Raw genomic sequence first — 72,089 nt, 5'->3', positions numbered from 1 at the left:
CTCGGCGGTTGTCTGCATTTTTTCAAATGCAATGAAATCAGTTAAAAAAAAAAAAAACGTAAAAAAAACCATTCTTCCAAATTGTTCAAAAAAATGTTCGCAATAAATACGGATAATATCAAACAGGTTTTGACGTTTTGTTGAAATAATACCACATCAAAAGATAAGTACGTCTCGTATACAGTTTAATGTTAGTTCGTGTAAAATAATTGAATCGATTCCACTAGGGACTTTTCTCGCTGCCGGGTAGTCAATTATTCGGTCTGCATACATAACATAAACTATAATATTGATGTGCACACAAAATGAACATGTTAGTAAACACTGTTCTAAAGTTTTCTAGCTTGACGTTTAGCTCGACTTCGAATACGTGGGACGCGGACGTATGAAGTGTACGCGCGAACACTGAAGCACGTATTAAGTAAGATGATTTTATCTATTTAGGCTACATCGTATGGACACTCGAGAGCTCACAATTGATACTTGTATACATTAGCTGGCACGAGCATTATAATAATGTCGCAGTGCGCATTGTTAACAATAATAATAATAATAATAAATAAAAACCACGCGACCATGGTATCGAACCTTTTAATGTAAACCCGAATGATGCCTGCGAGCAAGGGATTCGATGAGAACATAACGTTGTACCGTAAAACGTATGTACAGTTATGTATGCGTACGAATAGGGGAAGCTAAAAAAACTGTACGCAATGCGTGCACGTGTATTTATAATCATCTATAATAGGTGCGCGACGATCACGCGCGATTTATCCGATTAACGGCACCCATCGGAAAGTATAATGCGAACACGGATGTTTGTACATAATATTTTATAGACTAGGTACTAAAACATTTTTTTTTTTTTTTTGTAATCCAAAACTTTTTTTACCGTCCGTACGTAACGGTATAATTTTTAAACACGCTCTACATGTCGTATAATAATTATAATTACGTTTTTCGTTATTACAATATGTGTATTCTGAGACCGTTGTGTAGATTATACATGTACTGTATACACTCATGCGCGCACACACGGTACACACTCAATTGAACAATTTTTAAAATGCTAAAATAAACTTTTTGGCGCTCACTCACGCGTTTTATGTAAATTAAAAAATAACTGTATTATTTATTATTATTATTATTTTTTTTTTTTTTTTGTTATTACGATGAACACAATCGATTAATTATAATAATTTCGAAATGCAAATCTAAAACTGTCGAAAGAAACATGATCAAACTTTACGGGTATTACGACCGATTCAGTGGGTTCGTCGACGATTATGTAAAAAAGTTTTTTAAAAATGTATACTCGAATAATACAGTACGGGACTATACACCTGTGAACTGTTAAAAAAAATGTAACGAATTTTATTTCTTCACATTAACACCAATTCAACGGGTTTTACAATCGTTTTCGCATTAGATCGCATCGGTTATGCTTAACCGCAATTATTATTATTAACATAAACATTTGTTATTCATATAGGTTATAAATATACATTACCATCATCGGCTAAGTTTAGTATAGCTAATAAATGTTTTTAAGAGTTCGCCTTAGTAAAAAATTATAATAATAATAATATTCATCCTTTATTTTTCAACTGTGGATATATGTATATCTACAATACATTTATAGCATATATTCTCGTAATATTAATGTCAAACAGTGTAAAATTAAATATGTAGTCAAATATATAATATAATAATTGCGATTAATGATATCAAAAATTAGTGGATATATGAATAGAAAATTATTCTGATATGTACCTACCTTATAATTTAATAAGAGAAGCAAAAACACGGTACTATCCTCCTAAAGAAGCAATTCTTAAATCTATGTCATCTGGTTATGAAATAAATGAAAAAATACTCAGTGAATACGCAATTGAAACTGTTAAATTGTCAGTAAAATAATATCCTTGCTACTATATACCAGCTTCTGTACATAAGATATTATTACATGGATCATCTGTCATTTCTGCTGCTTTATTTCGGGTGAATACTCCACCAGAATATCAGTTAAGATAAAAAGGTAATAAAAGGTCTAATGGTAAATGGGCGTATATCATCGACTCCACCAGCTATTGATAGCGCCGAATATTTTTATATACCGAAAACATATGTACGTGTAACATCACTATATACACATTAAATTATATATATTATATATAATATATATATATATATATATATACCATATCTAGCACGACGGTATAACGGCACGAAGTCAAGTAAGAAAAAAAGCATACATTTTATAGAATAAATAATAATAACATATATAATAATCACTGATTGTTAATCAGCAATAATTGTAGTTAGATTGAAGTATAAATTTTGAGCTGAGCATGTTTTAATAATACATCTAAATGCGGTAGCATATGTATTTGTGGTTTTATCTGGCAATCAGAAATACGATAATGGAATATAATGACCATTTTTAAAAATATGAACCGTTGATAAAAATATTTTGGGCAACTATAAAATATACCACCTACAAATATTTTGTCACTAAAGCATAGCAATTTTAAATTAGAATTTGTAGAATAGAATAAAATATTGTTTACTGTGTCAGTATTTAATAGAAAAGCTGCTGGAAACAATATTATGTATTTACAAAATTCGAAAATGTTTTAATATTATAATATATATATATACATCTTCGGCGGAATCAATAAACTCCCATGTAAACTCCGCCAGTTTTGTTTTGTGTTTTGCCTGTGAATTCTTTCAGTCATCCAAGAAATTAATTTTATAAAAGTCAATCGAATGTTCATATTTTTAGTAAAATTCTTACCGAATTTCAAACCCATACTTATAAATACTTAATGGCATATCTCAAGTAAATAAGCTAAAAAATTCAAAATAAAAAAAAAAATGACAGTGTTACAAGATTCTATAAATAGGTACACTACGTACAGAGTAATACAAGACTTACAAGTATTATAAGAATATTTACAAATTTTATCACATAATTTTAGTTTAAATAAATGACATAACTATATATTTTTAGATTATTAGGTATAACGATTATTTATTGTGAATTTTTACTATGATTTAAATATTTAATGTGAACGATATGATATGATATTATATTATATCGTATTAATTTTATACTACTACTTGATTTTCTTCACTAGCGGAGTTTACGTGAATTCAATTTTACTTGTTTTTTTTCAGTGGTGGAGTTTACATCTATCTTATTTTACCTGTTTTTTCCTGACGGAGTTTACAAAAAAAAAAAAAGGTACTTATGGCGGAGTTTACATGCGCCCTTTACTTTCTATTGGCCAAATGTCCGAAGAAGCATAAAAGGGTCGCAATTAAGATCTTAAAAATATTGGAGAAAATTATATGAAAAAATGTTCTAGGATTAAAACAAATGAGAACCTCTTACATGGACTATTAGTGTCATCTGATCTGCTCATTTCTACGGCATTTACTAGTTGGATCCCGAAAACCCTTATTTAGTCTAGTTAGGTCTCAGTATTTTTCAGATAGTACACTAGTTGGGTCCCACGATTTTACAATTACTACTCTAATTGGGTCCAAACAAAAAAAAAATGTTGCTCCTCATTTAAACAGATTTAAGACTGTTATAAATAAATAAACCTATAAATTAGAACACAGGTATGAATTTTTTTTTTAAGTTTATAATTTATTGTACATGTATAATTATTAATTGAAACTTAGAATACTGGTATATGGTAAATAAATAAATTAAATGATTAAAAAATTAAAAAATTTACACAATTGGTAAACATTTAAATGATAAAGTTTTTACAAACTAAAATCTATTATATTTTTAACATGATCAAGTGTACCAATACTTGTAAGTTACAGGTTTTATTGTCGTAGTAGTCGGACCGAACTAGTATGTTATGGTTTTTATAATCGGACCGAACTCGTATGTTATTGTTTTTATAATCGGTCCCAGTAGTTGGTTATCTTTATCATAAATATTATCCGACACCCAACTCAGATACGCCCCATTTCTGGTCTTAGAACATTTCATCATTTTCAACAGAAGTATTACAACTATTAATTGCAGTTTAATTAACAATACAAGATTCGGTAAAAACTATGGTTATTGTTATATTTTGTATGTTTTGATATTAATTATTAATACTCGTAATTTAGTGTTGTCACGTCATATTGTAATTTTTAATTTAATAAAAAAATTAATCAGTATTCAATAAGCTCCACTCTTCAATAAATAATACATTTTCAAAAATCTGATTCATTTCAAAATTATCCAATACAGGACCAAACACTGTATAGTAAAATATATCATTGAAATTAATAATATGTACATAAAATATAATATTTATACAAAAAAAAAAATTAAAATTAAATTGTTTTATTGAGTATGTGGTTTTATCCAACTATTTTAACATTCTGGCCCACTATGGATTGATAGGAAACTATTCAGATCTCACTCGTCGTCGTCGCGGCAGTTTAGACGATCGCGAAGACGATCTTCGCGTGTCGGTTTATTACGGTATGACCATCAATGATCGTATGGATTTAAAAGCCAATCATCATGTACCGGCCGTCAAAACCGATCGAATAAACGATTCGGTATGTAATAATTTTTAGCGACGCGCAGACCGCCGTTATAACATTACGGTGGGTGCGGGACCGAAGCACCGCGCGCGCACAGGAATCCGTTATGTTGGCCTACGGACGCACAAGTCGGCGGCGTGTTGTCGTCCGTGAAATATGTTGTTAGTTTCATTTTAATTTTCAGTTTTATTTGTTTTTTTTTTTATATACAATCCCACGTTGATTGATCGATTCGATAGCCCGTCTCACGGCTACCGAAACGGTTAGGTTAATCTCGCGCGCGTGAAAGGGCGAATCCAAGCAGTGACGAACAAAAAAGAGAGACCTTTGTACCTCCAGCCACGGACAACGTAGGTTTGCAAACCTATTCGTATGAAATCGACGATGAATTCGTCACCATTGCCTTGTGCCACAGCGGTGAGCGGTACGCAAACACGCGTCGAATACGTATTACATAATAAAAATAGGTGCTAACGATGTAACTTCATACACGAGTGTTTTTCGTTATGTTATTAATTGTTAGAGTGATTAAAATGTACGAGTTTCAAATAATTGTACGTTGAACGTAACCAACAGTAATTTAAATCATAACTACGATAAATTAGATTCACTTTACTGTTCGCTACGCACTGCTTAATTATAGTTATACATACTAAGACTACTAAATGTTAAATACTACTCAAAGACAGGTCGAATACCCCAATGTGTAACTATATAACTATTGATTTAAAAATACTTAGTAATTTGTAATCGATGCTATTGGGCAGAATATTTTTACACTTCTCCCGTCATGAATTTATGTAATACGTTAATCGTCGACATTGGGTCGAATATTGTTTTTACAAAAACAAAATATATATAAAAATGTCGAACGATTTGAAAGCCCATAAAGAAGTCAATATTGTACCGTTTTCGATAGAATAGTATTGGTATAAGTTATGAAATGTGTCCCTTTTAAATGTATATTATTCAAGAGCTAATCGCGAAGTATATCGTACAGTATAATATTTTTCGGTCAAACCGTAAGAGGAAAAAAGTTAATTTTCATTTTCCAAATATTTGTGGTTGTTATTTTCATTCAACCTCGTTTGTTGTACGATAAACGATTGAATATACAATCCAATAAATTAAGTTACGTATTAGGCCATGTTGGTATTGTCAAGGGTGCCCATATGGGGGGCAAAGGAGGAACATGTCCCCCCCCTGGAAAATTTCAAAAATCTTGAAAAATTGTTTACCATGATAAGAATATATTTATTTAAATATAATTAAAAAATTTAATTTAATATATGAAAATCTATAATTTGTCTATGAAAAATCTAGTTTGGAAAATCAGGTTATCAGATAAAAATAACAATACGTTTTTTCGTTTCTATTCTATGGATAATTGTCAATTCTTAAAATATTGTGTATTTCCCGAAATACAGTATGTATATAAGAGTGTGTACATTACCATAATATTTATATAATATTTGTAAATTAATATTTTAATAAATATAACTAATGTTTTAAGTGTCCAATTTATATTATTAATTAAATAAAATGTTCAATAAATTACTTTTAAAGTAAATTGGTTAAATAATTATTATTTTATAGTCGTTCAGTTTGATATATATAATGTAATAATATAATGTAAAATTGTAAGCCCCTTCCTATACCGTGGGTCATTACTATTTATGAATAGATTGATAAATTAAAATGTTGTCCCCCCCCCCTTGAGAATTTTCCTATGGGCGCCCTTGAGTATTATTACATGTGTACAGTGTGTGCAATGCACATATATATACAATAGGGTGCACTTATATATATACTACATGGGATTCGATCGGTTTATTAACCCTAAATGGTAAACATTACATTTTCGTGATCGAATGTGTTCGTAATATGTATTTTCATGCGCCACCACTTGATTATGTATACATAAATATTAATTTTTTTTAAAATTCTTTTTTTCCAGAACGCTTTCAAATCTTCGCCGACGACAAATTTTAATTAATCCTATACAAACGTATCATAAACATACGCAAGCTGACGGTTTTAATTTTTTTCGTTGTCAAATGTTTAATAGAATATTATCATGTTCGTTTGAAATAAAACCCCAACAGCCGGCATTCGTTAGAAAATCAAATGTATATAGCCGTCTATTACCACACAACGCCGTGTCTATGCGTACATATATTATACGCGTATATTTGTGTGTGTGTGTGTGTGTAAAATATGTGTGACGATCGTTTTATACGTGAGCTGTGTATAATAAGTAAAATTCGTTTAGCGAATGAAAAAAAAAATGTTCAAATTTAAAATATAGAAACAATCATAAACGCGTGTATAATAGGTACGTAGGTATATTATAATATATGCACATAATGTAATACACACGGTGCAGCACACGACGCGCGGTCGATTCGACGGAAGACGTTGTAACAAAGTTTAAAGGACAAATCCAAAAACTGGTTTTCGAATTGAAACCCAGCCAAATCTGCGTGTATGCAACTATAACCATCGCACACACACAGCACGTTTAAATATTATTATATAGTACACACACACACACACACATTTAATCGGTTAAGTAATTTGGTAAGTACGTTATATTATTTCCAGCTGTGTATATGTATGTGTGTAACAGAACGGGCGATGCCCGTTTCCGCCAAAAGTAGACCTTTCCCTTTTCCACCAAAAGTGTATCATTCCCTTTTCCACCAATATCCGTTTCCACCAAATGAGATATTGACCACGTTTTTACCAAAACAATTGTATACTACGCTTAAATTAAAAGCTATAGCACAGAAATAACTTTATTTAATATATACTATTAATTCAATAAATGTAAAGGCATTATATAATATATACAATATAGGTTATAAAATGTTAAATTTTATTTAAAAAAATGGTCAGATATAAAAATATGAAAAAATAATATATTATGATATACGATACCTTTGTTATGTAAATTGTAACTATATATATATAAAGTTTATATTTGTTAACTGATCCAATAAAAAATTTAAAGTTGTTTAGTATTAGTGTTTTATTTCCACGTTTACTTTCGATAACTTTAGCTATCATAGAATTACAAATTTTAAAATTTACATTTTATTTTAACACACACGCAATTGTAATGCACTATTTAAACTGTGCCATATTTTCACTTATTCAAAAAGTATTTGATTATTTAGATATTATAATGGTTAATGGACATAAAAGTACTTGCGTATGTACGATAACGGTTTAACATACAATTAAATACAATAAATGTACAATATACATTGATTATGTTGTGTGTATATTTATATATATTTTACATCAATCCGGAAAACTCATGAAAAATATAGGTATTTTATCTTATTTGGTGGAAACGGATATTGGTGGAAACGGGTATTGGTGGAAAAAGGAAAGGTCTACTTTTGGTGGAAACGTGTTACGCCCAACAGAACAAGTCGACGGGCAGACGGATACGCGGATGGATGATGAGTGCGTGTAGACAGTGGCGTTTTCAGAAAATTTCAATGGAAGAGGAGGAATTAATAAAAAAATTGATGAGTTATCACTATCACTTATCGGTAAATTACCAATCATTTTTTTCTGGTGCAACAAATATATTTATATAGTAATTTTAAATACAAATCATACGGTGAGATGATGAACATACCTTACAAATGTAATACGGATTGATCGCGGAAACGAAAAAAAAAAAAAAACAGGTTAATGGTGTGAGGAGGTTAAGACCCACAACACTTCCCCTCATCCAAAAGTACGCCCGTGCGTATATACAAGCAACATACGTAAACGAGTAGAACACAACACGCGCATGTGCAAAACGTTCGACTTCGACTCGGTGGAGACGTCGTCATAAGTTTGCGTGATCCGCGCAAACGTCGAACGGTCAACAAATGCCCATTTTTGCCGTACTTACGTGCGCATTTGAAGCACACGTCCGCTAGTTTCTGGTGCGGTTTTCGTTGCACGAGGGTTTTTTTTTCATCCCCCCCCCCCTAGTCGTCTCTTCGCCCAATCGTAGGGGCTTCGAACGATCTGTGAAAATGACCATGTCACCCCACTCGTCACTCTGCGACGGAAAAGATCTCGAACCGCAAAACGAACGTAATCGTTGTTGGATCTCATTCCGTTGCACACGCAGGTACGATGGTATTAACTTTATCAAGTGTTCGTTGGAGATAAACGAACGTTATTACATTAAAAACGTAACGAAAAGTTCTAAACAGATGCGTGTACGAAACGTGCAACACTATTATTGTACATTGTGTAGCCGCGTACGAATATAAAAACAATACTGAAATCACGCTAGTCCGAAAGTAAAATTAGGATAAATACGAGTAAAAATATGTTTAAGGACATGTCGTTTTTTTTTTTTCAAACTCTTTTACAATGTTCATACGGTTTTGCTGTGACTTGTATTAGAAACAAAAAACTAAATTAGACTATAGGTACACTCATTATCCAAACAATGAGAATTCCCCATTGTAACAGCGGAACACTTTTCCTTTATTTTTTTTTCTGTTCGATGTGCAAACTATGTGTAAAACATAAAACGTACTAGACTGGATGTAAAAGAAATCGAATTAAATAGCTGTACTCTGAGGTCCAGTATTATTAACCGTTTTCCAAAATTAAGTGCTTTTAGTTTATATGTGCGTACACCATGTTTCTGTCGAATTAAAATTAAATATAAATAAAATATGTATAATAATAGTCGTTCAAATTTGAAATGCTCTTTAAAATAAATTATAAATTTTTTGTATAAAATATGTATATTTACACACATCTATATATGAATAACACATCTACACGAAAGATGTCCATCGAATTGCAAATGCTGTCTCAGAAAATGTACACCAATAATAGATCAATTGTATTGACCTATTCTCAAATAGCGACTCCACTTGAACGATTCAGTCCCTTAAATATCACCTAGACAAAAAATACTCTCGGACTTTCAACAATTTTCGAATTTTCTCCCTCCATAGGATGTAAATCGAAATCTATTGGCATGGTTTTAGAGTAAAAATTGACTTACGGTGTCCATGTTAAAAATCAAAAAGAAAGTTACTCAAAACCAATAATTGCGATTGTTAAAACATATTTTAAAATCCAAACTTCCACTTTAAAATGTACATCTTATTCACATATAAGTCAATGTTAAGACTTCTGTTCTAATTGGATTCGTTTCTAAATAGGTTATACATAAGGACCTTAATATTTGATTATTTGGCTATTTATTAAAAAGCCAATATAGATGATTACTCTATTTTCTGAAAACCCCCTTTCCACGTATAATTCGGTGATGGCGAAATCTCCTTGATCCTGTTCAATGAACCGTAGAAATGCACTTAAATAATAATCTTTTTATTGGTATAGTTTCATCCCTTGATTCCGTTATAGCAGTTTTATATTTACCAACAAGAAAAAAACCCCATGACCGAAATAAAACAATCGTAAACACAGCTTAGACTCAGAATTGGTTGCTAAATTATGAGTGTATTATATTTTAGTATACATTTTACACGAGAACGCGTATCTATTTTTTACAAATTATCATAAACGTACATTTTACTTGTAATTTACATTTTCGGCGTGAAAAGGTGTTTACGTAAATTCAGAAATACGACAACAAAATAACGTTACACTAAAATAAATCTTGGGGGTGTAAATGAATAACCGTGCGTAAATTAATATCCCAAGTTTTTTTACAAGTACCGTCTACGACAACATTTACTTCGGAAGTTATTTTATAAATTTCTCTGACATGTGACTTCCAAACGAAACCTAATGAAATGTAAAGTTTAATCGACCGAGATGAAATATTATAACAATTTTAAAATATTATCTTATTTATGGAAAAAAAAATTTGATATCAAAGTATGTATTGAATTCCGTAGATTTAACGGTGAGCCCGTCAGAACCAATATCGTACCTATCTCGTATACGAGTATTGTTTTCGCAAAATAATGTGTATCACATCTTCGATACCAATTTTAAACACGGCAAATGTGTGTAGGCAATACAAGCGACACACGAGTATACTGTACGAAAATTCGGTGTTTTTGAGACGTTCAGATTCACATTAAAAGAGTGTACAACGTTTTGACATGATGTTTTTTTAATATTTACTATCAATTTTTATATTTTTTATAGTTAATAGTTCAAAAAAATATATACATTTATTGATAAAATAATTCTTAGGAATCTAAAATGCTTTTTCTACAAATTTTTCTATTTAATTTACAAAATATCAAGAGGGCATTGCCCCGTTACATTTTTAAAGAGGGGCAATTTCCTCCTCTTCTAACCCCAGTTTACACATATGGAGAGGTGCCTACGCCTCGAACAAAATTATGAAAAATTTGCGTTTTATGTTAAAAATTGCAACAGTTAATGTTGTATATTTTGTTTACAAACATTTCAACATTCTGTATATTAATTGAAGCGATTACTGAAAATTATATCTAATAATTATAATATTTTGAAACTAAAAATACGGTGCATTTAGAAGTTACGCCTCTTGCGCAATATTTGATTGTTACAGCACTGAAAATAGTTTTCATGTCGTTATATTTAACTAACACGTTCAAACGGTAAATTAGAGTAATTCATTTTTTCTACCCAAGAAATGCAAACACAAACGAGATTTAATTTAGAGTTATTATTTATCAGTTATTCATTAAATATAAGGAACGTACTCTCGCATATTGAGCACCATCTGTGTATGGACTTGTGGTTTCTGATCAGCGAAACGTGAGACTTTTCATGCGAATCGGCTACCCCATAAATGGAAACAGAAAAAAAGGAAAACGATAAGCACCATTATAACCTCGTTTTGTTCAGAATCAAAAATAACTATACCTATTTTATATATAATATACATATATATATATATATATATATGTGCGTGTGTGTGTGTATCAATTATCTTACGATTGTATGCCGTTTCAAACGCTCAAATCGTGTCTACTGTTACTGCACAATACGGTAACAATCGACGGAATAACTATTAAAGACTGTATACTACTGCGTTGTAGATAAAAAAGGTGATCACATCAGTCCGGTCAATGCACTTTAATCGGACATTTTTCTAGTCTTACAATCTTTATCGAAATTGAAGTGATTAAACAGCATAATAATTTATCTCTCATACGTGCAACGGAGTAAATTCACGTTCCGCGTATCTATAAACAACAACGTACCGGTGTCAATAACTATATTATATATATACGAGGCCAGCAAGGTTTCGGATTTGCGGTGGAGTGATTGGCCGGTTATCGAATTGGATAAAATAATAGGTAACCCGTTTTAGATTTTACTTTTGTCTTATTCATAAAACTTATCTTGCGAGACTTGGTGCAACATGGGAGTATTGCTGTACCCGACTAGCCAAACATGTTCGTTTTTATTGATACGTACATGCAAAACACGTGTTGCGAGCATCCGATACCCGCCTCTGAAGATCATGCACATCCCCATTAGTATTATTGCATCTCGTTATGATATCAATAGGAATATTGAAATATTTATTTCATAAAAAAACAAAAAAAATGTGTATAACACCCTACGATAACGAACGACTGCGAAACCACAGGGTTGAATAGAAGAAGATAAAACGAACGGCGATTGTTGAGACGAACCCGAGTGCACTATTAGGGACGGTGATCGGAGTTCGGAATTCGTAAGGTGGTGAATTTTTCGAGTCAAGAGCAAGTGGAGCAACGGTGAACGGAAGGTCAATCGTCACCGGCACAACGTGCACGCTACTGAAAACCGTATTCAAGAAGTTGCAACCGATTGATTTTCCAGGAGCGATAGCTTACCCTGTAAGCATATGCACGTAGATGAGGTGAGGTGGGTTCAATGATATTCTACACGATGAAAAAGAAAATTTCAAGTCATGGATGAAAATATCATTAAAACTATTGTAACATGGATCTACAGTCCCGTTACAGCAAGTGGTCTTATTGCCGAGTATGAACTGTAATTTTTTCGAAATACAAACTTACCTTCTCGGCGTCCTTAGGTACGCTCAGAGATTACCGTCCCCTTTTTTAAATACTGTAACAACCAGTAGCGTAAATTAAATCCAATTTCTGGTGGTGCAGGGATATATTCTCAACTTATAATTTCCAACACACCAATTTTCCAATTTCCTAAGTAAAATCCTTTCCAAGAAACTAAATATTTTCCCATACATTTCTTTAAATAACAAATAAATTTTAAATTATTTTAGCAGTAAAACCTTTATTAATATAATATCAATAAAAAAAACAATAACATTTTTTTTTTTAGTATGCTGATTTCCTTGGCTCTTGAAAATAATATTATAGGTACACAAATTTCAATAAATTTCTGATAGTGCAAAAACATATCTTTGCACCACCACATTTTAGATGTGGTGTTGCAATTGCCACATTTGCAACGCCCAGTTTACGCCACTGGTAACAGCTCAAAAATCGGTAATCGGGTATAGCTGTCCCGGGAGTGAGAAATGGTTCAAAGGTATTATGGTTGAATTATTACTCTACACTTTAATTCAAATATTGTATACATATAATTAACCAAAGTTAGATTTTTAAGAATCTACGAATTCGTAGGTATCTATCTAATACCTATAAATTGAGCATAAAAACGATACTTTTACTTCCCTTATATATTTACTTCTAAGGCATACCTCCTTGATACGATACCCCCTCCCCCCTAGGATAGTTCTGAAATAAACACTGGATGTAGAGGCGTATATAGACTTACTTCTGGGGGGCGGATCAAATTTTTTCATTATCTCAGGCTCAAAATTTACAAGTAAAATTGTTGATAATATTTAAATCAGTTTAATCCTTAATGTTTGTGGTTTTTTTTTTTTTTTTTAATCTAATGCCGGATCTACTTAGAATTGACTTTGAGTAGTTATTTTTTAACACCTGTCTATGTTTTGAAAGTTACGCTTGTAATTTATTTGATTTTCACTAAGTACGGACCAGACAAAAAACCTAATTTAGTATTCACAGTCACGCGTAATTTGATTTCGTTATAAATTGATCCATATTACAAAAAATTGAAATGTGTATTTCACGTATAATAAATTTCTTAACTACGGATTCAGGGGGGGGGGGCGATTGCCCCTTCGCTAAAATATGTCCCTGCATACACGTCCTTAAAGCATTTAATTATTTCACTTATTTTCATAATTAATTTGTACGAAGAAAAAACGAAAAAATAATCGAATCTAATCAGTGGCGTAGCCAAGGGGGGGGCTAAGGGGACTATAGCCTCCCCATGGGCCGTGTTTATATGTAGAGTGTATCTATACACTATAATAATGACTATTATGACTAATAGAATCAATGGATGCTCGTTTTAATTAAAGGCTTATTGATGTTATGCCACTTATTCCAGTCAATTTAAATATGTATGACGATAAAAATATTATAAAAGCTGCTAAAATATATGTCCAAGATCTCCATGATGACACCTTATCTACAATCAGAACTGACCTGTTCATATGGAGGCAACAATGGAGTCAAAATACTATTCCAAAACCGAATTCTGTTCTTGATTCACTCTCTCATCGCACCAATCTTCGACCTAACATTAAAATACTTTTACAATTATTCGCCACGTTACCAGTTACCTCTTTCACTCCGGAAAGAACGTTTTCAGCACTTAATCGCTTAAAATTTTTTTTAAGAAACACCATGTCGGAAAACAGACTGAATGGGTTAGCTATGGCTAATATAAATAAAAAAGAGCAATTCGATGAAAGTGAAATAATAACTGAATTTGCCAGAAATTCGCCTAAGAGGATGCAGCTGTCAGAGTGGAGCAAGTGACTGAACACTGAAACCAAAATTATTACTATTATTACAAATTATATATTAATAAATATTTTTAAAACTATACTAAAATGCTTGAATTACGTTTAGAAACTTGTTGGTAGATGGTGGGGGGGGGGGTCAAGGGTGAATTCTCATATTCTCTCATACCTTACTTATCCGAAAAAAGTGGTTAGCCCCCCCTCCTTTAAAAATCCTGGCTACGCCACTGAATCTAATCATGATTAGAAGCATCTAATCGAAAACGAAGAATGCATAAATGTTACGAACGATTGCAGTACCTACATAATATCATCAAATGTCCGGGGAATATTAAACGATTTGAAATAAATATAAAAAAAAGCGTCGGACAACATCGTTCACGTCGGCTTATTGGACATTTGCTCGCGTCGTTTACAACGCGGTCACAGTCGGCGGATGACGGGGTACTGATAGTTCTGCACGCATGTGATCTAGTGTCCGTAAAACGGAGTCATCTTCGTTTGAAACACGTAGACTAAAATTTACATTCGGCACGTATAAAAACACCGTACAATGATGTGTGCTCTCGACAATAGTTCGCGTTAATGCTGGTTTTATAATATGGAACACGAGAATCCCCGTCGCCGCGAACACTTGCCCTTGCGTAAGATATTATATATTTTATTGATTCAATCCGCCGTAAGATTGCGAAACAAAAATACTATATCATATACATATATATATAAAATATATACGCTGTCTCTGTGCCTTTGCAATACGAAAAATTACGATTGCTATAGGATGCATTAAATTAGACTACACTCGCGACTTGTCGAACGTAACGTTTCGTTCGAGTTTTTTACATAACGTGAAAAAATTAAATCCCTTTTCGTATTCATCGTTCCATCCACGGTCCACACGGATTTACGGTACTACAACGATTACTACCTACTATGCATCAAGGCAGAGTGATTGAATGCCACCACGATGATAGTGGCTGTACGTGTAATTCTGTAGAATTAGAACCGTTCCAAAACATTTGCGCGCATATCTTACGACATACGAGTAGACATTTATTTTTTCCATGCAGTACGAATAAGATGTACACATGATTTTCTGAGCGATGTGATGAATTATTTCGAAAATTAATTGTATTTCGCTGAACGCCATCAAATTTCCAATGTTTATGCACCCTGCGATGTATAATAATCGTATTTAATTGCAGAACGCGCGTCGCAGTTTTTCACCGAACTTTTACGTTAAAAAAAAACCATATCAATCGAGCGACCGGATATTAGCATGTAGTGTAGGCTTTATTCGAGCGTAATCGATTAATAATTTTAGCGTAAAATATTTAACGGACCTGATGAAAAATTTTTAATCCAGAACACGAATTGTAAAAAACATTTGTCAGAGATTACTAGTAAATCGTAAATTTATTACATGCATCTGTACGTTGTACGTACAGGGAGTTTCTGAAATGGTTAGTGACAATATTAACTTACCTACTCTAGTCTCGTTAGGTGACCCAGTGAAGTTTTTTTTCGATTTTTAAAAGTTGATTTCAGTTTAATTATCTTGGATGTAAAGTTGATTGTCCGTATGGTACCTCTTATAAATTTCATAAATGATCAATTTTGAACTTGTGTACTAATTATTACGCCGTCATTTAATCATACACACTCAAGTGTAGTAGGGGCATAGCGACAGCTTTAATAAAATACCACTGTAACCACTAATCAATACCGAAAAATGATACCTACCCAAAATCGAATAAAAGTGATCCATCCATATACTCGTACATTTAACCAAGTCAGAGAATTTCATAATACCTAGTAACGAGGTAAGATAATGGCACTTCAAAAAAAAAAAAATAAAAATAACATGTTCAATGCTGATGTCGTATGTCATCGTATTTGTGTTCTAAAACACTCGGCTGAGTGCAAGGCCATATTTGTGTTGGCCATTCATCACATGCACCGACGTCCACACCAAAAATAATGTTAGCATTGAACGTGTCAAATATCAGAGTATAAGATATCCTCGGAGCGTTAATGTATGTCTAAAAAAACACTTCAATGTAGGGAATAATTAAAACTTGTCATTATTTATTATCATGTAATATTTTTTTTCATACTTCTAATATACTTTTAAGATAACAGAAACATTCATATTTACCATGTGCAAGAGATATTTTTAACAAACAATTGTCTAAATTTATGTAAAATAAGTTATGAACAACAGTTCTGTTACCATTAACAATATACTCATAAAGTAAAAATTTAGCACATGAAAAATACACATTACCATTAGAAGGCAATTTTGTTTCTTTCAATAGATTCTTATGATGCAACTAACTTTAAAACTATTCTACAGTAAAATGATAAAAACCACTTTTATAAAATATATCCACTTATTATTATAGTAAGATACATTATTGATTTGTATAGTTGCACAATTGCAATAGATTTGTACAACAGAAATTAATTACTAAAAAGGATGAGAAATACAACTAGGGAAAAAATTATAACACAAAATTAAAATAATTGTTTTATTGAACCATCAGTTTGAAGTACAAAATAGTCAGGCGCATCAATGAAGAGGAGGAAAAATCTGAAATTTTTTTTTTTAATTTTCATTAGTCACTGAATGTAAAAAGATATATTTTGATTTATCATATTTACTCATATTTAACCCCTAACAAAAAAAATGTTTTGCATTCAAAAATAAATTGTTGATTATTACAATTATAGTACAAAATGACAACTGGGATTTAAACAGATTGTCATAAAAACAAAAAAACTAAATATATAAAAACTTGTTTGCAGTGACGTACATTCAATCTTGCTCTAGAGGGGGGGGAGGGGTTAACAAAAATAATCGTTATCTTTTTTTTCGTTGCACAGATAAATAAGATAAATAACTGCTATAAATAGACATTATTTATACAACTTTTTTACCAATTTACAGTTTACTTTTACATTATAGTAAATTAATAGCTATTGGAATATAAAAACAGCATAATTAACATAACTTTTCAAACACCTATCAATTTAATTATTTAATTATCTTAATATTTGTTTAGTTGTATATTTTAAGTTCAAAGCGTAATAATGAAACTACGAATATATTATACGTCATCAATAATAAAACAATTTTTTTTTTTTTTGGCACTGGGGGGTTTGAACCCCGGATCCCCTGTATGTACGTCACTGCTTGTTTGTAATTTTTAATTTAAGCCAATACATATTTGATATAGGTCACCTCTAAACAAATATTTTATATAGAAAAGCAGCCGAAGGTTAATATTCTAAATTAAACAATAACCACCTGGGAGCATGCATTATTAGTTGTACAAGCTACTAGTGATCTCACAACTATACTTGAAAATAATTTTAGTCTATACATATTCAATAGATTACCTTAAAACAAATATATTTTCTATAGCATACCCTTAGGAAGGTTAATGTTCTTAATTTAACATAAACCTGCTGGAGCCTGCATAATTAGTTATAGAATCTACTAGAACTTATTTCCCAACAATACTATAAACCAATTCACTAATTACATTTCAACTAATTTTTACAACTTTATTATTAAACGTTTTAAGGTTAAATTAATTAAAATATATTTATATCATTGTTTTTATTTGCCTAATATAAACTATATATAACTATATAGTTAATCTCAAATCAAATATATATTTTATTTAGCATACCCTTAGGAAGGTCAAATGTTCAAATTCAACAATAACCCGCTGGAGCCTGCATAATTTAATCTAGCAACTACAAACAATGAGCCTAACACACTTACATCTTAATCTTAGTTGAACAATCCAAAACCCATATCATCATCAGATTCATTATCGGATTCTTCTTTCTTTTCCTCTTTCTTGGCAGCTATAAAATTAAAAATGGTTTAATATATACCAGAAAAAAGAAATTAAAATGACAAGTTTTTAAATACCTTTTTCTTCAGTAGCTGCAGGTGCTGCTGCTGCTCCAGCAGGTGCTGCTACAGCAGCACCAGATGGTACACTAGCTAACTTAGCCTTACCTAAACAATTAAAAAAATATATATAAAAAATGTATATATAAATAGAATATTTAGTGTCAATACTTTAAAAATACATCTTTATTAACAATATAGTTAAATACAAAAATGCCAATAATTATAAATATCAACTTAATATTGTTATTGTAAGTATATTATACACCAATGGTGCATATATTTTCTAAAATATAAAATCAAGTAAACTTACCACTCTCAATAAGTTCATCAACATTCTTTCCTTTAAGTTCTTTAAGAACAATACCAAGCTTTTGGGAATCAGATTCGATACCAACTGAGCTTAAGATTTTTTCAACATCTTCACTGGATGGTTCTTTTCCACTGAGGGAAGCTAACAGGTATGCGGCCACGTAACGCATTCTATAACACAAAATAAATATATTGAAATAAAGTTTAAAACAATACTTAAATTAATTAAACCAAAATATTAACATTAATAATAATATGATTCACCATTTTATTTTTTCATATTCAGTGCCAATTTTATTTTTTTTTGTATATACCCGACAATGAATTTTTAATTTGAAACCTGTCAAAAACCTTTACAAAAATAATACTACTCCAGGCTAAGATTTTATTAATTTATATATTAAATAATATTTATCATAAAATAACTTGAAAACTTGTTGGTAGGTATAAATCAACGTCCCCAGGCATTCATTAATACTGTTGCAGTAAGTTACCTATTTAGATTTAATATACTTATGAAATACCCAATAACCATATAAATCTGTAAAACAATTATTTAAGGTTATTCATTTAAATGGAATAATTTATGTAATTAAATTTTTCTTGTTGTTGTATTGCAATCAGATAATGTTATTCATCAACTACATCAGCCGAAAGATGGTATGAAAATTATTCATCATTAACACAACAACTTAATAATACATATAAACCAGCTGTTATATGTATACATATATGAACACCAGTGCTTCCCAAACTTTTTCAACCCACTGCACCCTTTTTGATCTAGTTTTTTCAGGGCGCCCTTCTCTAAGTCATAGTATGACTAATCATAAGGAAAATGTTAGACCCGATAGTATTTCATGACAGCGCGGTGCACCAGGGCGCCGTGGCGTACACTTTGGAAACCTATGATATAAACAGTATAATAATGAAATATAGATTATTAATGTACAAATGAGCTTGAAGGCTTGTTTGCTACAAAGCAATGTCCCCGGACATTTGTTAATAATATTACAGTTAGTTACCAATATCTGATCAATGTATTTATTCAGAAATATCTAATCATTTAAATCTGCCAAATATTAATTAGATTATAAATTACATTTTCTGTGTTAAGTCCCAATTAATTTATCAGATGTATATTTTATCTTTGGGTTATATTGCTATCAGTCAATGTTTATCATCAATTATAATCAGCCGAAAGATGGTATGAAAATAATTCATCATAAGCAATAAATTAATGAATATAAATTTAAATCAAACAATAATAAAAATAAATATTGTCCATGTACAAATGGGCTTATTGCTAATTCATGAATGTTAGGACACTAAATTATTAATAGGGCTAGGATTTTAATGACCCAAAAAACCTAAAAAAATGACCTTAAAAAATGCCCAAAAGATAAAAAATGATTTTAAAATATTATAAAAATGCATTATAAATTATAAATTATAGTTTATAATTATTAATTAATATTTCGGTAAAAAATATATTTTTTATCTGCTGCAACTTTAACTTCACAGACTTTACAATATAACACCAATCCATCGGTAGAAAAGACGTCGGCGCCAAATTCCGAAACATAAAGCCGCATACGACTTGATTGCGATGATTTTTGTTTCAGCATATTTCGGTATAAGCACGATACGCAATCCCGAAAGTAAAGACTAACTAAATAGATATTTAACAAAACCAAACGTAGATACACTCCACATCACTGTCATCTAATTTTACGATTAAGATAACTCGTGGTATCAAAGTTTGTTGTTGTAATATATAAGTGGTTTTATTATCGATAATGAGTACTAACACACTATCTCTATAATTGAAATATTTATATAATTATTTCTGTTACAAATTCAAAACTTTTATCGAGAACATCTAGTGTAAATGAAAATGAATAAAAATATTACCAAGATTTCAAAAAAGTATAAAAATGCCGATAAAATTGAAAAAATGACCTAAAAATGCTACAAAATGACCCTAAATCCAAAGTGCGAAAAATGCAAAAAAAAGCAAAATAAAAACTATATATTTGGACTCGTATATGACCAAATCACATTTTGTGCTTGAAAAGCTATGTCCTGTAAATCCTAAAAAAAAAAAATGCAAAATCCTATACTATCCTAGCCCTAATTATTAACTTTTAATCGGTGTATTTATATTGAAATATAAATATCAAATAAATCTCTCTTGTATCTTAAAAATACAATTTATTATATTTTATAGAATATAACCCATACATATATTATGTAGTTTAATATGCTAGAAAAATGAATATAATTTATATATATATATACATTTATGCTCTCAGATAATATTAATCATCAAAAAACATCAGCCGAAAGATGGTATGAAATGTATTCATCATTAGCACAAACAACTTAATATCAACAGATTTAAATAGTACAATAATGAAATAAAGATTATCAATGTACAAATGGGCTTGAAGGCTTGTTGCTACAAAGCAATGTCCCCGGACATTCATTAATAATATCGCAGTTAGTTACCAATATCTGATCAGTATATTTATTCAGAAATATCCAATCATATAAATCTGCCCAATATTTATTTGATGATAAATTTCATTTTCTGTCCCAATTTATTTATAAGGCATATATTTTCATCTTTAGGTTATATTGCTATCAGTTAATGTTAATCATCAATGATTATCAGCCGAAAGATGGTATTAAAATTATTCATCACTAGCAATAACAATATAAATAAATAAATTTGAAGTTCTTATTATATATTATGTACAGATGGGCTTGAAGGCTTGTTGCTACAAAGCAATGTCCCCGGACATCCGTTTGTACTATTGCAGTAAGTTACCAATTTCTGATTGTAGATATTTATATTGAAATATTCAATCAGATAAGTCTGCTAATAAAAATAAATATTTTTTGTAAAATGTTTAAACATTTTAATATTACGCTGTTTATACATCCGACCTTTATACAAAATATTCAGTTAACACAATAGCATCAGGTTTCAGACCCGAAAGATGGTTTATAAAATAGTGTGAATCATCATTGATTTTATAAATTTTTAACATATATTATTAGGCATATCATTTGCAACTAAATAACTGTAGGTAACAAAAATAATAAGGTACTAAAAATGAACTCATTTGCTTGGAAATATATATAATAAGTACCTTAGTAAATAAGTATTTCAATCAGTAACACATTAGCATCAGGTTTCAGACCCGAAAGATGGTTTGTAAAATAGTGTGAATCATCATTGATTTTATACCTTTTTAATATAAAATATTAGGCATATAATTTTGCAACTAAATACCAAATTATAATTACCAAAAATAATAAGTAACTAAAAATGAGCCCATTTGCTTGGAAATATATAACTACCTAAGTAAATAAGTATTTAAATCAGTAACACATTAGCATCAGGTTTCAGACCCGAAAGATGGTTTGTATAAAAGTGTAAATCATCATTCATAGGTTTTAAAGAAACGTTAATAAAATTATTAGTTTTATAAATACAGCTACCTTGTATACTAGTTAATAAATATTTACAAATTAATATAGGTACATGCAATTTGTTTTAAAATATATAAGGAGATCTAACTTAAAATTTAATTCAATCAGTTAACAGAATAGCATCAGGTATCAGACACGAAAGATGATATAAAATATGAACCATCATTAAAAATAAATACCCAAGTAGAGGCATAAAGAAAAACCTTGCATATTTTTTCACTTAAAAATAAACGGTTATCAGGAAAATACATAAGGTTTCAAACCCTACAAAATGACAAATAAAAATATTTTTATCACCATCAGCTTTTAAAATAAAAATCTGCAGAGTATTAACTTTAAAAAGTATTTAAATTACAAGCAAAAAATTAATTAATTTTGATGTAGATTTAAAATAAAAAAAGATATAATAGATATATAGTAAATATCGGTGGTAAAATTTTAAAACTGACATTTGAATTTGTTATGTATTATATTACATTAATCATTTTAATTTTTAACATGAAAATTTAAAATAGAATAGTTTAATAATGATTTAATATTTAACATAAACATAAACTATATAAAATATATTAACAAATTTAGCAATACCATAATATAGTTAGCAGTATTTCATATGAGACTTAATAGAAAGTAATACATTTAATCATAATATATACAAAATTATACATGTATTCCTAATTCCAAAGATAATTATATAGAAACAATTACTTACAGTAAAACAACTAAGAACTAAAGCAGTTCGAAAACTAATAGAATATAGGTAATGAAAACAAGACATTCTTCTTTGTATTCAATAACATTTATGGCACTAAGTTGAAAGGCAATCTCAAATTTTAACAAATATGAGATATAATAGCAGGATACGTTTTAAGGTGTACTGCCGAAAATGGTTCAGACATTAACACTATCGACAATAGGGTGGTCCTTAAATTGGAAGTTCAAAAATATATTTATCTCATCTCCTTAAATAGTGTATATACATACAAAAATTAACCATTTTTTCAAAATGTTATCCCTATGTATAATGAAGAACCAAATATTGTAGCCCATAATAATGTTGTTAATGATAGGCAGAAAGAGTAAATGAAGAGTATAACAGAATTTTGAGCAAAAATCAATTTAATCAATTCTACATTTTCTCTAAACCGGGACATATAGACGAAAGACATAAACACAAAGTTTAAAACTAGTGACAATCCCGGTTTTCAGGGACGTATGGCAACCCTAATTAAAGACCGACACCGTAAACACAGTGCACGCACACGTGGTATTCGTGCTTGTCGGACATTATCGTCCTGCGGTGAAAGTAACGGATATAATTCGTAATACTAAAGGATGGCAGAAAGACAAAAACGCGACAATAATGGCAATAATTTTAAAAAGTTAACATAAATAATATTATACTTACTTAAGTCTTATGACACGAAACGGGTGCTCGCAAAAAGTGCAAATAGAAGGTCAACAAAATGTGTTGTGCTGGCGCTCGTCTACGAACGATGTTGAGTGTTGGCGATGGCGATCAGTTGCGATCGCAGCGGCAGTAACGTAAGAAATGAGGTTAGAAACGGCGCGACATCTACCGGGGGTTTCCGGGCCAGAGCAAGTATCATGGAAAACAACGTGCATGGCTGGGAACACAAAGCGTCATTGGTCGCAATTCCTCCACGCCATTTGAGGTTATCAACATACTCGTTCTTTCACTTGCGAACGAGTCTTCACTTACTCGCGTTATTTTCAGATATTTATCCTGTGTGGCGTTTTTTACATCGTTTTCGCGTCGCGCTAGGGTAAACCACGAAAAATGAGGTGAGTCGATTACATTATTTCTGTCCATCGTTCTGCGGTCGTTCGTGCTGTTCGACATTGTTTCGTCGTCCTTCACTGCCGTGATTTTCTAACGTGCCACACGTGAACGTCCAAAATGACTCAGAAATCCGTAGCCCTTTAGCGCTCCTATAACTGCATCAGCTCTTTGACCCATAATTATAAAATGTTCCCATGCCGCCCCATTGCACATCATTCAAAACGATGTGTGTCAACATGGGTACGACCTCTTTGATGACATCTCATCATTCATCAAAAATTGGACCATTATCTCTACCTATTGTGACTATGCCTTAGTTTGTTTTGAATGGCTAATCACTTAATTAGCATTATGGTTTTGTATCCATTTTGATTCAAACTAAAAGCTCTTTAATCTGTAAAACACCACTATGTTACTCAATATTACTTGTATTGCTAAGTCAGGGTTCTTAATATTTTTGTATCCCAAAACCACACATTATTAATCTTATATATATTTTATAACTTTTGAAAAATAAAATAGTTATGTATGGGTTTTTATTAGGAATTAACGCATTATGATTTTTTGACCAACAAATATAATTATTTTTTGGTAAGAAAAAAATTTGCTAATTCTGTGTACTGATCATGTTATCATTATTTGAGTTCATTGAAGCTTCAAAAAAGGCTTGCTGCTTCGGTAATGCGATGCGGCAAAAAGAAGGTCTGGTTAGATCCTAATGAAATTAATGAAATCGCCAATACCAATTCCAGTAAGTATATTAGATAAAATCATTGTGGATACTAGAGTCCTGTACGGGCTGTGCCTGGCCATTTTTGTTTAAATGGGCAAAGCCGGGCTTAATTTATGATATTAATTGATAAATGATTTACTTTAAATTAAGTAGTACTTGGTAATAGTGTACACTGTACAGCAGTAGTCAGTGAATATGGCCAAAACCTTATATTTCAGTAAAAATTTGGACAGGGTCTGGCTATATAGTATATATTTAAGTTAAACATATTGGACTAGCCTGTATGGTAAATCAAGTTGAGCTTGGCATCATTAGTAAAATTGTATTTTGAACGAGTTTTAACTTAAAAAGTTCGACTCCCGGAGGGCTCTAATGGATACCAAAGTTTCATAGTGCATTACAAATTTCAGGACAAAATATCCGTAAGTTGATTAAAGATGGTTTGATCATCAAAAAGCCAGTAGCTGTCCACTCCAGAGCTCGTGCACGTAAAAATGCTGAAGCTAGAAGAAAAGGCCGTCATTGTGGTTTTGGTAAAAGGAAGGGTACTGCAAATGCTCGAACACCTCAAAAAGTACAAATTTAATTGGTTCTATTAATTTCAAATAACTATTACTAATCTTGTTTTCTTAGGAACTTTGGGTCAAAAGAATGCGTGTACTAAGGCGATTGTTAAAAAAATACCGTGAGGCAAAAAAAATTGACAACCATCTTTATCATCAATTGTACATGAAAGCTAAGGGTAATGTCTTCAAGAATAAGCGTGTATTAATGGAATTCATTCACAAGAAGAAGGCAGAGAAGGCCCGTGCTAAGATGTTGAGGTATTGTTTTAGTCGTTTAAGAAAAAACTATGTATCATCATTATTTTTAAAATGATTAAAATAATAATTATTAGTTTTTTTATTGGTAATTGGATATTTGTATTAATTACAAAAACTCAATTCTGACATGATTAAAGAAATACTCAATTGAAATGTTGACTATGTCATTTAATACTTAATATAATCATAAACAATTTTTTGGTATATTTTAAACTTATTTTATTTCTTGAATTGTCATAATATTAAATAAAACAGATTCAGTCATACTGGCAACTTAATGAGAATGTAGAGGAACTGTTCTTCATAACTTTCAAATGTCAAATGCGTTAATTATTGTTTAATTAACTGTTATTAAATGTTTTAGTGATCAAGCTGAAGCTAGACGTCAAAAGGTTAAGGAGGCTAGAAAACGTAAGGAAGCAAGATTTTTACAAAATAGGAAAGATCTTTTAGCTGCATATGCACGTGAAGATGAAAAGGCTGCTGCTGCTGCAGGCAAGAAGTAACCTGTTTTGTAAATGTTTTTATTTTCTAATATAATTTTGACCTATTGGATAATGTATTAAATTTTTATTTCTTATACCTTACTCCTTCACAATATTTCACTATAATTATATAATAAAATGAATGTATCTTCAAGATGTAGATAGTATTTAAAATATTTATTTTATCCATTAAACAATATTTAATAATTTTTTCCATTGTTAATTTCAACATCTGGAAGTTGTTCAATTTTAAATAATATACTACCTAGTCACCTTATATAAAAAAAAAAAATCAGTGATCGAGTAAAACAAAAATACCAGTTTTCATTTTGTAGTTAAATATTTTTTGAAGTTGTGATAAACAAGCAAAGGAACCTGATATCTAGTGTTTGAAGTATGAAATATTTCACAAAAACGTGAAACATTAAAAAAAAAATTCTAATACAAATATTAATTATGGTTATTAATCAATCATCAATTATATTATCTATTAGTTCTAATTTTAAGTCTTATCATTGGTATTAATGGAATGAGTACCATGGTTGATATATTATTATATTGGGCCTTGTTTTTGACTAGCATTATAGCGAAAGGTTTTCCTACTCAGGAAATGGCTTTTTGTCAATGACAGACAAACAATGTATCATATATGATGGTACTATTATTTTGACTATAGCTCGGATTTTTATGACGACATTTTTTTCGCGCTACCAGAATTATAACCCAATATGATATAAATTAGATTCTTGAAATCTTGATTGCAAATATGCAAACTTATTTTGCACGTTTGACATTTTTGAACATATAATTGCATATATCGATTGTTTCTAGATTAAGTAGCCTATATTTTATAAATTATAAGTATAACATTAAAAATTGTTCATATTATTATAAATTATCAATCATTACTGTTAATTGTGTTATTTTCAGTTGATAAAAACTTTTTATCGGATCGTCAAAGGTCCTTCGAGTTTGAAAATATCAGCAAAATTATTGTTCTACAGTGTAATCCTGATACATAAAGTGCTTAACCTATGTAAAATTTAACTTTTATAGATTGAAAACTAATTAATACTTTTTTTCATATTTATTAGCTGTATTTTTTGTAATAAAGTAATTTTAAATACACATTCAAAAGAGTATATACATTTTTGAATTAATATTAACTATTTTTTTGTATATATTTGTTGAAAATATAGGTATATTTAATACATTTTATGACATAATTGCATATTTTGACATTTTTATGAAATTTCGGTCATTAACATCTATGGAAGCGTTGAAAAATCAACTGTATGTTTTTTTTTATCTCAATATTATTGATTATCACAACTTATTATCATTTAGAATTTATATATTAGAAAATGTGGAAAAAGTGTTTTGTGAGTGCTTTTAAACTATTAAAATGGATTCAAATTGTTGCCAACTATACGATATAGTACTTACTACTTACTTTAGTAACAGATTAAAGAGTAATTTAGTTAATGATTATAAGTTAGTGATCATACAGCATAAATTTGTAATTATTTATTATCAAAAATATGTTAATAGTAATTATTTACAGTGGCAGTTCTAGTGTAAGGGCAGGGTAGGCTGCAGCTCGTACAAAAATTTTGCCCTAGAACTGTAACAGATTATTTGCTTTTTAATACTACAAATCACATATCTTAATTAATGATGTTAACATACTACAGTTTATGTACTTATTACCATATTCAATTATTTTATTATAAATATTTCAATATTAAGGTCATTACAAGTTGGTGCCACTTCAAGCCATATAATATAACGAGTAAAACCATCAATACATCCACTAATAAGTATAACATAGACATGTGATTTATATGAATGTCAAAGAAAACCAAAACTAATAATAAGTTAGTTCAGTTGTTCAGTTCAATAGAATCAATTTTTTATTGTTAGTCTAAACGTTAGTGTTAACTGACCTGTTATTAAAAATAAATAGAAGAAAATTAACTATACAATGACAATTTTTTAATGATACATTAATTTTTAAGTCTCATGATAATGAAAAATATTACAATTTAAAAAAAGCTCATAGTTCGCTTAAAATGAAGACATGTAAAAATGTGTTATAGCACAGTTTATGTCTAATACACATTGTCTATCACTTTAGGTTTGATAATGGGTCAATTTACTCAAATATTAAAGCTAATAACATAAAATTGGTTTAACCAAACACTGATTTACTATGTTGTTAATTTGTAAAATGGAGATAATGCAAGTGGCAAGCACTGTGGCGTCCTCTTAAGTTTAACAAATGTTAAAGGTAAAGAACAAATATTTGTATTGAATTACTTAATTTCACAAGGTAATTTAAATAATAATAATAATTATGCGATTATTTTTATTTTTTTTTTTTTTTAGTTCAATATTAAAATACAATTTTCAAGCCAAGTTCAAAATAATATTGAATTAAAATGCAATAATTTAACAATAATGAAAAAATAATTCAAATATCATGTAAAAAACTTAAATATTTGGATATAAAATTTATTTAAATCTGTTTATTATATTCCTATTTTATATATCAAACCATCATTTTGAAATATTTGTATAATATATTACCAGCAATTTAAAATGTAATCTTTTTTTTTAAAAATTGGTTGATAATTGAAGGAAAACTTAGCTTTAATTGTAGATTCAATTATTTCATTTCTTTTCTGTTTTTAGTTTGAAATAGTGATTTTTAATATAATTTTATAAGCTTTAAGATCTTTGGTACAACCTTGATTTTTGTCGATAATAACAATATATAACCCTTTTCTGGTGATAATATAATTATGTGATTATATATTTAGATAAAGTAATATAAATGATTCATAGTATGCAGGGTCCTATACAACCGAACTGCTTGCTTCCCCATACCAGCATTGGTGGTAATCAATAAACTTTATTACATCATAAATCACAAGTTTTTTTTCTATGATCATCAGTTATTTCTAGACAAATCTACATTATTTATCCATGTCACCAGGATAGTAGCACAAATAAGTTGGTTTATATATTTAATACATTAATTTTTTTTATAGAATTTTGTTAATTCAACATCAAAATTTTGGGGTAAAACCAAACAATAAATGATTAAATTAAAACATTTTTTCTCTATCTCAATAATAAGAACATTAAATAAAGTCTATAATTTCCCTGTTGAAAAGAAATTTATTAAAATAATTTTCTTAACAAACTGTATATTTCAATACAAAAATTAATATCTATATGATACAACACAGTTCTGATACAAGTTATAGTATCAACAAGAATAACAACAATACAATTTAATGTTTTTGTTTGCATTACAAATATTATACAAATAATAGTTTTTACTGTCTATTTATATAGTATTATTCATAGCAACATCAGTAGACAGCAGAGAACAATGGTCTTTTTTATATAAGTGACTTTCTAAATATCTAAAAAAAAAAAATTCATTTAACATGTTTATTTTAATTTACAATATTTAACAATAAAATATAAACTACTAAATAGATTAAGTCAATTATAAGAAAAATTTAATATGTTCAGTGGAATATTTTTATAAACATATAAAATGAACATACCAACTACCATTCATTATCTAAGCTTTTTCACTTTTATTAGTAATTTCTTTGTCAAGTCGTTCTTTAGCCCTGTATATTTTTGATTGCAAATAAAATGAACCTCCTTTGGATTTATCATTTATGCTAAATAAATATTCATATCTCTTTTGGATTTCTTCTTGGGTCATGTCTGAAAAAGTTTCAAATGTATAATAAATAATTTATAAATATTTTCCAGAAGATTTGTTTCAATCTTTATTAGTAATAGACTATGCAAAAAAACTTAATGAAATATAACATTTTTTTATTAGCATGGTTATACAATTGTTGGCTAAATAAATAAATATATTAATAATGATAATACATAAATAAATAAAATATATAAACTTTAAAGAAAAAGTTATATTTTAACTAAAAATGTTTTAAACGCATATGTACCAACATAAACAAGTTACACAATATGTGTTATGATCTAATTATAGATGGTTAATACATGAACTATCATTTAAAATATTACTTCAAAAATAATAGATACTTTTTTGGAGATTTAATATATATTTTAATAAACAGAAAATTTAGATTTTATTATTTTATAAATAAACACAAACATAATAAAATTAATTTTAATACATAAAATTATCAAATATTAAAATGAGCAAAATAATCATGGAATAATTGTTTACTTTTTTAATACCTTAATGCTGGTGTTTTTAGGTTTATTTAACATATATTTAAGTACAATAATTTAATTAGTAAACAAATATCACGATAACAAAAAAAATATTGTATACAATTTCATGAAAATATAATTTGTTTCTAGTTACCTGATTATGAGTTAACTTATATCTTATATTTACTAATTTCTACTACAATTTTTAAGTTCAATATTTCTCAGTTTACATAAATCCTGTATATTGTTACGTGTTTCTAAAATAAAAGCATAATAAGCAAACAACTAACAATAACAATTTATATTAGCTTGGACAAATTAATGGTTAACTACTTCTGTTTAATTATTTTTACTATTATTTAATCTTTAATAGGTTCTAGGTTAGATTAATGCATTGGATTTATATTGAGACACATTTACACTAGGCAGCAGTAGATGAATTCGGTTAGTCAGTTGCCGTTTACAGATCGAACTCGAAACATTATCAACAAAATGTGTCGCCTAGACTGCAGAGAGATGCAAAGATGATCGGCAAAGAAATTTTAGACCAGTACGAGACCGCAATCTACCTACTCGTATCTTCTACATGAGACAAAAAATGTTAAGGGCAAACTAGTCACTTACCTTTGACATTCAAAATTTGTTTGGCCTCTTCCAACGTTATGCCGGCCTTGGCATTAGCCGCAGCTTGAGCCGCACCGGCACGTCCCCCACCGGCCCTTCTGGAGGCCTCTTGGCTGGCAGCATATTCCTGCTTCAATGCTTTGGTCAACGCCTTGCCGACAATCTGGGACCCGATGATTATTATTTGTACGATATATTTGGCCATGATTGTCCAGCGGACCGCTGCGGAAGTGCGGGATCGTTATCAACGAACGGGTGGTATCATTTAGAATTTTGAAACCACGAATTAAGATAATATTATCGCGTGTGAAACGGAACGGGGCCGCGAAATGACAACCGTACGGTCGAGTTCTCTGTACAGAAAACGTGCACCGTTCTGTGCATCGAGCAGCTGCTGCTGATACCACGAATGAGATAATATAACGTATAACAGTCATCTGGTATAAGGTCTATGATAACAGTAAAGCTGATGTAGCGACAGTGCGATCGGTTTAGTCTAAACCACGATTAAAGATAATTAAGATCTTATCTTTAATCGTGTTCTAAACTTAGTTTATATGGTCGAAGAGTTTAGTTATACTATGTAGGTATATGTTTTATTATTTACTTACTTTTAAAGTAATCACTCTATAGATCAAATTCCTGGATTCAGTTATTGCGCCTTAATTCACGTGTATTTTAACGTACGGCCGTCTTGTTCTATGGCCCGGCTACCAAAACAGAACCATCCCTTATGCTCTGATTTGATCGTTGAACAACGGTGCCGTGTCCATTACGTCCGTTACCGGCTGCTGGCAACGTTTGAACGCGCGCAAGACACATCGGTTCTGTGGTAACATCCATCGCAACGTTCGCCCGGCCGTATAAAATAATGTTGGCTCGGCAGCCGACTGTTGAAACGTTTGGACGTATAGAAACCCGTAAGGCCTCTTGTGTCGCCGTCCAGGCTTTGCTTACATAGGTATATAGTATTCGTTGTGCCCCCGAGCGTTTTCCCAACTTTTCCCTGTAAGCTGAGTTAACCCTACAAATGAAAAAGTTGAATGCATTCCTACGAGGAAGTACTTATTACTCGCGACCTCTTGCATCGGACGAATAATTATTCAATTCGGTCCGGATATCGTTGTTTCTATCTAGCGCCACAACATTATACAAGTTAATATTTTCATGACTGTACAACAATTGGGTCGTCTTCCATCGGTTTCAAATTTTTAACTACACATTGTACCCAATAAATATTGCTACATTGTTTACTTGCAGAATATTTCCATTGAAGTTAATTTCTAAAATTGACTGATCCCACTGATAATTCTTCGTTGTGCATGGACTTCAGAAAGCCCGAGGTAAATATCAAATTAAATATATCTGCTGTTTATATGGTTAACTAACATTATTTTTTTTTCAGGACTTTTTAATTTATTCAGATGGCTCTGATCCTCGTACTATGTTCTCATTGCAGAAACTAGCATATATAGCTTGTCCTGATTATCATTAAAATTCATGTAATGACACCAAAAATTGACGTACAAGAATGTTGTCTTGGTTTATTAGAAATCATTAAAAGAAACACTAATATGACAGATCATCCATATTCTAAAACGTGTTTCAGTAGATATCATGAGAAATATCAACTCCTGTGTAGGGATGTTGCCAAGTATGAGTATCTATATTGTCTGACGTTTGTCCATGAAAATGGATATTTTAGAAGCAAGGACACAAGTAACAATGCAGCATTAGGTGGGCATTCAGAATGTTTGCAATATGCTCACAAATGTATGTCCCATGAGCAAACACATATTTAAAAATTTTGCACCCCCGGGCATATAATTTATGCCCCCGCCCAAAAATAAATAATAATAATATAAGACTTATTATTTTGTCCATAAACAAGATTCTTTAATATTTAAATATTAAATATTATACTTATAAATGAAAATCATTTAATACTTTTTTTAATTAACAAATTATAATATAATTAATATAATAAAAATACAATTTTTTTTCATTTACAAATTATAACATAATAAAACATACTATTTTTTTTTATTGTTTTATTTTTTTTTTCATTTGGTACATAATTTTTAAAATTAATTTTGTTAAAATATTTTGCCGCCCTTGAGACTTGACGCCTCCGGGTATGTACCTACCCATGTCCCCCCTAAATACAGGCCTGCCCATGAGCCAAGTTTTTATGTTCACGTCTACATATAGTGATTACTTGGATTGTATAAAATATATAATACAAATCCGGGTTCAGGTTTTATGTGTACTGATGCTATAATAGGAGCCCATCACGAATGTTTAAAATATGCTCATCAAATTGGATGTCAGATATGGATAAAGACGATATTTATCTTTTATAAAGAGTATATTTATCATTATGGGGATTGGTGAAACAAAAATGTGTTTGACGAATAATGTGAATTATTTTAATAGCTTGGAATGTGATTCTGTGTGAATGTATAAATGGCTAATTTTAAATATGTATTATAAGGTCAACACATTTTGATAAAGACTGTATTAATATATGCTTATTAAAAATGTAGATTTATACAAATCGGAGAATGTATTTGTCTTATATAATTCAAGGATCTATATCATTGGGGGCCAAAGCATGCCCCGATGGGCTGCTGTAATTTTAGTTAAATAAAATTACTTAGAATTTTTTGTTTTTAATTTAATGCGTTTATCTTCTATCCTTAAAATAAAGAATATCGCCTTGTAATATGACATTACTAATAGATGTGGTGACACAGAATTAGATAACTCGGAGTTTGAAAATTGAACATATTTAATGTCACGATAGGCCGATTGATAACAATGATTTCATCACAATATTTATAAATAGAAAAATTGTATGAAATTTGAATACTAAAGATGTGTACAATATGTTAATCATACGACGTACCGTTCGCGTTTGTTCAAACAACATTTAACCAAAAGAAAATGGTATGGGTAGACACGGTCATGGAAGATATGCAATAACAAAATTGTTTTTCGATAATAATAATTTTTATTAGATTTATTAGACTTTTATTTAAAAAAATTTTAATAGTTTTGACGTTCAGTCAATAACAAGTCTGTTACTAGTTTCCAACTTTTCTGTTGACTTATAGTAAGTAAATTATTACCGGTAAACAATTATTTTATTAAAAACAATATGTTCTAACTCAGTAATCGGCAACCTTTATGGACCTTTGGGCCACATTCACAAATTAAAAATGGTTCTAGGGTCAAATAATATAAAAAATTTATATGATATTTAATGGCATTTGCTAGTTATGAAATTTACTGCAGGCCGCATAAAAGAGATATTAGTTGCCTACCCCACTGTTCTAACACAATTAAAATTAAATGTATAAACATATTTAAATCAAATCAGTTTTTATGATATAAAATTTATCTTAGTAGATGGGTCATTATATCAATATTATTGATAAGATATATTATGCGTAAACTAGATTTATTTAAGGTATAACATTAAATCTAAAAATATTCAAATGTACTTGTGTGTATATTGTTTTTTGAGTTACGAAGATACATTTTCGGTTAAACAATAATTTGATTAGGTACCTAGTTATTCCATTTATTATTGTACTAATTGTTCCATTAAGGCCGTTTGAAATTATTTTGCCCGGGCCGAGCTATAGAGCTGGCCGCGGAAACCTTTTTCGTTGGATATGTAATTATATATTTGCCCCCCTAATAAATTTCTAAGTTACATCCATGATGAGAATTATATGTATAGTATTTTTTTTTTTTTATAATAACATGCCAAATTTTTATGTAAAACAGGATTAAAAATTATTTTGAAGATTTTATATAAGAATTACTCAAAGACATCAATATAAATGTCGATGTTGTATTAAATGTTGTTAAATATGTATATGAAAGATATTTTAGGACTTCAATATAGTGTTTATATAATTGTATAAATACAAAGTATTTAAATTAAACATAATCGAGATTGTCTCAACATTTGTATCATGTTCAATATGCATTTATTGTTTTAAAAAAATATTTTGCATTGAAAATTGAAATAAAAATGATTAAATTATCATTTAAAAAACCAGGGGAGAATTAGAGTTTTACATTATAAATTGATCATAAACATAAATTAGACAATACATTTTCAATTAACTTAAAAAAGTACAAAATAAAATAATAAAGTATTATATATAAGTATAATGGACAATTTGAACAACTAATTTAAGTTTAATAAATATATATATCAAAAAAATTTATATATTTAGAATTTAATAGTACTGTTAGAAAATCAATATTATGATGTTAATTTGTTCTATAAATAATTCTTGGAAAATTTCCAATTTATGTAGTTATATATATTATCATTACAAATGGGTCTAACATTTTTTTTTAGAAGTATTTAGGAAGTTTGCTTTTGACATCGTTGATTTTATAAGTAATATTATTCTTAATTTTCATATAAACTATTATTGGTTATTGGTAAATGTAGTTCAACAAACTACAATATGGACGTATTTAAATTATTAGTCAAACAATTTGAGTACAATGCATCAAATGTATATTGCAAATACCTAATAAAGCCAATTCACATTAAAAATACATAAAAAATAGCTTTTTTTATCATTTGCTAAAATGTGTTTAATATATAAAACTTTTTACTTTTAGTTCTTAATACAAAAGTAGGTGCCATCAAATAAAGTGCTATTGTATTTCATAATTATGTATAATGTATTATAATTGATTTTGAAAATCTGCTATACATTTAACTTTTTATTATTGCAGTAATATATATCAGTGTTTATATTATTACTTAGATCAGTAATCAATTAATATTTAACAAGTTATTAAAATATTTATAATTTACTATTGATCAGATAAATATCTCAATGTGAGGTAAGCTTTTGTTAAAATATTGAATGTAACAATAATTTAAATATAAAGTTTAATTGGTAAATATAACTAATTATATTGTTCATGAAACTAAATAAAATTATTCAATACAATATTATTATTATTATTTATTAGTAGTTGAGTTGATATAATGACACCAAGAAATTGAGGGTATGGGAGACCAATAACAATAAGCAATGATGTGATAGGTGAAGTCGAAAACTTAAAATATTTAAGATAATTTGTACAAAAGAAAGGACGGGGGCTTTGGCATGAATGTAAAACATAGAATTAAGCGCGATTGGATAAAATGGAGATAATTGTCGGTCGTTTTATATAAAGAAAATTCCATTGAGGCTGTAAGGTAGATTTTACAGGAGTGTAGTGAGACTAAATATGCTACTAATTCAGAGTGTTGGACGGTTGACAGGAGAATATAACAAAGTATGAGTGTTGCGGAAATGAGAATGCTTAGATGGATGAAAGAAAAGAAGTGACAAGAGAAGATAGAATAAGGAAAGAATATGTGTTCAGTAGTATTGGTGTAACTTCGATAGTGGACTAGATGAGAGAAAATAGACTTAGATGGTTTAGGCATGTTATTAAAATAAACGTTGAAGGGCAAAGGGAAAAAATAACGCTAAAAAAGAAATTATTGGATAAGATTGAGAATGATATGAGGGCTATTAGTGTATCTATATCAATTGTATGGAGATATAGAAAATCGAGACGAGTGGAGATTTAGATACAAGGGTGGCCGACTCCAAATAGTAGAAGAAGTTGAGTTGATATAATGTTATACAAAATTAAAATAATATTTAAAAATATTAATTATAGATACAAGCAGTTGTATTTGGTGAACTGTCAATATGTCCTAAAATTTAGATAAGCATTTTATAGTAAATTTATATTTTCTTTAATAATATGGTAATTTTTATGAATTTATTATTTTAGTTACCTATCTTTAATTTTTGATTACTTTATGAAAATAATGGTGCATTTTTAAAAAGCATCCTTCATCAATTTTTTCTTACTAAATTTTCCTTTTTTAGTATAGCTTAGTATTATTTTATAATATATTTTTAGTTTAAGGCAATGCACTCGTATTAATGATACTATTTATTTTGTAATAATATTTTAATAATTATTTTGTAATAATTTTGTTATAATAATTATATCTAATTACTTATAGAAAATTCTTTTGAACTTTTTAAAGTATAAACATAATGAAAATACAATTATATTATTTTTATAATATTATATCTAAAATTATAATAGTGCTTTTATTATTTATTTATTTCAATATTTGGTTATTTACTAAGTATACCTATATCATATAAATGATAAATAATATCATATCGAAAATACAAATAAAACAAAACGTATTTTTAAATTATTTCAGTAGCAAATAAGTTTTTGGCAATTGTATATTATTTAGTTATTTTAAAAATACTAATTTTTAAGATTAAAAATGAACACTTTATACTACTGCTACGTAATGACCCTGTGAACACAAACCATTCTGCAAAATTTCTTAAAAGCTTTACAATTACACAAACCCTGGAGTTTTATTTATCCAATATGTAATTTTAATTTTATCAATTATAAAAAATGTGAAAATAATAAATCAAATAATACTAATAGTTCAAAAGCATATTTTTTTTTTTTTTGTATAAAGAATGGCATAAATTAGAAAGGTAGGAAAAATCAGTTTTTCCATTGATTTTATAATATAAAATTAACGGTTTTGCCAATATTTCTTTGAAGAGCAAATTTAAATAAGTTTTTTTAGCAATTTCGACTATTTTATTCTCATAGTCAAAATATTATTCTATTCCTTCAAATTTAATCTCCTAATTCTCATTTTCTTCTTATCAGTCTTACACATTTTCTTGGTTCAATACTTCAAAAATATATGCTATTTTAGTTACATCGTTATTCATTTTCAGTTCAATTAATGCTTAGATTTTTCGTTTTTCGTCAACCAATCATATATTTGAGCTTCATTATTGTTAACCCAATGTACATTGAGTTGTATCATTTCCATACTTTGTTCTAAAGCTCTGGTTCCTGAACCAACGTCTATGTTACGAAAGAAGTCGGATACTTCTTTAAAGTCATACTCGGTTGCAAAATGAGACGTTACAGCTGTAATTAGACCTCCCATTGTAAACGTTCCGTTCCCAAAAAGTGTTTGTAGATGATTCCAGTTGGCTTTAAGATGACGCCATGCTAACAACTGGCCTTGTGATCCTTGTGAAGCTACTACTCCTAAGACCATTTTTACATCTTGTGCTTTAATTTTTGAGCTATCCAGTGTAGTTGATAAGTATCTAATAAATAAAAAAAAGTACCTTTGAAACTCTAAACTTAATATGCGCAATAGACAAATTAATATTTTACCTTTGAAGTAACCAAGGGTCATTAGATGTGCCTAGTACTTTAAGTAGAAGTTTACGTTCACTCGGTACATGACTTTGATTATATTTGTCCCAGCAAAAATTCCATTCCTTGACGTCTCCGTGTCTAACTCCTATGCATAAATATTTTTTTAATGTTAAATAATTAAAATAATTGTTAAGTAATATTCTCACCTGCTAAATAAATTACTTCTCTCATATTTGGTGGTATACGTTTGTTTTCGTACATCCATTCGTCAAATTTATTTTTCGCCTCTTTTACAACGTCTTCAATCCCACACAATATAGCTGAAGCCAGAATATCTGATCGCATTAATCTAAAACCACACAATAATATCAAAATCAGTGTATTAATTAATTTTCTAACTAATTTATTACATAGATGTAATAGTATTAACAATTTTTTTAAAAAAATAACCAATTGTTGCATCCTACAGTTTGTCCCTTTAAATATTCAAGTATAAAAAATGAGACCACGTACTTATATAATATCGATGGTCAAAAGGCCAAGTGTCGTAATTCACAAAAACATGATTTTACAAGAGATAGTTTAAACGTTTTATTTACCTGCATAATAATTTTTGATCGTACTAGATAATTATTTATTTTTTCTGTGATACCTGAGAATCAGTTTTCTTAAGAATTGAAAGTTTATAATAGTTATTTGTGTAGTTAATTTAGTTTTATTTATGACCTAGTCAAGGGTTACAGCGTTTAACCACATAATACTTATAATTGCATTATTAATAGTATTACTTTGTATTAGGGTTACTGTATTTGACATTGGTACATTTTGGTTACAGTACGTAATAGTTATTCAAATTTAGATCAAACATTATTGTTTCGTAAAAATGTTTGCGATATCTATTTTTAAAATAATAAGCTAGTGGATAAAGTAAATTGAAACTCAATAATAATATTATTTTGATACGGCTATTCAATAGGCGAAATCATCAACCAAAGAATAAAACTACTCCCGAAAAGCTTGCAAACATTCATAACTTCACTAAAAATTTGCCACTACTTTTTTAATTGTCACACTACTGCAGAGCCAGTAAAACTGTCCGTAAATATTTGTTACCGTTTAATTTATTTGTTACACTAGTTTAAGTGAAACCAAAAAAAAAAAAAATTCCTGATTTCTATGTATAAATTAAAAAATTAAAATACTATTATAAAATATAGGTACCTAATATAATAATTAATCTACTTAAACTAAAAAGTATAAATAGTTATATATGTTAAATATATAATATATTATATATGTTTAATATCACAGAATAGTTTTGCAAAGAATTTTTTTAAACTAATGGAAAATACTGACAAAATACAATTATAATATTAATAAATTGTTTCAAAATCTTCAGATAATAATTAAAGAAATAATTACTTTAATATTAAAAAAATAATTTTTCAAAATTTTTTTTATTATTAACGCCAATTAAAAAAAAAAAAAAAAAACTTTAACCATTTAACTATGTATATATTTATATTATTATATTTTTTTATATTATTTATTTTTCTTTAATTATATTTTTTTATGGATTTAATAGTTACACGTTTTTAAGTTCGTTCTTCTCACTTCATTTCCTCAACCAAATCAGATTCTATGCATAAAATTGATAAATTGGATAGTTCTTCTTGTATTAATGACAATCTTAAATAATTTTTTTGAGGCTATTTTATTTATGCCACCCCACTAAATTTGCTGCCTTGGAGCAAATGCTCCTTTTACACCTAAGTTAATCCAGCCCTGCATATTTGTGTTATTTGTGTATTCAATAGTTTCATATTAACAATATGTCATTGGTGTACCTATTTCATATAGGAACAAATTTTGAATATTAATTGATTAAAATTTTAGGTTTCAGCATGTGGGTAACAACAATGTGGCATAATGAAGAAAAAAGTTTCGAGGCTTACGTTTTCTTATTATATTTTTATGTGGCTTACAGCATTTGTCACTATTTGTCATTATGGGTTACGACGTTAAAATAAATGTTAAATTTTAAATTATAGTAGTTAAATAATATTGGTGGGTTACGACAATTGGTTAATCACAAGAAAATTATATGAAATTTAATATTTCATGGTAATCCTATTTTCGACCAAAGTGAGGGTTACGACAATTGGACTTTTGATCATCGATATATAAATAATTAACTAATTTTTTTAAAAACTGTATTTTAAATTAGTTATAAATTGTCAACACATATATTTTACCAATATACCTGTAATGATAAAATAAATTAGAATGCTTACTTTTGTAAATGAGTTCCTTTGTCTTCCCATCCAACTGATCTTGCAACCGGAGCTAGAAGATTCTTCATATAATCCAAAAACATTCTGTATGGTGATGATTCTGATAAAAATTTGCTCCAGTTTTGAAAATGGTCGAGTGCTGTTGCCCATGGTACAAAATCTCTTTCTTTGTATAAATATTTAGATAGTTCCAAAGGGACAGTCACGTTAAGCACCCCTGCTCTGCATAAAGTGAATACATCATCGATCAATGAAGCTCTGTCTGCAGCACTGAACACTTCATGATTAAGTTTAAGTTGTCCAATTAATTCATTCCATAATCCATCATCATAGTTTACACGGTAAAAACCAGATTGATTAACATTAGCTTTCAACCACCGCACTTTAGGATCCACCTCGAACCTTACTGTAATTAATAATTTCATATTTTTATTAAATATTTAATAGATAACTGTGAAAATATGTTTCTATAATCTAACCATCAGTCATATTCATCCAGACTACCTCTTGTTCGCGATAACTGGTAATGTCTGTATAAAAGCTTAATGGAACAAACCACTTATAACCATATGGAGACGGTTCCGCTCTATTTTTTACCATATTAGCAATTTCTGATGTCAAAAGAAATCTACTTTGCATTGCAGTGAATGAAACCGCGTTGTTTGAGGATGAACTATTTTCTCTGCTTATCTTGATCATTGGGAAGCCCATTTGATGTGTCCACGTATCCATTATAAGCTAAATATATTTAATATAAATACATGTATTTTACAAAGTTAAATAAATATTAATAAAACATAAAATTTGATGTTTGTGACTTTTACCTTGACTTGTACTGTTTCATTAGCATGTTTGCTTAACACAGTCCATAAATCTTCAGTTTCTGCGTTGCTATACTTATGTGTATTCAAGTAATCGTTCAATCCGCTCCTCAGAGTCTTCAGCCCGAGGAATTTTTCCAACATGTATAAAAGAGCAGCTCCCTATGTACGATAATTTTTAGTTTTAATCATTTTAGCGACAAAATAAATGTTAAATACATTACTTTGCTATAAGATATAGAGTCAAATATGGCCTCGATTTCTACTGGATCATGAACACTAACACTGATTGGATGCGAAGTAGACAATGCATCGAGCTTCAATCCTTGTTGGGTCTTATCTAACACAAATTGAGCCATCATTGACCACCCAGGCATCACGTGCTCTACTCCGCGGTATTCCAAGAAACTGGCAAATCCTTCGTTTAACCATAAGTCATTCCACCAACGCATTGTCACTAAATTTCCAAACCATTGATGGGCTAATTCATGGGCAACCACCACAGCTACCCACTGGTGTGCAGCAGCTGATGTTTCATTTTCATCATAAAGTATTGAAGTCTCTCTATACGTGATAAGGCCCCAGTTTTCCATTGCTCCAGCACCAAAATCCGGTATAGCGATTAAGTCTACGCATTATCATTCAATTAATATTGTTTAATTTAAACAAATTAAATTTTTTAATAGGTATTAAAGAATCAGTACCTTGTTTTGGTAACGGATATGGTACACCGAAGAATTCTGTGTAATGATCCATAACTTTGGTGGCAGTGTTTAAAGCAAACGAAGTTTGGGACAGTAATTCGGGTGGAGCATATACTCGTACAGCAACTCCTTGCGAAGTCTGCGCATGTACATATTGATAATCGCAGACAACAAAAGCTACGAGGTAAGTACTCATTTCTACGGATTCTTCAAAATCGTCTCGCATCTAAAATATTATGATACGTGATAGTTTTTATTTTGTCGGTATTAATATATTAAAAAAAATTTCTTACTAGCCCAACTCCCATATACAATCCATCGTCCACGGATTCCTTGATCGGCATATTAAACAGTGCTATGTGAAACCTATTCCTTAAAATCGACATACGAAACCTAGCTTTGAATTGAGGTTCGTCAAAGCATGGAAACGCTGAACGGGCGTATGTTGGTTCGAAATGAGTCGTGGCCAAGTATCTAAAATTATTTTAGTTGTAGATCGCTTGTTACCTATTAAATTTGCATTTTGCTTACCTTCTTTCGCCATTACTCGTTGTATAACTGCTCAGATAAAAACCTTCCAACTCTCTACTCAACCGGGTTGTGTATTTTATAATTAACGTGTAATTGTGTTCTGCGGATAAAGATTCTTCAAATTCCAATAACATTTGCTGACCAGCAGAATATTCCAGCATTCTGGATACTTCGTAAATTATTTCATGATTATTTGCATTTACTACACGCTGTTGAATACAAATTATTCAATTACGCATTTTCAATCAAACTATTTTCACTTAAAACTCACTTTTTCAACTATAGTAAGATTTTTACTGTGGAAGACTATATAATCTGTATCTCGAGTAAGCCTAAAATTTATTAATACTTGCCCTGAAATTTAAATTTCCGTTTTACTATTGAAACTATTAACTTAATTAAAACTATGCATGTACCTTTTACGTCTAAATTGGTTAAATTTGGATGAATTCTAATATGATAACTATATGGCCTAGCGAATGTAGGAAGACGTACGTTGTTCCATGGAAATATATCGCCATTTGTAGCAATCGGTATAACTGACCGAGATCGATTGACTCCATCATCATCTGGTAAAAATATTGGCTTTTCGCCAATACACGGACAATCTGAAAAAGTATAAATTAATTTTCTCGAAAATTTTTATAAATGTACGTGATAAACGCAATAATATAATTTTTTCTTAAATATATTTACTGGTATTTATATAATAATAATAATTTGTAAAAAGTGATGTTTTATTGATTCGTGATTTTCCGTTGAACCCTTTAGTACATTATAGTTGACTTCCAGAAAATGAACTTTAATCAATCATATTGGATTGTATTCGGCTATTGTGCAGTTAAATTTTTAATACATACAATCCAATTGTTTTTTTCGATATTTCAAGAAAAAAAAACCAACAAAATTTTAGTAAAAAAATATTTTAGATTAATTTTACATTACTAATAAAACATTATTTTGTACTACCCATCATAACACAAATTATTTTAGTATTCTTAATATCATTATATTTTAAAAATGTAATAATAAATGTATTGGAAATTTCTCCATATTAAATTATCTTTTAACTTTTGATTAAACCATCATAATATATTAACATTGGGCGATTTATTTAATTTAATTTAACATTTATTATCATTCAAACGACACTGAAACCTATATCAATGCGTATCACATATTCGTAAATATTTCGGTTAGCTAATCTGCTTCATGAGGATGAATGAGTGGACGTTACTCTCATAGTGTTGATTCTAATGGGGGAAGGAGGGATACGCCTGGTGTTATTCTAAAATTGTAACAACATTCAAATTACCTACGTTAAAACTATTTTACTGTTAATTCTTTGATTCAAATGAAGACGAAAATAAGAAATGTAGAAACTATACCAAGATAATACTAGAAATTTACAAAGTTAAAATATAAGATAAAAATACTATATATAGAACAGATTGAAATCATAAAGATTTATAATAAAAATATGGGAGGGGTAAAAAAAAAAGACCAGTTAAATGCATATTATAGAAATTTATAAAATCCAAAAAGTGGACTATCATCCGCATAATGTTTCAAGTTAATGATATGACTTGCTACAATTCGTGGTTAGAATATTTGAAGGACTTCAATAAATTAAAAACAAATTCTTGTTATTGAGTGAAGTGAACATTTCACTCAATAATAGTCAAGCGTTCCAGGAATTAATCAATTGACATTTTCAACAGCCATAATATTATGACTTGTTTAATAATACTGAAGATGTTTTCAAATCTAAAATTTAAATGTTTAAATAAATACGTTATTTAAACATTCGGACTTCGGATAAGAAAAAAAAAATCAATTTTTTTTTTCAATACATCGCAATAAAAACATCGATGTAGGGTTACGATATATCAAACGAAAACATCGATGTTTTTAAAAAAATCGATGTATTTTGCCCATCTCTTGTTATAACATGGGAATTTATTTTATTGCTAATAATAGCCTGTAGAAGTACTTTTAAAGTTCAAACACCAATATTTGTTTGTTTATTTACCGAATATATCAGAACCAAATGGATATTTTATCGAGTTAGTAGTTAGCTGTTATTTTAACTGCTTGTAAATACGCCATAGGTCGTCTGTATTATGCACTATGCAGTATACTATTTTAGCTTATTGAATTGATAATATTTATATACTGATTAATTGAGTTGGTAAAAATATTAAAAATAGTCGTTTATAATATTTGTGCGTCATAGCAAATTTGATATCACTAATATTTGATAACAACTTTTATATAACCAATTGAATTGCATTTAAAACATTTGAACTATTATCTAGATGGGTTATTTAGGGATAGGTATAAGCGTGTGGTGACCTTGCTGACAGGGGGGAGGGCAGATAATATATAAAAGGTCTACTTAATATTAATTATTCAATTATACTATAGGTTAGGTTTTAACGATGAAGATATTTTTTTCCGTACAAGTATATCATGAACTCAAACACAAATGATAATTTAAATTTCACAGAATATCTGTATTTTAATAATATAATACTTCTACTTTGTACAAAAGAAGAAAATAAAACACATCGTTTACAATTGCTAAACAAAAATTAATCAATTAGCCGTTCAGAGTACCATTCTTCTTTTAGGGGGAGTTAATACTTGCTGTTAATAAACCACTGTGACTGCCATGTACCTATCCATGCAAAATCGTTGTCACTGTGGTATCTCACGAAGCGCGCAATGCGTGAAGCTGATCAATATAAACACATCGTACGCGGGACACGACACACAGCACACGCAATGTCTATCCATAATTTATTATAAAAAATTATATTATATTTTTTTAAAACTGGGAGAATAATTCAACCCGCGGGAAGAGCAGCTGCCCACCTTGCAGTGCCGGATTAAACATTTGTGGGCCCCTTGGCAATTAAAATGTTGGGCCCTACAAAATAATTTTTTACCTATGTGAAGGGGAAGTAAGTAGTGCGATCACACCGGGCCCCATGCTTTTATGGGACTCCACATATTATGTATCACAAATATCACTTTATCTATAAATAATCTTATAAGAATATTATTGCCGGGAAAAAGTGTAAATTAATGTTATTATCGACGAAAATCAAGATTGTACCAAAGCCCATGTATAAAATATATAAAATAAATATATATGGGGCCTCGACAAATTCTACACTGAGTCCTAAAAGCCATCGATCTGGCGCTGTATCAACTGGTATAATTTTAATACTTATAAAAGTTTAGTTAGCGAACCTTTTTTTTTATAAAAATACTTTTAATTTTAGCTTGCAAGATAAACGCAATGAAATTTTAATAGAACTAATTATTATAATAAATGTTTTTATGTATTATCATATTATCTAAGTATTCCATTAGATATTTTAGAATATCCAATAAGTACTTGAAAAAAACACTAAAATCAGTTCCAAGTTCTATCGTACCTATATCCTATACTCATATGCTTAATTCAAATTGTATTGTATATTTAGTTTTTGTGGATTGATACATCAAATGCTAACAATCTATTGCATGAACTCGACGTCTATACTACAGGTATATAAGAAGAGATAGACGATAAAAAAAACACTTGTTACCGCAACATGCAACAAATAATGTCATTAAATTTCTATAAATTCAAACGGTACAAATGTATTATTTTAGGTACCTCTATATTATAATTTATACATGTGCATGTCTATGGTGAATTGATAATTCAAATAAATTATTTCAGTATCGATAATAAATTGCTATCTACTGATTTTTATAGGTGAAAACGTTGTAGAAAATTGAACAAACGTAAGTGGATAATTATAGGTGTAAGTTAGATCGCGTGCGTGTGGTGAAACATAATAACTTCTAGTTCTATAAAACAAGTGTTAACCATTTTACGATAATCACACAAGGATATATTATATTATACACTAACCGTTTTGAGGTCCTGCGTAGGCGATGATCACAGAACAGAGAAACATCAAAAACAGAGTGGCACTGGTCATTATTAACGCAGTTCTTCGTGAACACGCCGTGACGGCTGTGTGCTCATAAATTCCGGACTTGTGCAACATATCTTGATTGTCTCCTATAGCAAGAAGACAAAATAAAACGTTATTACGTATGATTTTATGACGTAAATAGTAACTTATAAAAAAAGATTCTGGCGTTAAATAACATTTTAGTGTGTTATAATATTTTATGTGCACATTTAGCAGTACTTACTATAGTGATTGATGGCTGTCAGGAAAGCTACGTCTTCGACTTCCGGCTCCACCATGATGGTGACAGCAGCGACGTGTTGTGTGGTTTGCAACTATTCGTCGTTGGATAGACAATTTTTCCTAACAAAAAATCGAAGCAACTCTTGAGAAGACGCTGCCGATGTGCACTGCAGCAAATGGCATTATCCTATTGACGTTTTTAACTCTGCTACGCACATGCGCTCGACGGTCACCCCCACGCGTACAACCCTTCGAAAGGGTCGTCTATTCAAGGGGGAGGATGACCAGACCGGCATCTGCCGCACGCGCCAACATCACAATCGAGCAAGGTACGTTTTCTCGATGAAAATAAATAAAATATTAAAATCTCGTTTATTTTGTTCTCCAATAAACTTCTAGAACATTTCAACTTGGGTTCATATTTCAAAATGTTTTTGTTATTTTATCACTATAATATTTAATTATTTAGATACTTGAATTTTAAAATCAATAACAATACCTTCGGTTTCCAAGTTTAAATAATAATTAAAATTAACGAAAAAACCCTTAATTTATTTCGTTATTGGAATCAATATATGTGTTTTTCCGGGACTTGAAAATTAAGTGCAGCCATCTCAAAATATAAGCGCTGGTCTTAAAATTTTATATGTGACTGGCAATTAACTTTGACGTTGGATCGTATGCTTGTATAACATATTTTTTGCATTCGAAAATTTAAAAATAGATTATAAAATGAATAGTTTACTTTGGATTATTTGACTTCGAGATTTTCGTCCATATTTATATTAAACGTCATTTTTAATGTCAAACCCACTATTTTCTGTATTTTTTTTGTTTAATTGTCTTTATTGAAACTTAAATTAATGAATAATCTTAATAAAATTATCGAATCTAAGAAACCTTTCCCAAAAGAAATGTAAATATTTTTACGATTAATTGTACCTGTACATATTAAATATATGTCTATATTTAATTTTAAATTAAAAAAAGAAGGTATACTAAATTTCAATCATTAGAAGTATAAAATATGTAATAATTGATACTTATATATTTTTAAAATATTTAAACGCTTTTTGAACTGCAATTTGTAATAGTGCAATATATATTTTTAATTCCATACTCCGATGTTGTTACATTGTGCTTGTACATATCCTATTTTCCAATATTCTAAATTTAAAATAATTAACTAATTTTTTCTTTGCATCACAATTTTAGAAGATTAATGTAAGTATTAATGGTTGAATATTTTTAAATAAGTTGCAAATACTGGTTAGGTAGTTTAGTTTTATAGTTAATTTGTTTACAAATTTCATATTCTTAACTTGCTCAATAAACAACTTATACATTTTAACATAAAAATAGAATCTTGGAAAATATTAAATTCTTTGAATATTGGTTGTAGTTGTAAATACTAATAATTAATATATTAATAAAAATATCTACACATTGCTAAATTTTAATATTTTATTACCTGAAGGTATATACAGACAAGACATTAACATGTTTTCTACTGTTAACTAGATTTTACAAGATGTCGGCAACAATTTGTGGGGTTGAGATACTTGTGTCTGAATACATGTTGTAATCTGTGTGGTATGTTTCGAACCAATAGATGCACGTCCGCAATCCACAACAGTCCGAACCATATATTGTCTTCCGAAATTGTAGCTGTTCCACTCATACTTTTCTCTCCGATTTTCTTCCGTTCCTGGCTAAACTGCGTTTTTAAGAACTTAATTTCCTTGATATTTCATTCACATTTTTTTTTTTAAGTGTGCTGCTATTTTGAGAGTTTCATTGAACTTTAAGCTCCTATTCCGATTTACTTTGGCCTGTATGTCCCACAAGGCAGAAGCACCTTTCAGCATTTTCATTAGTTCTATCATGAGCTCTTTTGACCAAACATTATGCATATGTTTTAAAAAAATAATACAAATATGTATAAATCGAGTGTACAAGTCAGAACATAATGTCTATTCATAATATTTTTTCCATGTAGAATGGAAGATATCGATATAAGCAACACGCAGCAAATTTCTTTGATATCATGCCCCCTGATCAGTGACGTATTGCTAAAATAAATCATGGGTATTCGCGTTATTTCATGTAGTAACTATCATATGGCAGAAACCAACAAAACTCACTCATAAACTACACATCCTTATTTATGACTGATAACAAAAACTTGTTAAATGACAACAAATTTGAATTTTTCATTAAAAAAAATAATAATAATAATAATAATATATCCGATATCGAATCACGTCATAAATATAACCGCAAGTTAGATTAGTCAAAATATTATAGTTATTTGTCAAATTACAAGCTATATTAAGGCACTATAATTATATATATATATATATATATATATATTATATATGGTAACCTAGCTATATTATACGCGAGATACGGCCGTATACCCGTGTATCACCAATTTCTCGTAAGCTATACGCCATGGATAAAAATAGCGTATTGGGTATACGCCGTATACCCTCTAATACACCACTGCCCCTGATGTTGATAAGTATCGAGCAACTTGTTACTGGAAATGTTGGAATACTTTTTGGTAACATTTTTAGCAACGTCTTAACTGACTTTAAAATACATTGTGGTGGTCAGCGATATTATGATTTTCTTAATATTTTCTATATCAATATCTAAAATTAATATTAAAAAATATCCTGATTTTGGAACTGAACAATATTGAAAATGAACAATAAAAATGGTTGACGGATGCCAATAGATTATAGTAAAGTCGTATTAATATCATTAAGTCATAGGTATGTAAAAAGAAGAAAATCTGTAATTTATATTTTAATAATAACTAATAATTTACTTAATAATTATGAATTAATATGCACTCAAAATTGGTATAAAATCAATATTTTTCTGATATCGATCATTAAGTGTATTGGTGATCAACACATCTAATACATAAATAAATTAAATGTTATAAATAATTAAATGTATTTTAAATCTTTTAACTTGTCCCATTTAAGATTTAATAATTACCAAGTTTGATACAAAGAACAAATTTGTCTTGTTCAAAATATATAGTTAATAGTTGTAACTTATTAATGAAAATATAATAAAACATATTTTATTTAAAAATACACATTTTATTGTTACTTTATACATCAAATTTATACAAATACATTTTTCTGTAAAAATATTCTCTAAATTGAACAATAATATTATAAAAAAACATATATTGAGAATAAAAATCAACAATTATGAGTAAAAAATAAAATATAATACAAAAATATTTTAATATAATAAAAGGTTTTGAATAAGGACAGAAAAAAAAGTTTTGTTTATGTTTTTATAATTGTTTTTATGATTTGAAATCATTAGCATATATTCACAATACATACAAAATATATGATTAAATAATTAAACAATAATAATTAATCTTCACAATTATATTTTTAAATGTATTAATTAATACAAATGTAAGTAACATATTTGGCTATATAATAATAATAAAATAAAGTCATTGGTGTGGTTTTATTGCACTTTCATGATATACTGCAACCAGTTTTCTCTTGAACATTTCCATTAGCTTTTTCAATTTCCATTAACATGGTATGGAATATATCAGCTACACACTAAAATTTAAAAAAACATACTTTTTATAAACTAATCCTTGACTCTTTCTTTTAGCATATACTTACATATAGAATTGAGTAATTTAAAAAAAGTATGTAGTATGGAACACAATACATTTATACAAAATTAGGAATTAATATAACAACAAATAATATTAAATAATAAAATAAAAAAGGAAATTAACTACTAACTTTTTTTGAAGTTACCTCATTCTGCTTGGCCGAAGCTTCAAGAAATACAGCTTTCCAAGAATCTGCTAACCTACGCCCTTCTTCTTGTGTAACAACACGATCCATATGCAAATCTTTTTTATTTCCAACCAATACTACAGGAACACTGTAAAATGAAATGGACATAAACCAAAGGTATATTATCAACTAATAAAACCCTACACTTACTGTACTTTGCCGGTCATATCTAAAAGTTTGTCATAAATTATTTGTATGATTTCAAAAGATTTTGGTGATGTAATGCTGTAGACTAGTACGTATCCATGAATATCCATAGAATATTGTGTGGGCAAAATCGAGTACTCATCTTGTCCAGCTGTATCGACCAATTTTAAGTCGTACTCTTGATTGTTCACTCTAGTAGTTTTCACAAACGCTATGAAAAATAATCAAAATATTTTAAACTTGCTCAACGATGCGGTCATATAGTATTACATACTAGTCGCATTTGATGTTATGGACAAACTTACTATTTTCAATTGTTGGATCGTAAGAATCTACAAATTGACCTTCAACGAACTGGATGCTCAGTGACGATTTGCCTACACAACAAAAATAGAATTAAAACGTAGATATCTGTAAATATTAGCATTAAAACCTATGGACGAATCCATAGAAATAATCAGAATATTTACATACCGACTGAACGATAGCCCATGATGGCGATTTTTCTTTGTTTCGGCGGCATTTTCTTGAGTAATGATCACTCTGATCACCTCATTCATGACCATGTACCCATGTCGTGTAAGCGTAATCGTTATATGTAATTTTTTATTGTTTTTTTGACGTAGATTATGCACCTTTGCATAGTAAGCGGTGAAGGAATTTAGTTCGCCAAGCACATAAGCACGAACATTGATGCTATTTCATGGAGAAAAATATATCCGTGGATATTTTCTTTTTAGGAATCTATTACGCAATCCATGGTTTTTCCACCAAATATTGGCGTAATGGTTTTTGATCGTTACGTTATTTAATTCATTGTACATTTTTGAACATTTTACACTCTAATTTCTAATCGTTTATTGGCACTGTCAATCGAATACGATTTAAGCCATACGTCTTCTAATAATTCTGGTATTATTATAATTCAGAAGTATTCAATTAGCATACCATTGCGTACCACGCAGAACAGTTCAAATGATTTTTAGGCCCTGGGGCAAATTAATTCAAGGCCCCCTCAATCATCACAATAATATACGAATATGGTAGAAAAATACACACCGAGTTTGCAAAATGTTGGTAAATATATTAGTATCTAAACTTCTATTAATCAGTCATTTAAATTAATCGATAGAATGAATTAAATGTTTAATAACTCTTCAACAACGTATTACCAGTTGCTACCAGAGCCGTCTCGAAGAGGGGTCTTGGGGGATATCTCCCCCCAACGAAAATACCAGTCGGCAGTTGGACTTGTTTCATTATAGCCTAAAAGGACCTAATTTTGCTTATGGAAAACAAATATTACATATTTCGTAATACAGTGTACACGAATAAAATTTGTATAACTACTTATTATACAATATAAAATATTATAAATATATAATTAAATTGCCAATTTTAAAAACGTGCAACACTGACACATAAATACATGTTAAAAAGTAAAAATACGACTATATATAGTTAATTATACTACATACATGAGTAAAAAACTTGTAGTCGGCATTTTTCATATTATTCACTCCCCTTGATTTTCATCTTCGGGACGAATCTGGTTGCTACCTTTAATAAAAATGTATTCCAAGATAATTTATTAACAGCCATAGAAAATACAAACTTGGATGTTATTGCGTCGATATTTGCGATAACTAATTCCTACGTACATTTGAATAAAATGATGTCGTTCTTCACACTGCTTCAATAACAATAATAAAATATAAATTACAATTTTAAAAAAATAATAATAAATAAAAATTAAAACTACCTATATATTTAACTGAAAATGTAGCTAGTACAATAAATAATTTATGTTTAAATATAAATTTAGTTAATTTTATTTAATTAAATTTATTTAATATTTCATAAAGAAAAATAGTTTAGAATAGTAATAATTTCTAATGGGTAACGCCAAGTTTTTCTAATCAATCTGGACTTTAAGAGGGCAAAATGGTCTCTTTCTTCCCCACTCCTTTACAATGGCCCTAATATCACGGCATACCTCAGTGTTTTTACATATTATGATTGTTCCCGAATTATTGTTACAAGAAAAAAAAATCAAATAAATATATTAATATACCAATTGGTCGTACATTGACTATATATTACTAGTTATTGGTAATATATACTTAATAAATGGTCATATGGATGTAAATCCAAAACAATTATAATTAAATTTTGAATAAAAACCATCGAATTCTGAATATTTATATTAATTTATTAAATTAATTCTGTCTTGTTCTCCTGTTCGGTTGTTTTCTTTCCTTTAGGTAGTCCCCATGACGTAAATGAGAGCCACAACGTACAGTTTGAATATCTTTGTTATGGTATGTAATATTATGTACCTACCTACGAGTAATAATTTTTTTTTTTTATTATTATAAAAATAAAACATTTACAATCTGTGCAATCTTTTGCATAATAAGGAAATTCGCAAAACAATATAAAATAATCAACAAACAAGATCATGTGATGAGCCATCCAGTGATAGGAATCTTTTGTTAAGTATATATTTGGGTGAAGTGCCTAGATAAGAAGTTCACGGCACCAGCGTCTTTTGAGACGACGTGGAAGCGTTAAAGAGTACTGGTTGGAAACGAGTGGGTTAGAATGAAGAGATAGTCTGGAGTGGAATTTTTTGTAGTGTGCTATGGTTAGGTTTTCGACTGTCTCAATATTTAGGTCCTTATGGAGAGAGTGATTGCTGATGAACTAAGGAGCAGAATTGTTTGACGCAGACAAATTGATTGGATTGATTGAATATTTTTTAATTTTGATGCCTTGGCGCAATCTCAGATTTGAGCACCATATGCCCAAACGTGTCTTATCAGATTTATATATACTTACATATATTAATTATTTGTTTTTTAGTGGATGATTAGATTTGAGTTAGATTCATCACAAAAAATTCTTGAAATTCATTTGAGATCTTTAATGGCTATAAAGTAACATTTTTTTCAACTTTTTGTAATCTATTTCATCATTTCCACAACCTAACGATTTTAATAATAACATAATTTTATAATTTTATTAATAACAACCGAAAATTATTGTTAGTTTACTTAATTATAATATTTTATACAAATTTATTACCTACTATAATTATTATTTTAATGTAAATTATCTAATAAATTATAAAAATAATATAAGATTATTGAATTAACATAATAAAAAATATAGGTAATTAATTACATTGAAATATATTATTAATTTTGTTAGATTAAAATTTGCTATACAAAGCACAATACACAAATATACATGCAAATATAGTATAATATAAAAATTAAGAAAATATTTATAATCTGACCAATATTGAAATCACAAGTATTTAAAACATATTTCTAGTTTTAGAAAATTTTGAGCATCTGAAACATATATAACAAAAACATTTAACACAAGAACAAACATTATAAATTATTCGTTAAAACCAATAATGTTAGTGAACAAAGACACGCAACATATTTTCATATTTGTTATAATTTATTTACAATTTTATTTACAAAATTATTCATAATTAACTTATACACACACCAAATTGTTTTTTAATTAGTATCCAATTATTTACCTTTTATGAATGAGCTTAAATCAACTTTACACCTATCAACACTAATAATATTATTTTCTATATGAACCACTTGGTCAATCCAAACTCATTTTGGGTACAAGTACAACTAGTATCAAAGTTTTTAACAATTAAATCTACAAAATGTAAAAATATTCAATAACAATAATTAAAATTACATGTTACTTTTATTTACAAGATTAAATACTTACCAGCGCATAACATGTTTCACAATTAATATTTAAATTATTTTCTATTGTTTCATTTATTAAGGTTTCTGATGTTAATAATTTTTTCGTTACATAATTGTCAAAAAACCTTTTCAATTTTTTTTCTATTGTTAACTTTAATTTGAAGTTTTTTGGCACTCCCCATAAATTTTATTTTTAATCTAAATATATCTTGTACTTGATAAAAGCGTGAAACAGCACTCACAAAGTTATTGCAGAAATATTTTTGTCTATAATGAAAATAACGTTAATAATTGACAAATATAACATGCACTATGCATGTACGAACATTAATCGCATTTTGTTTGAATCATATAGTTCAATAAATAGAATAGACCCTCTCAAACAACTGATTGATTTGTTTACAATTATAGTATTTATTGTCTCAGTTTTTACCAAGAAACAGTAAAGGATGACGATAATTGTTGCCTAAAATTATAAATTATCTTTAATAGTTTTATTGTTTTTAATTTGATTAATAATTATTGTTGGTAATATTAATATTTATAGTTCATATATTATACATTATTAAATGTTAATAATTTACGAAGTCAATATCATAGATAATATTTTATATTATATAATATTATGACTTTTTTTATCATTCTTTTTTTTAAATTTTATGATTCTATAAAAAAAAATATTTAACGTTGCATTGAAATAATTACAAAGTTTTAATATTCAAAAATATTACAAACTACCAAAAAATATGAGGGCCGCTCAAAATTGGGGATGGGTGACTAGTTACCAAGGTACCTCCCTAAATCAGGCACTGATCAAGAGTGTAGATAAATTAATTATAAGGGGAGAGGAGAGTTTAATAATGTCATCTGCGGTAATAAATCTCCTATGTGAAAAATTACCAAAATGAGGTTTTGGTATCACTAAATTCAGAAAAAAATTGTCCTTAACATGAATAAAATTCCTAAGTGCTATCTTTCTTCCATTTTTAATGAAATATAAATTAAATAATCTCTCTTGTGTAGGGCTAATCATAAACGTTTCTAGAATACCTCCTATGTGAATAAAAATATGACTGACAATCAAATTGGAGGTATTGTTGTTTGTGTATAGATTAGTGTCATATGGAGATAGATAGATAAATAACTGTTTTGTCTCTATTGAAAAGTAATATTTTTTCACATAGATTTATTTCCACGGACGACGATATATTTAGGTAATAATTATTTTTATTATTACTTATTTGTTTACTAGCGAGGATTTTGGACTATACTTAATAAGAAATAAATACTAATTTTAATTTTTACTCATTAATTTATTTTATTTTACAAATTACCATACCATTTTTATAAATAATGTATTTTAAGGATACATGTTTACAAATTTATTTACAGTTATATTAATAGAAATATTTATTTTCTAAACATAAAAAATTTGTTTGTTTATTTATATTATTTTATCCAAAAGACCAATTGTACATAAAAATACACACCCAGATATATATATATTTTAAACTTTGAAATTAGGCACCCATTGTACAAAATAATATTACAACAAGTTATAAAAAAATTAAGTCCTTTTTATATGAATAGTAGAAAATATAAATTTTAGTATTTTTATTAATATTACATTTAACTGTAATTAAGAATAAATATTCACATCATAGAAAATGTTGAAACACTAAGTTAAACAACAAACTGAATGGTAAATTATATGTTCATTTAAAAATACAAACATTATTTTAAGCCTTATAAAAAAAACACACATTCATTGATACAATTTTATTCTTAAGATATACTACAGCTTGGTTTTTTTTGTGTCACATTACCATTTTCTTTTTCTATTTCCATTAACATGGTATGAAATATGTCTGATACACACTAAAAAAAAAAAAAATGTGTTTAATATTTTCCATTAAATGCTCATTAAATAACAGTATTAAATTTACTTATTGGCTTTGCTTTAAAATAAATTTTATAGACAAAAAGTTCATAAAAGAAATTAAATAATTAAAAGAAATCATATTTTACAAAGTTTTTTTTTTTTAAAAAATTACCGATTATGGAATAAAGTAACCATTTTGATCACACATCTTAAATAAGTACTTATATTAGTGATTGACTACTTATAAAATTTATACTTGAAGAAAATTCATAATTACAAAAATGTGAAATAATATTTAATAAAATTAATATAAAAAAAATAAATTAATAGATAACTGAAAAATAAAGTTAGAAAAGAAATTAACTACTAACTTTTTTTGAATTTACCTCATTCTGTTTGGCTGAAGCCTCAAGAAATACAGCTTTCCATGTTTCAGCTAATCTGTGTCCTTCCTCTTGAGTAATAACACGGTTCATATGTAAATCTTTTTTATTTCCGACCAAAACTATAGGAACACTAAGCAAAAAATAGATAAAAACATTGAAATAAATAATAAACATCTGAAAAATTACTTACTGTACTTTGCCAGTCATATCTAATAATTTATCGTAGATGATTTGTATGATTTCAAAAGATTTAGGTGATGTAATGCTGTACACCAGCACATATCCATGAATATCCATAGAATATTGAGTAGGCAATATCGAATATTCATCTTGCCCAGCAGTATCAACCAATTTCAATTCATATTCTTGATTATTTACTTTTGTTGTTTTCACAAAAGCTGAAAAAAAAACAAAAATTATTCATTTTTACTATAGATTACAACATCTAATAAGATTGGATATTAGTTTCAATATAATAATTTTATGAAATTTAATTAGATACACTTACTATTTTCAATTGTAGGATCATAAGAGTCAACAAACTGACCTTCAACAAACTGTATACTTAATGATGATTTACCTATAACAAAACAGTTATAGAAAATATTTAATAACAAATTTATCTTGTTTCATTGTAATCGTGTTAATTAATTCGTTAATTTAATTTTTTTGTTTATATACCGACTGAACGATAGCCCATAATAGCAATTTTCCTTTGCTTCAGAGGCATTTTCTTTGGTAGAGGATTATTTCATAGAATTAAAAACTCATTAACTAATACGACTAAAAACTTTCCATAAGATAATAATAATAACTAGACTTCTATAAGGATTTAAATAATAATATAGTAAATAATTCTGTAATATGATTCATTTTGAATAGTTAATAGTTAAACTGTGTAATTTAATTTATTACGTTTTATTTATAAGTTTATCAATTCAGTTCAGTTTATGGTTTATCAGTACCTGCATTATATTTTAGGTTATGTTATGGTTCATGAATTTGCCGCTCAGACCATGAATGATACACACACATAATACATATATAGGTTTTATTATTAATATTACGTGTATTGTGATCTACGATTCAAGTTATTGGTACGTATACATACGTATACATAATTCATAATTTTAATTATTATTTTTAACCTAAAGGTGAATTTATTTAAACCTGAAACGAGTGACGTATGTGCTCAATGAAGGTGGGATTCCCTGTTATATGGTCGCCCTTCTCTAGATTTTAAAATTCCATAGGTCAAGCTGTTAAATAAAATATGTTACTTGTATTTTTATTCTTAAGAATATACAGTGTAATACCATAAAATAATTTTAGTTTTTAAAAAATAGGTAGACAATAGTCTTTATATTAATATAAATTAAATGATGAAAAATTGATCAGTATTATTTTAGGTAATAAAATAAAATCAGATTGTTAGGAAATTGGTAATGCTATTATTTGGTACATGAGTATATGTTCATGTAACCTATAATCAAAACATGAATTAACTGATTTATTAACAGATTTAAAGTCATTCGTAATATAAACATACTGAGTGTTAGGTGCACTCCCAGGCGGTGGCGTATACATAACTTTTGTATGGAGGGGGGGATGAGTTGCAAACAAATTATTATGGAAGAAAAATTCCTAAACCTAAGTACCAACACATTTAAATAGATTTAAATAAATGTAAAAGATATACATTGAATGTGTCAAAATAATAATTTACAATAAATCCTTGCAATATTTTTTTGTTTCCTTATAATTTCCTTATATTAAGAACACTATACTATTTTAAAAAGACCTATGGGGAGGGGAAATGACCCCCACATCCCCCCTTGTATTCACTTCTGCCCCCAGGAATGTATTTTTATTAACACCTTTAGTCAAGTTTGAGTAAAACTTCAAAGTACTTTAGTCTTCTTATGGTAATATATTCAATTTTTTGTTTGTGAGAATTTGATGAGTTATTCATTTTGCAATAACATACTAATAATCCAGAATACTAACATAAAATGATAACTTATTTCTCAGGTGTTTGTTATACTGCCCATACCGAACTTTTAAAAATAATCGGTTTCCTAAATAAAAACTATATAATTTAACAACTCTTGTAAATTTTAGCCGTCACAGTTACCGACCTCCAATATTTGGGATCCTGGATTTTTTCTTCCCATTTCGTTACCATTCCCCAGATCTTGTCGTATTCCGTCCATCCATATTTTTTTAGGCCCACCTCTGAGTTTTTTTTCTTTTGGTTTGTTTTCAATTGCGCTGTATCAATAGGTTTCTATGTCTATCAGCAGTGACAGAACTATAGATAGAACTTATAGATAAAGGTGTGATTTCACACGAGCCTCGTCATAAAAGGGGTCTCAAACGATTTAACTTAAAAAAAAAATAAACATTAAAATTTAAAAAATTTAACTAAAAACCTCATAAAAGTTAATTTTAATTTTTAGCTTTCCATTTATTTTTTTAAGTAAACCATTGCATAATTAGTTATTGAGGTTCAGAATAATAGTAATTTAGCATGATAAATTAGTTATTAGATCTCAGTATAATATGAAGATAGGTAAAAATTTATGCATTTATTCGTTTTAAATAAAATATCCTAGAAAAAAGGAGTTATAATTATACTAATGCAGAATAATAATTTTATCACATAAATAAATTATCGGTTGTAACTTGTATCCTACTGACATTTAATTCGGCAGAATTAACCAATCAAATCAAATCTTTTAGAACATTATTTACTTTTGAGCTCGAAATATTATCCAATATTTTTGATGTAACTAAATTGTAAGTCGTTGAAAATAATAATCTTATGACAAACTTCCCGGAATTACTAAAGGCATTTTATTAATTTCTCACTTTACCAGTAACTGTAGTCAGTGCTGAGAGATCGTTTTCAAAGCTGAAGTCAAAAAAAGCTACCTCAGAAACACTATGTCTCAAACACGTCTAAGTGGTTTTGCCATGATATCTATTGAAAACGAACGTGCAAAAAATCAAATATGTCGGCATTGATCAATAGTTTTGCATAATACCAAAGCCGAAAATAAATATTCACAACTTAATTTCAATATTTACCTATTTATAAATATATTATTAATAATAATATATAATTTATAATATAATATATATATATGTATATATTAAAGAATAAAGATGTTACGTGAGAAAAACAAAATTCTGGCTTAGAAATTTGCCACGAAAATTTTTTACACGGGACTCCAAGAATCTAGTTCCGCCTCTGTCTATGAGAAATAGAATACATAAGTACACCACCAATCAAGAATGTTATGTAGTCGTTCTAATTGAATATGAATGTGTCTTTCATCAACGGCTTGTTGGTGGTACACAGAATCCACAGCCAAGATACATTCTTATTCGGAACAGAGTACATTAACCACGTGACGGTAATTTTAGATAAGGCATGCACAAACATATATTTTTCATACATTATATTTTTATACACGTAATTTACAAAATACAATACAATAAAAACATATACCTATCAATAATTTATAGCTGGCAAAATGTAATTTAGATACTAATATTAATATGTTATATAATATTAAAATAATATAAAACAAATATTTAAATTTGAAAACATTTTCTATTGTCATTATGAATTAAGACGCTAAGAAACCATTAAATATAAGTAAAACTTTTCGTTCGGTTAAAATATTAAAATGTTTTAAATACAAATTGAGCTAAAACAAATAATGGTATTGGTATAAATTCAAATGTAATGTTATATAGCCAAAAACAAAATAAAACCTAATTTTTATTTTTATTTTTAAATAATAGAAATTTTATATTGTGTTACAATAAAAAAAATAACTTTATAGTGACCAATCAATAATTATAAATACTGTAATTAGAAATTGTTATTGCTTACAAAAACTATTCAATTACAAAAATAATATATATATATATATTAACAAAAATCAACATTTTTTTAAATAAATATAATATTTACATAAAAAAAAATACAAAAAAATGTATTACTCATATGCTATAAAATAAAAAACCCGTGAATTCAATTAAAATTAATAAAGAGCAATAAATAACGTCCAAAACCATAATTGAATTCAGCTTACTGTGTACGTATGTATCGTGCTTCTATAGTAGCCACAGTGAATCCGATTTATGGTGGTGAAAGATTTTGAAAGTCATTATTATCATTAGAGTCATTATTAGGCAAAGATTGTTGACTGCAGATTTTACTGGCTAAAAATATATTTTTTTTTTTTTTTTTTTTTTGGCGGCCTTTAGTGTTTTTATGAAAGTAAAAATTGGCCCATTAACTACGAAAGGTTGAACAACCCTGATCTAAGTATTAACGAAAAGCTGTACGAACAGTGTTTAACAAAATTCATCACAGGTATTTTCGACAAGAAAATTTTGTACGTTTGACTCAATAAGACAATAATTATATAATGTATTTTAAAAATTTAAAAATATAGGTGATAAAAGTCTTAAAATAATTGTTATGCAACATATAAAATTATATTTATGATGAAGTAAAAATATCAAAACAATGCGACGACATACGTGTAACAAACATCCCACATCATATTGAGGTACTATTACATCCATTGTAACCAGTTAGGAATATTGTCATCAAGTAGCCACCAAAAAGTTGCGTGGCCAGCGTGTACAGGGCGCTGATGGTGATCGACACTTTAATATCCATGCACAATGTTCCCCACGAAGAACCTGACGCTCTGCGAATGCAAATTCAAACGCTTCAAGTCGATCGCGTAACGCATAAATAATATGAGGTCTCATTACGACCGAACATTAAAGTTTTTACTAGAACAACAATGGTTTTCAGCAGCAACAACATTAACAAGGTCAAGTACGTACTAAAACTGGGCATGCCGAGCATCGGATAAAAGATAGACGTGATAGACGACTGGCAAGGTAATAGTTAACGGCAACTCGCACACCTCTTGACTAAATAGTAAGCACTCAAACGATTCTCTCCGCGTTCTGACGTTCCTTATTGATCACTTATCTTTCTGAAGGGACTGAAAAATAACAACGAGATTACAGATTTACCGATTAGAACGTCCTGAGCAACAGTCGAGATGGTTCTTTATTTGTGTGTGTGTGTGTGTGTGTGTGTGTGTGTGTATGTATATACTTACTAGACGATAGTGTACCGAAATGAAAAGCATCCAATTAGTAGTGAAAAAGAACATCCATCCTTGGATGTTGTGTAAAGAAGTACCTACGTACGCTGAAGCTGGAACCATTTTATTTCATATTCGCCGTACACCGATGAAACTAAAAATGTATAGTTTCAACAATGTTGTCTAATTATGAGGATGTATCTTTGTTATATTGGTGACTTCTACTTCTTGACTAGGTACTTAGTAAATCGGTTGTTACCGATTTGATTCTCGAGTTCCAAACTCACATGCCGAATTGGTTCCCGTCTGAAAAAGCTTATTTTATTATGTATAGCCGAATTGATTCCCGTTTAATTACACACATTTTCCTTCTCAATTTTACAGGATTAGGACTATCAACTTTAAAGTAGGCTTGGTTAAAAATGTGCGTTAATGTGTGTTGAAAAAAAAAAAATGATAAAATATCTACAATTTTAAATCGTTGATTTGGAATTCAACTAGTCATAACTTTAAATACAAATAATAAAATATAATTAATAAAATTTAAAACAATTGATTTGTAAATTTGAAGCTAACTTTCTTTAAATATTCAATTCTTGAAATATTTTTATGAATGTAGTCAGTCATACAAGTTTCTAAATATTTGTTACTTCTTTCCTATTTGCTAATAAATTTCCTTTGATTATTACTTCGAAATTTTTTTTAAAATAATTTAGTGTCTGAATGCTGTTTAAAGTTTCAATTGCTATCTTAATATCGATAATTTGCTAGTTTATAGTAATCTATAATGTATTATATTTCTATACTTGTTTATAATAATTGTGTCTATATGTCATACACATATAGCTTTTAAAGTTTTGTTTTTCTCTCTATGCACTGGCCCGTTGGATTTTAATTTTTGATAGTGTAGGTAAATTGTGTTAAAAATTAAAATTATATCAAATTTAATAATGAAAAATAATAATATATTTTTGATTATTTGGCGTAACTAAAAAATTAATTAAGTATGTATTAATGTTTTTAATTATAAATGTCATTATGTCATTAATTTTATAAATAATTTGATTATTTTCTTTTTTTCACTATGGTAATACTTTACAAAAGTATATTATAATAACAATATGAATTAGATATAATTTCGAGTAAAATAAAATTATATTATTTTAAACTAGCCAATGTAATTGACAGATAATACTATAATATTATTATATGATATAGTAATAAGATAATATATGTATATGTATATGCCATATAATATATTTGCGATAATACTTTAAAATTTCTTTATGATATAAGAAAAAGAAAATATATATATATGCGTCGATATTACACAGGACGAAATGTTGTACATGACCATTTGTCGTCTGTCCAAATGAGTGCGACAAAATGACTACGACTACATCCGATTGTAGATATGTTGACTTTTGATATTTTTTTATTAGTTTTGGACTTACCCGAACTATGCAATAATTGAATTATGGAAATTTATCTAAATTCTAGTAAATATATCAAATTATCAATGTGTTTATTGTCTTTGATAAGGTTAATATTAAATTGAAGCACATTGTTTGGTCATCTACTAAGACCGCATTTGGTAATTTCGCACATATTATTATTATCAGTACTACAATAGCTCCCATGTTTATAAAGTTATCTCTGACAAAATTATGTTATGTACAAATCAAAAAAATATTTTTTATGTTTTCTTATCTTTTATAACTAAAGTTATATATATACATTTTTTTAACATGATATTTTATTAATAATAAATTTAAATCGTAGATTAAGAGAGAAAAATAAGCTTAATCATTCAATTGTTTAAATATAATAGTTGTGGTCTGCTTACAGGAAATGTCCATCCTATTTAATATGATAGGCTACTTGAAGTTAATTATTTTATTGTAAATTTGTGAAAAGACCTTAATTTTTTTATATACTTGTTTATTTTAATTGCACTAGCATTTTAAATAATGTGTAGACCGTGTTAAGATTAAAAATGTTATTTTATAAACAAGTAGTAGTTAATAAATATATTTAATAATGAGTATTCGACTATTATTATAAATTTGTACATATAAAGCAAAGGCGGTGATGTACACATTTTTTTTGTGAACATTTAATTATAATAAAAATTCCTGCTATGAGTAGCTAATAACAAATAACAAAAACATTAAAGATTAAGTTCAATTTATTTTATAGATAATTGAACACTTTCATGTTTGAAGGATATTAGATTATTTGATTAAATCACACATTAGGCAAATAAAATATAGTCCCATACAGTTCCTGGTGCAATTGTGCGTACAATCAATATTAACAATTTAATTTATATGAATACAATTTTTGAAAACATTAAGTATACATTAAACACTTACATTATCTTGGTAGAAACGAGTCCCCCACCGAAATAAATTAATTTGAGAGTGGCAAATCAAAAAAAGTTGCGCACCACTGATATAAATCATTACATTGTTGAATGCCTGTAACCTATATTTCTACTTTGATCGATGCACTTAAAAAAAAATCGAGATCACTTGGTCATCGATTATCAAGCTAGGTTGCAGCAGGTAGAGTGTAAAATCTGCGTATATCCGGATCGTATTGTGCGTGGCTGTCAATTTCATGGGTATTTTCTGTCTGTAAATTTTTACAAGGAGTATTATAATTGGACTAAGTGGGCTCCTGCATGTCTTCTAATACCCGGGCTCGTTGTATATCGATAAGAACCAATAATTGAGCACGAATCTCCTATTGGTATAGTTGATTTTTATATTATATATTCGCGATCATTGCAGCTGATACATGTTTTACAATGATAATAACACTCATGCGTATGTTTATTGTTCACGCGCCTTTGTGACGTATTGTTTTGCAATATAAACAATTCAATAAGATACAACTCAAGCTTCAAAGTTCGTCCAACAGCTACGCGGGCACAATATCGTATATCCCACGGTTAGAACTAGAATGCCGTGGTTAAAAAAGTATTAGATACTACCATAGACCTTATAGTATAAGGTATATGGATACTACTTTTCTCAGGTGGTTTAAAACGAGATTTATTCGATGCGAGAACGTCCTATAAATTATAGTTTTTCATTTGACTACCACAAAATTGGTTACAATTAATCGTTAGAAATATTACAAGTGATACACGGTTGTGTTAATATCGTCTCACACCAATAATATAAGTTATATACAGTAGAACCCGTTTAAGACGCTCTCGCCTAAGACGATTTCCCGGCTAATACGCTTATTTTTACGAGTTCCATGATTTTAACAACATTTAACATGTAATTTACTCTGGATAATACACCCTATGTTCCCGGATAATACGCTCGTATTGTCAATGATGTTCATATAAAAATATATTGTACATACATATACATTGTATAAAATTTAAAGAAATACCTCACTAATAATAACGATAATCAATAATAACAAATAGTAACAAATGCTCTTGATCATGTTAATGAGCTAAGAAGATTAATTCCATCTTTTGACAACGCTGACGAAACTTTACATCATCTTAATAAAATTGAAAACTTCCTGTATTCAAAAAAACATCAAAACTTTAAAACAATGAAAGATAGACGTTTTTTTGAAATAGGTAATATAAATGTAATAATTCACTCTGCAAAGTAAAAAATATAATTTATATATATGTTACCGGAAAAGATGAAAATTCAGGAATTGTCAGTATATCCTAGTCATTGTTGACAATGACTGGAAAGGTTAGGCAATGTTGGATATTTCATAGTTTTATCAACATTTCCGTATTATATTAGGCAATGTTATAAATCCGCATTTAAACAAATATCAACACCGCTTTATCGGTGATCGATCTGATTATGGAACATTAAAGTCTTCATGAAATATATATTAATTTTAAATGACGAACATTTTTTTAAATTTCTTGTGGTGTTACGGACGGAGCCCTAGGCAAACCATTGCGGAGCACCAAAGGCTTCACGGAGCACAGTTTGGGTACCGCTGTACTAGATCATATAATTCCAAGTGTCATAGTAATTTACCACGTAACAATAAAGATTAAGATTATGATTTATCCTAAATAGCTAATAAGTATTAAAATATATTAAATTAATTTTTAATGTTATTATCAATGCCTTATTTTATTAGGAATTGTTATCAATGACTAGGCATTGACATTAATTCCTTACTAAATCAGGCATTATCATTATTGACTAGTCATTGTCAACACGGACTGATTGTCATATTTTCCGGTAACATATATGTAACATGGATGTATTGTGAAATACAATAAAATTTTTTGTTCCCGCTTAATACGATTTCCCGCTTAAGACGCTATTTGTAACTGGTCCCTTGGAGAGCATCTTAAACGGGTTCTACTGTATTAATATATAATATACTAGCTTCATTACCCGGTTTTGCACGGAACATTCTTGGCCGTGACATAGGTCTTAATGGATTATTACATTACACTATTTAAACCCAAGTTTAGTGTAACTGTTGGTGGTTATAAAATAAATAAAACGAAAGTTCAAATGAATCAGTATCGTAATTTTGGTAACACGCTGAATTTCCTCCAAATTACCATATTTTCTGGTTCCAATATTTTTTAAAATCCCTTCTTATTGTATGTATTAAATATTGAAATATTGAATATTTTAACCATGTCAAATTTTGAGTTCATATAGTTTTGAGATGTAGCGATGATCAATGAGGAGTAATACCTGACGTTGTCCGTTGAGAAAATTGTGAGTGTTGTTCAGTGGTCGAAATGGCTCAAGATAAGTAGAAGATGCCTTATAATTCAGATTTCCTGATATCATTATAACATTTTTCACACCTTGAGTACCTATAATATTTTTTTTTTTTTTATAGTTCACATAAAGTATATTATTTCAGTACTTGGTTCTAAATACGTGTATTATACGGGTTGCGAAACGGTTTATACTAAACAACACGATAAGCCAGGCGCCCGGGCCTGAATGTTAAAAACAATTATTTTCACCGAAAAAAAAAAATTTCATATATATATAAATATAAAAATGATAATGAGTATATCATTTTAAAATACAAGTCTTAGGAGGAATGCGTTATTCTAAACAAAACAAGTAAAGGGATGAAAACTGTAAATACAAAAAAGTAGAGGTATGCCATCCCTCCGTATCCTCCCCACTTTGAGCACTGTGAGTGTTCAACTCTTTTTGAGTGTTACCTTTGAATCTATACCTTTTTAATATAAATCACTCGAAATAACGGTTGAAATATTAATTTGTTATGTAAATAAGTAAATATTAAATATAGCCATGTCTATCACGCCTTGTTGTACTGTTTATTATATTTAAGCGTATACTAATATCCTTACAACAATGTTCAATATATTTTGGATTATTATTTTTTTATTTATTAATTTTATCGTGAAAATTCTGACAATTTGAGGTTTCAAATAAATGCTATTTATGAAAGTGTATTTGGATTATACAATATTTTTTGTTTTTCCTTTTGTGATGCGTAAACAAATAAATCAGATTTTCTGACGTGTGAACAGACCACACATAGTTATCTACGTAAGAAGCATGAATTGCAATGTCCACACACTTGTTTTAATTGTCCTTGTAATTTGTTAATGATCATGGCAAAAGCGAGTCACACTGGAAACTGCAAAAGTTTGAATTCCAATGGCTTATCTGTTGACGTCATTGGGATGCATGGTAATAGTACATGTTTACCTTTAAATTTTCCGTTTAAAATTATGGCTTCGATTATGTTGTTATACATTTTAATAATTTACATTATTCTTAATTGGTGATTATTAAAATCAACATATTAAACAAATCAAATATTTCCTAGGTAACCAAAAATTGAAAAATGTACGCATCCAGTCCAAAACTGTTTTGGCCCTTAAATATGCGATTTTCGAAAAAACCTTTTATTATTACATAGTGAAAGACTATTCCAAATTTCAAGTCCGTACGTTGCGTAGTTTTTGAGATACAGCGATCAGTGAGTGGAGAGTATTTAGATTATATCGTACCTCTCCTCCATGTGTGTATTTATGGGGCCGAATTGGGCAGGTGGAATACCGAGAGTTTCCCGGTGGACCGTTTGTACTTTGAAGTTTTTTTTTTAGTCTTATCTTAAGAAAAAAATCGAATTGAAAAAAAAATAAAAACACAATTTATGCATATATTAATTTTTAAATAAACACGAAGGACCTAATCTTAATGGTTTTGGGGGAGGGAGTCATGATCCCCCTTGGATCTGCGCTTGGTCGACAGATATAGACGCATTTTCTAATGCGATTGCATTAGAAAATGTCTAAAATTAAATAAACTGCCTTTTATTTTTTAATAATAATATTAAATGTTCAAGTTCCCAAAATAATATACAATCATTTTATATGGAAGTATACGGTATTTTTAGGGTTTTTTTATACCTTTGGTTAAGTGGGCCGTTTTTTTTTACTTTCCCGGTAGAAATGTCTGACCCAGTCCAGTTTTGTGTACCTTTTTTTTCGGTTTACTCTAGGCCATTTAAGCCCATTTCCGCTTCCACTATATCCCTCCATGTTTCTTTATGCTCTGCCAATTCTTTTCCATTCATAACTCCCAACATCCTGATATCATCCTTGACTCGGTCTTCCCTTCGTTGTTTAGCCTTCCTCTCGGTCGACTTTTGTTCGGTTTCCATTTCGTGATGGTAGATAAAAGTTGGTCTTGTGCTCTCCAGACGTGTCCAGCCCATCTTATTCTTTGGCTCTTGAGTATGGCAACTATGTTGGATTTGTTAAATAAAACATTTAGTTCTCTGTTTGATCTTATTTCATAGCTATCCTCCTCATTTCTCTTTGGACCAAACATTCTGCGCAAGATTTTTCTTTCGAAGATCATTAATTTGTTTTCGACAGATTTGGTAGATGCCCATTCTTTACAGGGGTACAGTACAATTGGTGTATCAAGGGTCTTATACAATCTTATTTTCGTTATTCTGGATAGTTTTTTTAGATTTAAATAATTGGACTAATGAGTAATAGCATTTGTTGCCAGCTGTGACTCCCCTGTGTATTTATTTTCTATCTGCCTGTGAGTTTATATCTGCTCCTAAATACTTAAAGTTCCAAACTCTTTCAATCTCCTAATACTTAGGAGCAGATATAAACTCTCAACCGCTTCCTCATTTAAAATGTCGATTATTCTCTTTAGGCTATACTCTGTCTATGCTATTACGATTGTGTATATTACCTACAATATTAAAATGAAGTATTATTACTAGAGTCTGGAATTATGTGTACTAAAAATGTACGAAATATGTATGCATTTATGCTCTGATTATTATTAAAATATGCAAACAAAAATGCATGTTCATTAAATTAATTTAGTTTAAAAATGTATAAAATTCATTAAATAATCAATATGGAACAAATGTATTAAACATGCAGTTGAAATAATTGAACTGTAATATGTATATTGTATTGAGCTATGAATATGTTGAATTTTGAAATATTTTGATGGTACATTGGGCAATAATTGTTAAGATTGTAATTTATTTTTTCGATTAATATCTCGGATGTGTTTATCGATTTTCAGATGTTGTGTGTCAGTAAAGAGCTTTGCACTGGTGATTTAATCTCACATACTTGACAAAATTATTTCCCTGTAGAATTAAAAATATTTTCTCCAAATTCTACAAAATATTTACGAACAGTCGATTGTACTTTTGACATTTTAATAAGGAGCAAAAACACAAACTATTGTGAAACACAACTAAAATATGGTTAGAATATAACATCTAGTCCCGACTGAATTATCTTTATTTGGAAGGGATTAGATGTTATTAGAAAACAAATCCATTACGAACCATGGATGAAACATGTGGGTAAAACAGGTGGGTATGAAACACTTAGGTATTCGACTGTAATGCGATATGAAAAACCGTAAAACACATAAATATCTGGTACACATATAAAAAAAGAAAACAAAATATGCAAAATTATGCACGATATATAACTTTGTATCCCGGAACAATTGACTGTAATCCAAACTCGTTGCTAATCCCAGCTACTTTTCGGACTGCTGAAAAGAAACGCACGCGTACGAATCCGGGTTCTAATTATCGGTACGCGTGTGTGCCGACGTGTCGGTGTATTTGTGGCAGGGCCGGGGAGTGCGGGGTGGAAAAAAGTGGGAGTGACCGATGGGAGTGTCTGCGAACGTTCGTTGGTAGGAGTCGCGGGTAGGTCGCGGCGCCGTGGTCGAGCAGCAGGTCGTCGTCGCGCGCACCAGTCGGTTCCTACACCCGCGTACCGGACGACGCGTACACCGTACGAGACACGCGAAACTCTCTGTGCCCGTCGGGTGGCAACCGCGTGCAACGTGACCCATCCCCCGGTAAGTTTCGTCAGGTCCTCGCGGCAGAGGTGCAACACTCGGTGCGACGATTTCCGCGCCCGGTTCGCACGAAACGCGAGTTCGTGTTCCGGTCAGTATTGTACGCGGTCGAAGTTGCGTCGGGAGCACGCGTTCCCCGAGCCCGTGCTAGGAGGAAACAGCGAACGGCGTCGACGAGGGTGGCCGCGTCGGACCGAGGTGCTGAGGGCGCGCGCGTAGCGTCTGAACTTCGGCCGTTACCGCGGTACCATGCGCCTGGTACGGATGACGTCGGACCACAGCAAGAAGAGGCGCCGGGGCCCGTCGTCCGATCACCACGGCGGCGGCGCGGTCATCGCTTCGTCGTCCGCGTCGTCCGCCTCGTCGCCTCCGTCCGAGGACCTCTGGTGGACCGAGACGGCCGTCAACGAGGTGACCGCCGAGCACCCGGGCGAGCTGGTCCGCACCGGGTGCCCTTACATGCTGTGCAGCGCCCTGCCCACGCACTGGCGGTCCAACAAGACGCTGCCCGGCGCGTTCAAGGTGGTCATACTGTCCGAGGTGCCGGACGGCACAGCAGTCACGCTCAAAGCCGGTAACGACGAGAACTGTTCGGCCGAGCTGCGCAACTGTTCCGCTCTGGTCAAGAACCAAATCGCCAAGTTCAACGATCTGAGATTCGTCGGACGCAGCGGACGAGGTAAAACCGTGCTCTATCCGTATATATTATGTACACGTGTTACGCCGGATTCGTGACATTTTTTTTTTGTCCCTTTCATAAATGTGAATTAGGCGGACTTTTTTCATAAATTTCACGAAATCTGCAGTCTTACAGTTGTTGAAATCAGTTATAGGTATATAATTCTACGTTACGGTGGATAACGATAGTTGATAAATGACGTCATTCCTAGATAATTATGTCTTTTACCGAAATGATTTAATTCCTTAGGTGAATATCGTAAAAGAACGCGTCTTTAACTATAATTTACATCTTTCACTGACCAATGACGTCATTTACTAACATTGTCAGTCGGTGATGAAACATCTCATATTTTCACATGGATATGTCTTATCATTAGGAATCATGATAAAATGTTATACCCACAGTAAACTCGACAGTTCTAAATTTAAATGACCGAGCTGAAAATTCGATTTACCGAGAATCCGTATTGTAATAATTACAATATTTAATTACAATTAATGTTGTTAAAATAAAATCGAATAAAAGTGCGTATTACAGATTAGATTTGGTATATATATATTAAATAGGTTCATATTTATTATTTATTCGTATTTGAAAGCTGGTATACAGACATTTTGGGCAACATTTTTTTTTCTCTTTTCAACTGCCGCGATAACGTTTTTTTATCATATGCTTATGTTTTACTAGACTCGTTTTCAGAAGTACTACGTTTTACTCGATTACAAATTACAAACAATACGACTACATTCGTTTACAGCAGTTTGGAAAATTGTAAAATAAATGTATGAACAGAAAACTACTATATGATACATCAAAAGATAATGTAACATCGTCGATGTTATTTTTTGACGTTTAATTTACATAATATAATTATGATTTTACTAAGTACACGTATAAAGTTGAATCACACTTCTAATCACATGTATTTGGGCTTATATCAAATTAATAAATTCGAATTCTAGAGGTTCTGGCCAAAAATATTTGAATTGGAAAGTTTTACATTTACTTAATTTCGAATTATCGAAGGGACCAAAATACCTCTATATGTTTCTTTGAATTATAGTGGTTCTTTCAATGTACCAAGAGTGTACATAAATTTTTAGAGATTTTTGAATTGTTGCAGTTTGAAAGTCTACCGTATATCTCAATTGTAACATATATTTTTAAATTATATTATAATTGTATGCAGTGGCGTAGCTAG

The 72,089-nt window shown here is 29.4% G+C and overlaps 7 protein-coding genes, 1 non-coding gene and 1 pseudogene across 12 annotated transcripts in view; 2 read left to right on the top strand and 7 right to left on the bottom strand.

Moving 5' to 3' along the window:
- Nucleotides 1-16,906: 16,906 nt before the first annotated feature.
- Nucleotides 16,907-23,646, bottom strand: LOC112685527 (60S acidic ribosomal protein P2). The gene is made up of 5 exons (XM_025557443.1): nt 23,539-23,646; nt 18,631-18,800; nt 18,336-18,425; nt 18,183-18,268; nt 16,907-16,982 (listed from the first exon to the last, which is right to left on the bottom strand). Exons 2-4 carry the CDS (start codon nt 18,797-18,799, stop codon nt 18,192-18,194), a joined length of 336 nt encoding a protein of 111 aa, XP_025413228.1. The 5' UTR covers nt 18,800; nt 23,539-23,646; the 3' UTR covers nt 16,907-16,982; nt 18,183-18,191.
- Nucleotides 21,268-21,341, bottom strand: LOC112685543. The gene has a single exon (XR_003148813.1). It is a non-coding gene; the product is annotated as a small nucleolar RNA Me28S-Am982 (small nucleolar RNA).
- A 186-nt stretch (nt 23,647-23,832) lies between the features above and the next one.
- On the top strand, nt 23,833-26,044 carry LOC112685526 (60S ribosomal protein L19). Its single transcript, XM_025557442.1, has 5 exons — nt 23,833-23,936; nt 24,579-24,685; nt 25,078-25,241; nt 25,301-25,491; nt 25,856-26,044. Exons 1-5 carry the CDS (start codon nt 23,932-23,934, stop codon nt 25,995-25,997), a joined length of 609 nt encoding a protein of 202 aa, XP_025413227.1. The 5' UTR covers nt 23,833-23,931; the 3' UTR covers nt 25,998-26,044.
- Nucleotides 26,045-29,196: 3,152 nt separating this feature from the next.
- LOC112685519 (mitochondrial import inner membrane translocase subunit Tim16) lies at nt 29,197-31,179 on the bottom strand. The gene is made up of 3 exons (XM_025557432.1): nt 30,831-31,179; nt 29,558-29,726; nt 29,197-29,410 (listed from the first exon to the last, which is right to left on the bottom strand). The coding sequence occupies exons 1-2, from the start codon at nt 31,033-31,035 to the stop codon at nt 29,575-29,577; spliced, it is 357 nt and encodes a 118-aa protein (XP_025413217.1). The 5' UTR covers nt 31,036-31,179; the 3' UTR covers nt 29,197-29,410; nt 29,558-29,574.
- Nucleotides 31,180-37,534: 6,355 nt separating this feature from the next.
- On the bottom strand, nt 37,535-46,722 carry LOC112685528 (endoplasmic reticulum aminopeptidase 1-like). The gene is made up of 14 exons (XM_025557444.1): nt 46,668-46,722; nt 46,378-46,530; nt 42,863-43,054; nt 42,718-42,800; nt 42,447-42,655; nt 42,209-42,389; nt 41,916-42,141; nt 41,436-41,839; nt 41,215-41,373; nt 40,870-41,128; nt 40,391-40,796; nt 38,303-38,445; nt 38,112-38,241; nt 37,535-38,041 (listed from the first exon to the last, which is right to left on the bottom strand). The coding sequence occupies exons 1-14, from the start codon at nt 46,720-46,722 to the stop codon at nt 37,663-37,665; spliced, it is 2,979 nt and encodes a 992-aa protein (XP_025413229.1). The 3' UTR covers nt 37,535-37,662.
- A 3,365-nt stretch (nt 46,723-50,087) lies between these two features.
- On the bottom strand, nt 50,088-51,359 carry LOC112685521 (GTP-binding protein Rheb homolog). Of its 2 annotated transcripts, none has more exons than XM_025557435.1 (5): nt 51,145-51,359; nt 50,976-51,047; nt 50,674-50,881; nt 50,482-50,611; nt 50,088-50,274 (listed from the first exon to the last, which is right to left on the bottom strand). In XM_025557435.1, the coding sequence occupies exons 1-5, from the start codon at nt 51,191-51,193 to the stop codon at nt 50,185-50,187; spliced, it is 549 nt and encodes a 182-aa protein (XP_025413220.1). In that variant the 5' UTR covers nt 51,194-51,359; the 3' UTR covers nt 50,088-50,184. The 2 variants fall into 2 exon arrangements, with proteins under 2 accessions (XP_025413220.1, XP_025413219.1); XM_025557434.1 differs by having other exon boundaries at nt 50,089-50,274; nt 50,467-50,611; nt 51,145-51,358.
- Nucleotides 51,360-56,018: 4,659 nt separating this feature from the next.
- Nucleotides 56,019-57,559, bottom strand: LOC112685529 (GTP-binding protein Rheb homolog). 2 transcript variants are annotated; one of them, XM_025557445.1, is made up of 5 exons: nt 57,369-57,559; nt 57,196-57,267; nt 56,878-57,085; nt 56,673-56,817; nt 56,019-56,297 (listed from the first exon to the last, which is right to left on the bottom strand). In XM_025557445.1, the coding sequence occupies exons 1-5, from the start codon at nt 57,415-57,417 to the stop codon at nt 56,205-56,207; spliced, it is 567 nt and encodes a 188-aa protein (XP_025413230.1). In that variant the 5' UTR covers nt 57,418-57,559; the 3' UTR covers nt 56,019-56,204. The 2 variants fall into 2 exon arrangements, with proteins under 2 accessions (XP_025413230.1, XP_025413231.1); XM_025557446.1 differs by having other exon boundaries at nt 56,688-56,817.
- Nucleotides 57,560-61,282: 3,723 nt separating this feature from the next.
- LOC112685540 lies at nt 61,283-68,563 on the bottom strand (annotated as a pseudogene).
- A 1,517-nt stretch (nt 68,564-70,080) lies between these two features.
- Nucleotides 70,081-72,089, top strand: part of LOC112685525 (protein lozenge-like) — a 59,001-nt gene continuing 56,992 nt past the window's right edge. For all 3 annotated transcript variants that reach the window (XM_025557440.1, XM_025557439.1, XM_025557438.1), the window contains exon 1: nt 70,081-70,885. In XM_025557440.1, the coding sequence (XP_025413225.1) occupies nt 70,456-70,885 (430 nt within the window). In that variant the 5' untranslated portion in view covers nt 70,081-70,455. The remainder of the gene's footprint in view (nt 70,886-72,089) is intronic.

Source organism: Sipha flava, unplaced genomic scaffold, assembly GCF_003268045.1.
Source record: "Sipha flava isolate LNK unplaced genomic scaffold, YSA_version1 281_pilon_pilon, whole genome shotgun sequence".
Taxonomy (NCBI): Eukaryota; Metazoa; Arthropoda; class Insecta; order Hemiptera; family Aphididae; genus Sipha; species Sipha flava.
Note: the sequence above shows the minus strand (reverse complement) of the source record. Positions and strands in the feature narration are given on the sequence as shown.

Bases quoted from the DNA above. Each gene is read 5' to 3' on its own strand.
- LOC112685527 (XM_025557443.1), bottom strand. From the start codon at position 18,799: ATGCGTTACGTGGCCGCATACCTGTTAGCTTCCCTCAGTGGAAAAGAA. The intron at 18,426-18,630 runs GTAAGTTTACTT...TTAATTGTTTAG, and splicing joins TGATGAACTTATTGAGAGTG to GTAAGGCTAAGTTAGCTAGT. The intron at 18,269-18,335 runs GTATTTAAAAAC...TTAATTTTATAG, and splicing joins TGCAGCTACTGAAGAAAAAG to CTGCCAAGAAAGAGGAAAAG.
- LOC112685526 (XM_025557442.1), top strand. The intron at 25,242-25,300 runs GTACAAATTTAA...TTGTTTTCTTAG, and splicing joins ATGCTCGAACACCTCAAAAA to GAACTTTGGGTCAAAAGAAT. The intron at 25,492-25,855 runs GTATTGTTTTAG...TAAATGTTTTAG, and splicing joins GCCCGTGCTAAGATGTTGAG to TGATCAAGCTGAAGCTAGAC.
- LOC112685519 (XM_025557432.1), bottom strand. From the start codon at position 31,035: ATGGCCAAATATATCGTACAAATAATAATCATCGGGTCCCAGATTGTC. The intron at 29,727-30,830 runs GTAAGTGACTAG...AAACTTTTTCAG, and splicing joins ACAAATTTTGAATGTCAAAG to ACATGACCCAAGAAGAAATC.
- LOC112685528 (XM_025557444.1), bottom strand. From the start codon at position 46,722: ATGGTGGAGCCGGAAGTCGAAGACGTAGCTTTCCTGACAGCCATCAAT. The intron at 42,656-42,717 runs GTGAGTTTTAAG...TGTATTCAACAG, and splicing joins ATCTTACTATAGTTGAAAAA to CGTGTAGTAAATGCAAATAA. The intron at 42,142-42,208 runs GTAAGAAATTTT...ATAATATTTTAG, and splicing joins TGTATATGGGAGTTGGGCTA to ATGCGAGACGATTTTGAAGA.
- LOC112685521 (XM_025557434.1), bottom strand. From the start codon at position 51,193: ATGCCGCCGAAACAAAGAAAAATCGCCATCATGGGCTATCGTTCAGTC. The intron at 50,612-50,673 runs GTAAGTGTAGGG...TTCATTTTACAG, and splicing joins GATATGACCGGCAAAGTACA to TGTTCCTGTAGTATTGGTTG. The intron at 50,275-50,466 runs GTTAGTAGTTAA...TTTAAATTTTAG, and splicing joins ATGAGGTAACTTCAAAAAAA to TGTGTAGCTGATATATTCCA.
- LOC112685529 (XM_025557445.1), bottom strand. From the start codon at position 57,417: ATGCCTCTGAAGCAAAGGAAAATTGCTATTATGGGCTATCGTTCAGTC. The intron at 57,268-57,368 runs GTATATAAACAA...GTTTTGTTATAG, and splicing joins TATGGGCTATCGTTCAGTCG to GTAAATCATCATTAAGTATA. The intron at 57,086-57,195 runs GTAAGTGTATCT...TTTTTTTTTCAG, and splicing joins TGATCCTACAATTGAAAATA to CTTTTGTGAAAACAACAAAA.